Source organism: Sus scrofa, chromosome 12 (assembly GCF_054392235.1).
Source record: "Sus scrofa isolate SSC_HxYL_T2T_F1_AM1 chromosome 12, Sscrofa_HxYL_maternal_Yorkshire_Landrace_v2.0, whole genome shotgun sequence".
In the NCBI taxonomy this organism is placed as follows: domain Eukaryota; kingdom Metazoa; phylum Chordata; class Mammalia; order Artiodactyla; family Suidae; genus Sus; species Sus scrofa.
This window is the reverse complement of record NC_139394.1, coordinates 38,876,034-38,932,368: the sequence shown is the minus strand read 5'-3', so window position 1 is coordinate 38,932,368 and position 56,335 is coordinate 38,876,034. Positions and strand designations below refer to the sequence as shown.

The 56,335-nt window shown below is 50.9% G+C and overlaps 2 protein-coding genes across 4 annotated transcripts; one reads left to right on the top strand and one right to left on the bottom strand.

Annotated features, from left to right (window-relative positions):
• Positions 1-381: 381 nt before the first annotated feature.
• On the top strand, positions 382-11,415 carry MPO (myeloperoxidase). 2 transcript variants are annotated; one of them, XM_003131655.4, is made up of 13 exons: positions 382-418; positions 577-654; positions 811-904; positions 1,230-1,405; positions 1,625-1,748; positions 1,847-1,976; positions 2,050-2,256; positions 3,287-3,605; positions 6,444-6,604; positions 7,837-8,092; positions 8,814-8,984; positions 9,718-9,955; positions 10,979-11,415. In XM_003131655.4, exons 2-13 carry the CDS (start codon positions 579-581, stop codon positions 11,184-11,186), a joined length of 2,160 nt encoding a protein of 719 aa, XP_003131703.4. In that variant the 5' UTR covers positions 382-418; positions 577-578; the 3' UTR covers positions 11,187-11,415. The 2 variants fall into 2 exon arrangements, with proteins under 2 accessions (XP_003131703.4, XP_084841102.1); XM_084984976.1 differs by having other exon boundaries at positions 2,050-3,170.
• A 2,857-nt stretch (positions 11,416-14,272) lies between these two features.
• Positions 14,273-43,422, bottom strand: LPO (lactoperoxidase). 2 transcript variants are annotated; one of them, XM_021067272.2, is made up of 14 exons: positions 43,340-43,422; positions 42,022-42,111; positions 37,622-37,699; positions 35,749-35,836; positions 33,308-33,468; positions 31,762-31,879; positions 31,202-31,331; positions 30,259-30,465; positions 27,660-27,984; positions 25,168-25,328; positions 17,868-18,120; positions 16,839-17,012; positions 15,248-15,485; positions 14,273-15,049 (listed from the first exon to the last, which is right to left on the bottom strand). In XM_021067272.2, exons 3-14 carry the CDS (start codon positions 37,695-37,697, stop codon positions 14,842-14,844), a joined length of 2,139 nt encoding a protein of 712 aa, XP_020922931.1. In that variant the 5' UTR covers positions 37,698-37,699; positions 42,022-42,111; positions 43,340-43,422; the 3' UTR covers positions 14,273-14,841. The 2 variants fall into 2 exon arrangements, with proteins under 2 accessions (XP_020922931.1, XP_084839260.1); XM_084983134.1 differs by lacking the exon at positions 42,022-42,111.
• Positions 43,423-56,335: the final 12,913 nt, after the last annotated feature.

The following is a 56,335-nucleotide window of genomic DNA, read 5'->3' as shown; positions in this document are numbered from 1 at the left end:
CTCATAATTTCTTAGGCCGCTGGTGCCTAACTTTTGTCCCTTTCAAAGGAACCCTGGATACTCAGTTTAATCGGCGTTTTGGAGTGTGCGTGGTGTGTGTGTTGGGGGGGGGTTGGTTGTCTGCACCCCTTGGGGCTAGGCCTGGTCTAGGTACACAGTGGGGAGCCGAGAAACTCTGGACTGGGGGTGCTACGTTCAAAGGCTGGAAATGGCTCTGGTCGCTCCTCCCCTGCCCGTTTCTCCCGTATCAGGGAGCCCTTTCTGTGCACCCCAGAGCCGGGGGTGGGGAGGAGAGGGAGTTCGGTCTCCAGGGGCGGGTCCCATCTGCCCCGCCCCTCCCCCAGCTTAGAGGACATAAAAGCCCAGATTCGGCTAAGCGGTGATGCCAGCGCCAGGTGGAGCACCGGCAACTTTGGAGGTGAGGTCCCAGACTCCGTCTGTAGGCAGAACTCACAGAGGGGGAACTGGGGTGTGAAGGTGGGAGTGAGGGGCCTGGGAGGAGAGGGATGTGGGATTCTTTTCTCCCAAATGCACAATGGGCTTTGGACCCTTACTGGGCTTGGGGTCTGGTTGCAGGGATGAAGCTGCTCCTGGCCCTGGCAGGGCTACTGGCCTTCCTGGTCTTGCTCCAGCCCTCCGAGGTTGCTGCTCTAGGTAACAGTCCAGAAAGAAGCGAACAGGTGGTGGGTTGGCGGGGTGGGGTGGGGGTTGGTTCTGAGTCCCTGGGATCCCTTTCCTCACTGTAAGGGCTCTGGGGCTTGATGGGGGCTTCGGGCCCGTTCCTGATCACGTGACCTCTGTCCTGGGCAGCTGTCCCAGGCCACGTGGAGACCTCAGTGGTGCTGACCTGCATGGAGGAGGCCAAGCGACTAGTGGACAAAGCCTACAAGGAGCAGAGGGAAAGGTGGGGTGCGAGCACTGCCTGCTTGGGGCAAGGGTGCCCCAGGCTGTTCAGAGAAGGAACAGGGAGCAGGGAATTTGTGGGTGGGGGTAGGGTCCTCTGTCCATCTTTCAGTTTTTGTATCTCTGGGCATAAGAACATCTTTAAAATCATGGTTCCCATGGCCTTGAGTCTGGATAACCAGGACCTGTGCTATGTAGAAAAAGAAACTGCTTCTTGACTGCGGATCTCTCTACACGGTCCTTCGAGTCCAACCCCTAGGCTGGGCATCCGCTGAGGGTCTCTGCCTCTCTTCCTCTGGCCCTTGATGCCTTCTTCTTCCAAGCAGCATCAAGCAGCGGCTTCGCAGTGGCTCGGCCAGCCCCATGGAACTCCTGTCCTACTTCAAGCAGCCAGTGGCAGCTACCAGGACAGCTGTTCGGGCTGCTGACTACCTGCACGTGGCCTTAGGCCTGCTGGAGAGGAAGCTGCGGTCCCTGTGGCCAGGCCCCTTCAATGTCACAGGTACCCTTTTCTCTCCAACCCCAGCTCCTTGCTTCCCTAGGGACCCCTTCTAGTGACCGCAGCCACCTCCCAGCGCTTCCCCCAAACCTTCCTTCTGAGGAGCCTCGGGAGCATCTCTTCCACGTCTTAAGACTACACTTCCCCAACCAAGGCTCCCCAGCCGAGGATAGAAAATGGGGGCTCAGCTCCCACCCACCCCCCTACTTTCATGGCCCGCAGATGTGCTGACACCTGTCCAGATGAATCTGCTGTCCAAGACTAGCGGCTGTGCCTACCAGGACCTGGGGGTGAGATGCCCAGAGAAGGACAAGTACCGAACCATCACCGGGCAGTGCAACAACAGGTGCAGCCACTGGGGGCGGCTCCTCGGCAGGTAGGGGTGAGGCTGGGGTGGGGAGCTCCCTGGCCACATTGTGTCAGCGCCCTGTTCTCCCTTTGCAGGCGCAGTCCCACACTGGGGGCCTCCAATCGCGCCTTTGTGCGCTGGCTGCCGGCCGAATACGAGGATGGCCATTCCTTGCCCTTCGGCTGGACGCCAGGGGTCAAGCGCAATGGCTTCCCGGTGCCCCTGGTGAGCACGCTGGTCTGCAGAGCGGGCGAGGCCCAGGCAAGGCCGCAGCCCCTGATGCCCCATGTCCCCGCAGGCTCGCGCCGTCTCCAACGCCATCGTGCGCTTCCCCACAGAGCAGCTGACCCCCGACCAGGAGCGCTCGCTCTTATTCATGCAGTGGGGCCAGCTGCTGGACCATGACCTTGACTTTACCCCTGAGCCTGCCGCCCGAGTTGCTTTCCTCACTGGCATCAACTGTGAGACCAGCTGCCTGCAGCAGCCACCCTGCTTCCCGCTCAAGGTGCTCCCTCCCCACCCCACCCCCAGCCTTCCCGGTCATTGTTCAGGAAGGGGTCACCTCCCTCCGTGCCCAGCTTTCCTTCTCCAGCTCCTGAATGACGCTGGCCCTCACCGTCCGCCCCCAGCCCCTCTGGGCTGAGGACCTCCCCACGGTCCCCAAAAGCTCTGTGTGCAGGTGTCAGGTACCCAGCCCTCACCCCAGCACACAGAGTCTGGGTTGTGGGGTTGGAGTAGGGCTGAGAATGGATGGGTCGGTTGAGGCACATGCAGAGTAGAAGGAGAATCGGAGGGAGAGAGAGCCAGGGGCCAGAGTGAGAGTCAGGAAAGGGACAGGGAAGAGACAGAGGCAGGAGAGGAAAGAAAAAGGAAGAGGAGGCTGATGGAGAGTGTGGACCAGATCCAGAGAACCGAGGAGGAAGGAGCAGACACAGAAAAGAAGAGAGAGGAGCTCCCACTGTGGCGCAGTGGGTTAAGAACCTGACTGCAGTGGCTCAGGTTGCTGTGGGGGCGCCGTTTTGATTCCCTGCCCAGTGCACTGGGTTAAAGCATCTGGTGTTGCCTCAGTGCCGGCCGTAGGTCAAAGCTACAGCTGGGTTTCGATCCCTGGCCTGGGAACTTCATATGCCGCAGGTGTGGCCAAAAAAAAAAAAAAAAAAAAAGAAGAAAAAAGAGAAGAGGAAGGAGGTTTGGGGGAAGAGTCAGAGGACCAGCCAGCCCACCTCCAGGAGGCCCCGCATCCCCAACGCCAGCACTCCTAGTCATCACCCCTCCAGCTCAGAGGCCCTCTGTTGGTGGAACTCAGGCTGATCCCTTTGGGGGCCTTGAGAGGCCTCACTGCGGGCTGAGGGGGTGGAGGAACTCCCTTTCAGTGTCTGGGTCGCTCCGTCTGGTCCTGGGCTCCAGGAGGCTTCTGAGGTAGGATCAAGGCCTTCAGGAGGATGAACGGGGCGGGGGGGGGGGGGAGAGCCACTCCTGACCTCGGTCCCTGCCCTTGACGAGCCCCGCCCCCCTCCGGCCCCTCTGTGCTGCAGATCCCGCCCAACGACCCCCGCATCAAGAACCAACGTGACTGCATCCCCTTCTTCCGCTCCTGCCCGGCCTGCCCAAGAAGCAACATCACCATCCGAAACCAGATCAATGCGCTCACCTCCTTCGTGGACGCCAGCATGGTGTACGGCAGCGAGGATCCCTTGGCCATGAAACTGCGCAACCTGACCAACCAGCTGGGGCTGCTGGATGTCAACAATCGCTTCCGAGACAACGGCCGGGCCCTGCTGCCCTTCGACAACATGCACGATGACCCCTGCCTCCTCACCAACCGCTCCGCGAACATCCCCTGCTTCCTGGCAGGTCAGTGGTGGTGGTGGGGGGGGGGGCGGGGAAAGGGGCGGCGGGGACCTGGGCTGATGCAGGAGCACCTGTTTGCGAGGCCCTTGTGGGTTTGCATTTAGAAATTGTCCTCGCCAACGTCAGGGTATTAATTCAGTTGTCTTGGTAACAAGTTGGATGGAACCACAAAGGCAAAACAAAAACACAGCCAAAAGCCTCAAAGCCAATAGAAACAAAACCCCCAAAACTAAGAAGGAGATTCAGGGATGGCCAAGGAGTCTTTATCCGTCTGTCTCTGTCACCCTTGCTCTGTCACCCTTTCCCTTTGGACTCTGGGAGAGAGGAGAGTTGAGTCCTTTAGGGACAAGGAACTGAAGGGATGGAGAGCCACGTGGCACCCTCTCCCTCTAGAACCATAGTATCCAACATGGTAGCCACTAGTCACACCTGGCTATTTGCATGTCCATTTAAGTTCATTTCAATGAACTTAAATAACAATCTTGGTTCCTCCACTGCGCTAGGCACATTTCAAGTGCTCAGTAGCCTCACAGGCTTCCATATAGGACAGCTCAGATGGAGAACATTTTCATCCGTGCAGAAAGTTCTGTTGGGCTGAGCTGCTTCAGACTACCGCCTATCCACCTTGATTCTCTGTAAAATGAGAGGGTGGGATTTTCGATTTTTTTTTTTTCTTTCCTTTTTAGGGCCAGACCCACGGCATACGGAGGTTCACAGGCTAGGGGTTGAATCGGAGCTGTAGCCATCGGCCTACACCACAGCCACAGCCATGCAGGATCCAAGCTGTGTCTGTAACCTTCACCACAACTCAGGGCAATGCCAGATCCTTAAGCCACTGAGCGAAGCCAGGGATGGAACCTGCATCCTCATGGATCCTAGTTGGGTTCATTAACCACTGAGCCACGAAGGGAACTCCAGGGATGTTCGATTTAAATAACTGGCAGGCCTGGGGATATGGCTGGGGCAGTGATGGTGGTCGTACCCAGAGATTTTCCAATGCTTTTATTTTTTTAATTTAAAAAATTTTTATTATAGTTGATTTACAATGTTCTGTCAATTTCAGCTGTACAGCAATGTGACCCAGTCATATATATATATATATATATGTATTTACATATAGATTCTTTTTTCTAACATCATCCAATGCTTTTTTAAATGTAACCCCAATAGTGGGTCTGAGGCCCTTCTCTCTGGCCTCCAGCCTTTCTTTCTGGTGGCTCCTGATGGCTCTTAGTGGCTGGGCCCTGGGGAGGAGACTCAAAGTCAGTGCCCATGGAAAGAAGAATCCAGGTTGGCAGCAGCGTGGACTTTTCTGGGCTAATAGGGGAAGAGCAGCACTCCTCGGGCTCCACGCGGTGTTGAGCCACATGTCCCCAGCCTGGACGATCATGACCTCTGTCAGGTCATGGGGAGGAAAAGCTACTCAGAGAATTTTCTCCTCACCAGCAAGGGCTGAACCCATTGTCCTGCAGAAATGGGCATGGTGCTGACCCTCTGGTCCTTCCAGAGAGGGTTTTAGGGGAAGATTAGAGAGATCAGAGGGTCTCATTTGATTCTTTTTTCTTTTTTCTTTTTTTTGCCTTTTTTTTTTTTCTTTTCTAGGGCCAAACCCGTGGCATATGGAGGTTCCCAGGCTAGGGGTTGAATCGGAGCTGTAGCCACCAGCCTACAACAGAGCCACAGCAACGCGGGATCCGAGCCGCATCTGCGACCTACACCACATCTCATGGCAACGCCAGATTCTTAACCCACTGAGCAAAGCTAGGGATCGAACTTTCAACCTCATGGTTCCTAGTTGGATTCGTTAACTACTGAGCCATGATGGGAACTCCTCATTTGATTCTTTTGAACAGTCTCAGGTGCGGCCTTTGAACATCCTGTGCCCTGGTGCCGCCCCCAGCAGGCTGCACAATTAGCATGTTGTGTAGGATGGCAACCCTGGTCCGTTAGTAGTGGCTTTCTAGAGTCGTGTGTTGAGAAGGATTCTGAGGTTTAGCATCCAGGTTTAGCAAGAGAGAGGGCTGTGATCATTCGCTGTGTCCGACCTGGGCAGGAAAACAGGCCAACATGCATGCTACTTTTTGGTTCTCCGTGAATCAGGAGAAGAAGTCAACCAGGCAGTGTTCATGGATCTCCTACTTTGTACCAGGCACTGTGTTAAACTCCATGCATCTGTGTGTCTGTCAGGTGGGGGATCAGATACAAAAAGGCACGACCGGAGTTCCTGTTGTGGCGCAGTGGTTAACGAATCCGACTAGGAACCATGAGGTTGCGGGTTCGGTCCCTGCCCTTGCTCAGTGGGTTAACGATCCGGCGTTGCCGTGAGCTGTGGTGTAGGTTGCAGACGTGGCTCGGATCCCGCGTTGCTGTGGCTCTGGCGTAGGCCGGTGGCTACAGCTCCAATTCGACCCCTAGTCTGGGAACCTCCATATGCCGCGGGAGCGGCCCAAGAAATAGCAACAACAACAACAACAAAAGACAAAAGACCAAAAAAAAAAAAAAAAAAAAAAAAAAAAAGGCACGACCCATGGTCCTTGTCCTCAAGGTGCTCCCAGTCTCAGCTATGGGGAGGTGACAAGTCCCGTGTCAGATCTGAGGCCTCGTGAACGAGCATCTCTGACCAGCAGTGCTGCTAAAGAGAGGAAGAGCTGTGGTGGTGGACCAGGGTACCAAGGGGGGCCTCCGAGAGGAGGCGTAAACTGGGCAAGGCCTGGAAAGAGGGGTGGAGAGGACAGCTGGGCAAGGGGCATTTCAGGCCTTGGCTCAGGAGGGCATTTCAATGGAGCAGGACCTTTCTGGGGGCGAGGTCTTGGGAATGACAGTAGCTTTTGCTTCCCCAAGGGGACAGCCGCGCCAGTGAGATGCCTGGGCTCACCTCCTTGCACACACTCCTTTTGCGGGAGCACAACAGGCTGGCCACACAGCTCAAGCGCCTGAACCCCAGGTGGGATGGGGAGAGGCTCTACCAGGAAGCCAGGAAGATCGTGGGAGCCATGGTCCAGGTAGGGAGTCCCGTGCAAACGTGCCTCTGCCGCGTCCTAGCTGTGCAGATCAACCCTCGGCTTCTTCATCCACGATGCTCTAAGGTTTGAAGGGCACATATGAAAACTCCTGGCAGATGCTAAGTGATCTGCCAGATCCCCTCCTTCCCAGGCGTGCTCTCCTGCTCAGGAAATGCTTCTCCTCTCCTCCATCTCACTGTCACTCTTGGCTCCTTTATCCACTCCCCTCTTCTTTATGACTCTCTCACAGCTCTCCCACTCTCTTTATCCTGTTTACCTCTGGTTCCCTCTCCCTATTTTTTCCTGTCTTTTTAGGGCTGCCCGTGTGGCACATGGAGCTTCTTGGGCTAGGGGTTGAATCCGAGCTGTAGCTGCCAGCCCATGGCACAGCCACACAACACCACATCCGAGCCTTGTCTGCAACCTACCCCACAGCTCACAGCAACGCTGGATCCTTAACCCACTGAGGGAGGCCAGGGATCAAACCTGTGTTCTCATGGTTATGAGTCAGATTCGTTGCCACTGAGCCATGACAGGAACTCCCCCTCTCCCTATTTTGGATGCTGCAGCATCCCCATCCTCTCCCAAAGGTACACACACACCCCTTGTTAATTAATACTCCTTGACTCTGGAGGGGAAAGAGTTGCTCAGAATTTAAGTGTGATTCATCGAAACCTCAGAGGAGATTCCAGTCTAGATGGAGGTTGTTCCATCTCCTCTCTCTTCACCGGGAGAAATCAGCTAAGGTGGTTCTTTTCCTTCCTGCCTTCCCTCCTTCTAGAGACAATATATTGACCCTAATCGTGAGCCAGGCACTTGCTGGGCACTGAGTAATTTCAAGAGACAGGAGACACAATCCTTGCCCTCTAGGAGCTCATAGTAACTTAGTAGGAGAAATGAGACATTAGCTACTTAAGGGCAAGGGAGCTAAGACAAAGACTAACAAAGCTCTGCTATTTAAGCCCCTGAGGCAGAGGGCCACATAATTACCCTTTATTTATATGTGAGGAACTGGGGCTCAGAGAGGTTAATAACTGGCCCGAGGTCACACAGCCCTCAACCCGTAGAGCTCTCTTTCTGCCACTCCGAGCCACTTTGTGAGACCCAGCTCCAGTGCTGTGGGAGGCACATCTCTGGCCGCAGATGGGGAAGGGCTCCCTCAAGTCAAGAGCAGGCAGACTGTCTGCAGGGAGGGGTGAGTGGAGAGGCCACTCGGAGTGACTTTTCTTTAGATCATCACTTACCGGGACTACTTGCCCCTGGTGCTGGGGCCAGAGGCCATGAAGAAGTACCTGCCCAAGTACCGCTGCTACAATGACTCGGTGGACCCTCGCATCGCCAACGTTTTCACCAACGCCTTCCGCTATGGCCACACCCTCATCCAACCCTTCACCTTCCGCCTGGACAGTCGGTACCGGCCCATGCAGCCCAACCCCCGTGTTCCGCTCAGCAAGGCTTTTTTTGCCACCTGGAGGGTAGTGCTGGAAGGTGAGTGGGACCTAGGCCAGGGGTGAGTGGGCTGGCAGTGAGGGTGGGGTGGGCATGGGCCTGGTCAGAGGGAGCTGGAGTGGAACAAATCCTTTCCCTCCAGCACTGGGGATCTGATCCGACTTTCCAGCCTCAGTTCACCTGGCTCTGCTCGCACATCTAATAACAAAGAGTGGGGAGTTCCCATCGTGGTGCAGCGGGAGCGAATCCGGCTAGGAACCATGAGGTTGCAGGTTCAATCCCTGGCCTCGCTTAGTGGGTTAAGGATCTGGACTTGGTGTAGGTTGCAGATGAGGCTTGGATCCCGCGTTGCTGTGGTTGTGGCTGTGGCTTAGGCCAGCAGCTGTAGCTCTGATTGGACCCCTAGCCTGGAAACCTCCATATGCTGCAGGTGTGGCCCTAAAAATCAAAAAAGCAAAAGAAAAAAAAATGGGGTGGAGATGGCTTATAAGGAGCCTGCTCCTTCTTGTGTGTTGTGACTCTCAGCGACCCAAGAGGCCAGGGGCTGGGAGCACCTGAGCCTTGCAGGTCTGAAAGGCATTATCCCCTGAGATGCCCCAGTGAGCACCTGCCCTCCTGGGGCCACCTTGGCACCAGGAGATGCATGTGCCCATTGCTCTTCTGCAGTCCCCCCGGTTCCACCAGGGACCCGTCCCTGACTCCAGTCCTAGCTCTGCTGCTGAGCCAGGTCCTTCCCCCACCCTTGCTCCTCTTGCCCCAGGTGGCATCGACCCCCTCCTCCGGGGCCTCATGGCCACCCCCGCCAAGCTGAATCGCCAGAACCAAATCGTGGTAGATGAGATTCGGGAGCGGTTGTTTGAGCAGGTCATGAGGATCGGGCTGGACCTGCCCGCTCTCAACATGCAGCGCAGCCGGGACCACGGCCTCCCAGGTGAGGAGACGGCAGGAGTCCCCCGCCCCCACCTCCCGCTCCTGCCCTCTCCTCCCCCCTTACCTGTCCCTGAGCCCATCTGCTCCAACTCCTCCGGCCGTCTTCGTGTGGCTGTGACCCTCCAACTTGGAGCATCATCATCATAACAACAAGCCCCCCCCCCCCCCCATCGGAAAATCTGTCTCCATCCAGTTTCATGTGGCTTCATTTTACACGAATTCGGAGGGAAGCGCTTATGGTCACTTCCGTGTTCCTGATGAGGAAACTGAGCTTGGAGAAACTCAGAACCTGCCCAGGTTCTCCAGCCAAGTCAATGACAGAGCTGGAACTGGAACCCAGAGCAGCCTCATCAAGGCCCGGGCCTGTTTTATGGGACAGCCGGTGTCGCTGATCCTTGGAGATAGATACCTGCACCCATCCTGGGTCTGGGATCTCCAGAGGAGGCAATGAGGTGCTCCTATCTTTGGACCCAACAGGAGATGCGGCAATTTAGGATCTACCTTAGTGTGTGTGCGTGTGTCGGGGGTGGGGGGGGGAGCGGGGAGAGGGGGCAAGGGGAAGACAGGGAGGGTCCTGGAGCTAAGGGTTCAGGGTTCCCTGGGCATTTATAACCCGGTGACAGGGCTTCTGGCCCCTCCTGTCCCTCACATACCTCTGGCCATGGCCCCTCTGTGTTGGGAAGGTGGGCTTACTAGGACCCAGCGACAGCCACCTCCCCCCAACCTGCACACAGGGTACAAAGCCTGGAGGCGCTTCTGCGGGCTCCCAGAGCCCAGCACGGTGGGCGAGCTGGGCACGGTGCTAAAGAACCTGGACCTGGCGAGGAAGCTGATGGCCCAGTACGGCACGCCCGCCAACATTGACATCTGGATGGGCGGTGTGGCTGAGCCCTTGAACAGGAAAGGCCGCGTGGGCCCGCTCCTCGCCTGCCTCATCGGGACCCAGTTCAGGAAGCTCCGCGACGGCGATCGGTGAGGAGCGCGGCTGCGCGGCTGCGGGCCTGTCCCCGGACCTCTGGGGACCCCAGCTTCCTCCTGCAAAGTGAAGGGCTCGGAGGAGTCTGTGCTGCTCCATTGTGTTCTGGGGCGGCTCACGGTCATCCTGAATGTGGGAGGTGGTGCGACAAGGAGGGGCCTGGACTCCTGGTTGTGAAGGTCGGAGGAGAGAAAATGCCACTCTCGGTCACTTCTCCAGGTCCCAGCTGCAGCCACGGCTCCGCCAGTCTCTATCGAAAGGTCCCATCCCTGCTTTTGCACTGTTTGTCCCGCAGTCATTTCACTGCAGGCCTGACATTTGGCACATCCAGTTGTCACCTGGTCTGAATTGAGCCTCTGAGAAAATTCTAAAAATGTGTCCCTCTCTGGGTGGACAAATTACAAACCACCCCTGGGAGTTCCTGTCATGGCTCAGTGGTTGACGAATCTGACTAGGAACCATGAGGTTGTGGGTTCAATCCCTGGCCTTGCTTAGTGGGTTAAGGATCCGGCGTTGCCGTGAGCTGTGGTGTAGGTTGCAGATGCGGCTTGGATCCTGCGTTGCTGTGGCTCTGGCGTAGGCCGGTGGCTACAGCTCCGATTCGACCCCTAGCCTGGGAACCTCTATATGCCGTGGGAGCAAGAAATGGCAAAAAGACAACAAAACAAAACAAAAACACCCCCAAGGGGAACCATCGCCCCTCAGGGATGTCACCCTGGCCCAGGGCTCGAGGCCTCACGAGTGAGTGTGGGCCTGGCTCCCCATCTATCATTAGTTGTGCCTGGATGCTGCTGGGGTAGGGGTGGGGGAATGGGGGGCGGGCACCTGGGTGGCCGTGACTGGGGCTTTACGTGTTTTGAAAGCCCCCAGGCTGCCCCCGGGGAGGCCTGGTGCTCTCCCATGCTTTAGGGCTGGGTCTGCTGTGCTCCTCTGGCATCCAGGAGCAGCTCACGCCTGTGGATGCCCTCCCAGCCCAGACTGGTAGCCTCAGGGGCAATGGCTGTGGGTTTCCCGTGCAGGTTTTGGTGGCAGAACAAGGGCGTGTTCAGCAAGCAGCAGCAGCAGGCCCTGGCCAAGATCTCCTTGTCCCGCATCATCTGCGACAACACGGGCATCACCGTCGTGTCCAAGAAAAACATCTTCATGTCCAACAGGTTCCCTCGGGACTTTGTCAACTGCAGTACACTCCCTGCCTTGAACTTGACTTCCTGGAGGGTCAGGGACTAGAGGCTGGGTGGGGGGGGGGTGCGATGGCGAGGTGAAGGCTGGGCGTACTTGGGCTGGCCCGTTGGAACAACAGACATCTCCCTTCTGTACGTGAGTCCATCCCTTTCCTGGGTGTCAGCCAAAAAAATGACCCAAACCTTCATTTGTACATGCGTGTGCGTGCGTATGTGTGTGTGCGCACGTGTGTGTGCATGCATGCACGCAATAAATACAATACATATACATTGTATTTCCTGTGTTTGTGTTGCCTATGAACATGCGTTGTGCCTTGTGTGCTGTGTCTATGTGTCATTCATGTGAGAGTGTGTTTGCTGGTTACGTCTTAAGTACATGGAAAGCAGAGAGTGGATTGGTGAGGAGCGCTGCCTCAGCAGCCAGACTGCTTGGGTTCAGATCCTGCCTCTGCAGTTTACCAGCTGAGTGACCTTGAAGGAATGGCTCAACCTTGCTCGCCTGAGTTTTCTTTGGTTTGGTTTTGTTTTTGCGTTTTAGGGCCATGCCTGCAGCATGTGGACGTTCCCAGGCTAGGGGTCGAATCGGAGCTACAGCTGCTGGCCTACACCACAGCCACAGCAACTCGGGATCCGAGCTGCATCTACGACCTACACCACAGCTCATGGCCACGCCAGATTCCCCCACCCACTGAGCAAGGCCAGGGTTCAAACCCACATCCTCATGGATCCTAGTTGGATTCGTTTCCACTGAGCCATGAGGGGAACTCCCTGAGTTTTCTTCTTTGTAAATAACAGCAGTCGTGGCTCCTTGGAGGGTCCATTTGCATCTTCTAGTACTTTGTTCACGGAGCACTTACTCCCTGCCTGGCACTGTGCTAGGTCCTGGAAACATACTGAATCATCAGTGCTTCTGCCCTCACGGAACTTACACCTCAGTGGTGTCCTGGTTAGCCGCGGTGACCCAGCGACCCTCGGAGGAACGGCTATGAGCAGTTGGGCTGTGTGTGGTGGTTTAATGGCTCGGGTGAGCCAGCCTCAGTCCATGGCTCCCCCTTTTCTGCCTCATTCTGCTCTTTTGCTTATTCACAGGAGCCTGCCTGGAGAGGAACGGGGGCCCACTGGCCCTTTGTACCACTTGTTTATACCTGATGATTGTGATAATAAAGCATCTCTGATGGAGAGCTTTGATCTGTCTGTATCTGCAGTGGGGCTGAACCCTCAGCATGAGGCTTACTTTGGGCTCTAACCTTGCATCAGGGTGGGCTGGGGCTCGGGGCCCTTTATGTTCTGAACTGGGGGTCAGGGCATCCAGGGGTCCCTCCTTTGGCTGATTCATACATGGAAGGCAGTCAGTGCTCAGGAGCCTAGGGTCCGGGCCAAACTGAGCAGACCCTGACCTTCCCCAGAGAAGAGGAACTGTGGTCCCCAAGGCTTTATGTTCAGGCGTTGCTCTGGGAAATTTTTTTTTTTTTTTGCTTTTTAGGGTCCCACCTGCAGCATATGGAAGTTCCCAGGCTGGGGTCAAATCCGAGCTGCAGTTGCTGGCTGACACCACAACCATGGCAATGCCAGATCCACATCTGTGACCTACCCCACAGCTTGCCATAACACTAGGTCCTGAACCCACAGAGCGAGCCCAGGGATCGAACCGCGAGTCCTTATGGATAAGAGTCCAGTTCGTTTTCCCTGAGCCACAATGGGAATTCCCGCTCTGGGAAATATCTGCTACATGTTCACGCTCTGTCAGGCCTGTGCCAGGTGCTGGGAAGGAGAGGAGACACGTGCTTTCCTGCAGGAAAGGAAAAGCAGAGGGGCGATGGGAAGGTGGTTCCCTCCCCAGATGATGGGCACCTCTGGATCTGCATCCCTGCAGCTGGCACAGCTGTTCAGAGGCCCTTGGGACAGGCCACTCCTTCTCACTCTCAGCTTCACGTGGCCAAGTTCGCAGAGACAGCAGATGGCCAGGCCGAGGGAGGGGAAGGAAGCTATTTTGCGAAGAATAAATATTCACCTGGAATTTGAGCCCTCTATCTGACTGGTAGGTCCCCTGCCCTGCTCCCTGCCTTCCTCCCCTATTCGGGGAGGGGTACTCACAGCTGAGTCTGAACCGTGCAGGATGCTGGGGCTCACGTACCCATAGGAGCCCCAGGCAGCACAAGCAGGATAAACACTCCTCAGCTCCCTTTCACTGCTGACCATCACGGTGTTCAGTGAGGTTAAGGGACTCATCCAAGGCCTTAAGGAAGAGGGGGCCAGAGCCAGGGCTGCCGCCCAGATCCTCCGCCTCCTGGGCTTTTCCTACAGGATGGCTGAGGGCCTCCCACCCCTGTCCCGCCAGTCAGGGCATCTGGAGGCTCTGGCTGGGCTGACCTTGCCCAGGAGGGTCATTTGAAAAGAACTCATAAAAGTGTACTGGGCAGCAGCAGTAGGGATAGTCCCCCTTTTTTTTTTTTTTTTTTTTTTGTCTTTTCGTCTTTTCCAGGGCCGCACCTGCGGCATATGGAGGTTCCCAGGCTAGGGGTGGAGGTAGAGCCATAGCTGCCAGCCTACGCCGGAGAGCAGTGGGGATATTCTGGAGCTGCCCATCAGGGGCCTCACAGGCTCCAAGAACTGGCCTTGAAAGAGAGGGTACTCCCCTGGAGGACCTCTGGAAAAGAAGTTAGCTTTAGCTCTGGGGGAATCCAGGCTTGGCTTTCCCTCCCTCTTTGACACCTCTGACTGCTCCCAGTGCTCTCTTGCCACTCCACGGCCATGGCTTCTTTTCTCAGGAGCTCTTGCCTCTTCTTCTTTTTTTTTTTTTCTTTCTTCTTTTTAGGGCCGCACCCATGGCATATGGAAGTTCCCAGGCTAGGCGTCAAATCCAAGCTGCAGCTGCTGGCTGACGCCACAGCCATGGCAACGCCAGATCCACATCTGTGACCTATGCAGCAGCATGCAGTAACACCAGGTCCTGAACCCACTGAGCAAGGCCAGGGATCAAACCCGCATCCTCCTGGACCCTATGTCAGGTTCTTAACCCATGGAGCCACAATGGGAACTCCTTTTTTTTTGAGAGCGCTTTGAAATCCCACCGAACCGTACCCTCTCACCCCACAGACCCACGCACGAGACCTCTCAGTGGTGAGACACGTCTGAATGGTAAACATCTAGGTACTAGATTTGGCAGTGATTCCAAGGCCTGCCTTCCAGCGGGGAACAAGGTCATTGCCAGCATCAGCAGTCAATCACCAGATGTTTACTGAGCTGGGGGCCACGGCACACTCTTGGAAGCTGGCTGAGGGCCTTGGCTCAAGGATTTTATCATCTAGTTCCAGGGGAGGAGAGATAAGGGTGTGAAGGCCTCGGCCTCAGCCAAGACTTGTTCAGGGGAGAGAATGGGTGACACCCCGCAAGCTGGACAGGAAGGCCTCTCAGAGGGTCTGAGTCTTGACAGAACAGAGGACTTCTGCAGGCAGAGAAGATGGGGGTGGAAGCAGTGGGATTTGGCTGGAAGAGCTGAGAGGTCAAGGTGGCTGGTGGGGGGCTTGAGTGAGATATGCATCTTGCGGGGTGTAGAGAGAACTGGGAAAGAAGGCCTGGGACTGGGTATGGAGCTCTCAGGGGCCGGGTCGCTGAACTTGCTTGAAATGGCATCTGGACCAAAGGGAGGTTTACTGCACACACCGGGGGTGTGTGGGGGGGAGTGGCATGGTGTCCAGCCCCTAATCCTCCACTGAGGCCCAGGGCGAGAGGTCCAGCTTATCAATGGCTGAGCAATCCACGAAGCCGTGGGGGTAGCTGTTGGCCTGGAAGGGGTGCAGCGGGACCTTGGTGATGTGGGTGTTGTCACAGACGAGGCGTGAGAAGGACATTTTCTGCAGAGCATTCCGCTGCTTCTCCGTGAAGACGCCAGGGTTCTCCCACCAGAACCTGCAGTGACAGAAGCAGAGTCTCTACACAGCCCGGCTCTGGCTCCCTCCCCACTCTGCCCGATGCATTGGAAGGAGATTCACTAGGAACAGGCTAAGGTCTGGAGTGAGTCCTCAGGCAGGACATCAGAACGCCCACCGCCGAGAAGGGTCTCCCCCGCCTCCCTGCCAGCCCCCTCCCCGCTGAGGTCTCACTTGCCTGTCCCCATCGCGGATCTGCTGGAACTGCCTCCCCAGGAGACAGGCCAGGAGAGGCCCCACCCTGCCCCTTTCCACCAGGGGCTCGGCAGTGCCCCCTATCCAGATGTCGATGTTGTCAGGGGTCCCGTAGAGATCCAGTAACTTCTTAGCCAGCTTCTCGTTCTTTAGCACAGCACGTAGCTCCTCCAACGTCTGGGGCTGTGAGAGGTCACAGAAGCCTCTCCAGGAGTTGTATCCTAGGGCAGAGAGGTTGCAGCTGTCTGATCCAGGGCCAGACGGTCCCCGCTGGGGACTCGCCCACTCCAGCTCCATCAGCCCCAGAAAGTCTGCATTCACAGCCTTTGGGATGAGGAAGGCGGTCAGCCATCCTTTTGCTCTGTGGCACTGAAGCCTTGAGGGGCCCGTGGGTTATATGGTACTCACTATGGGGTCAGGCACTGGTCTCAGCCCTGCACAAATACGTAATCGGAAGAACAGAGACGTTAAGGAATGTGCCTAAGGTTGCATAGCGAGAAATGGCATAGCTGGGATTTGAACACAGGCAGTCTGGCTCTTAAGCACTACATTCAGGAAGGTCTGGTAGCCATTGCTTTCCTGCTTTTAGGCCCCTCTGAATATTTTCTGGGCTTTAAAACTGGTTTTACAAGGCACGGGCTGATCTTCATTCATTTCAGGAGCTCCAAGAGAGTGCCACATATGTTCTCGGGTCTCTGCATCAGGGAGATTGGAAGATTCTGTTTTTCACAGATGAGAAAAGGCAATTTTAAAAATAGACATCTTGGGGACTTTCTGTCTCGGCTCAGTGGCGAACAAACCCGACTAGTATCCATGAGGATGCAGGTTCCATCCCTGGCCTTGCTCAGTGGCTTAAGGACCTGGTGTTGCCATGGGCTGTGGTGTAGATTGCAGACACGGCTCGGATCCTGTGTTGCTGTGGCTGTGGTGTAGGCCAGCAGCTATAGCTCCAAATTGACCCCTAGCCTGGGAACCTCCATATGCCGCAGGTGCAGCCCTAAAAGACAAAAAAGACCAAAAAAATATATATATAAATAAAAATAGACATCTTGGGAATTTCCATCGTGGCTCAGTGGTAAATGAACCCGACTAGTATCCATGAGGACACAGGTTCGATCCCTGGCCTCACTCAGTGGCTTAAGGATCCAGCATTGCCATGAGCTGTGGTGTAGGTTGCAGATGTGGCTTGGATCGGTTGCTGTGGTTGTGGCATAGACCGGCAGCTGCAGCTCTGATTCAACTCCTAGCCTGGGAATTTCCATATGTGGTGGGTGCAGCCCTAAAAAGACAAAAAACAAAACAAAATAAACCACATCTTTGGAGTTTCCTGGTGGCCTAGTGGTTTGAGGGTCCGGCACTGTCACTGCTGTGGTTCTGGTCACTGCTGTGGCACGTGTTCGATTCCTGGCCCGGGAATTTCTCCACATCATGGGTAGAGACAAAAAAAAAAAAAAATTCCTTTGCTTTCTGTTTTAGAATTGATCAGCTCCTCAGGGCTGTGGAAAAAGAGTCCCTAGGAATTCCTGGAAGCAGCTGAAAGAACCCCAGGCCTGGCTGACCCCAGGCCCACTCACCAGGCATCCCATGGTCCCGGCCACGCTGTATGTTGATGGCAGCCAGGTCAAAGCCATGGATCTTGTGAGTGGGCTGGAAAAGCTTGTTGCGCAGCTCGCCCGTCATCATTTTATCCTGATTCATAAGCTTGGACTTCTTGGCCAGCAGGCCCCGCACCAGAGGGTCAATTCCACCTGCAAGGGAGACCAGAGGCCATGCTGGGGACAACTTCCACTGCTGGCCGCTCCCTCCACCAGACATTCTTTCTCAGATGCAAGAAGAGCTGGCTGAACCTCTGGGGCTACAAGCAGGAAGAGAACAGCACAGTGCATCCTGCAGGGGGTGCTGGGGTCTGGGGACCAGTCCAGACCGCCTGCCTGAGGGGTGGAAGCGAGGCACCCCAGGGGTGACGCCATGAACATAAGCTTCAGGGTTTTTTTCCTAAGCTCTAGCTCAGAGAGTTGGCTTCTTCTCCTCCACATGTTTCCCAGAGGAACGGTGCAGCATGGGAAGAGATGGCAGAAATCTTTAGAAAAATGCCCCAACTTGTCAGACCTTAAGTAAAGTCAGTTTCAAAACAGCCCAGCCCAAGATAAAGGAGAGCTGGGTCCCACCTTTGGCACTTAATGGAGATGGGAAAGCTGCAGAGGAGAGCGGAAGAGAGCCATTTATTTACCAGACCCAGGAATTCTCTCTGCAAGGATCAGAGAAGCCTGAGGCAGGGAAAGGAAACAGGAAAACTTGGTACCTTAAAGCCAGAGGAGGAAAGAAAGAAAAATAACCACTATTTAGTAACCACCTCCTATGCCTCAAGAACCATTGCAGACTAAGCTCTGTACATATATTTTAATTTTTTTTGTATATCCTAGTGAGACAGGTATTGTTATTGTCTCCATGATACACATGAAGAGATGGAGGCTCCGTGAAGCGAATTCACTTGCCCAGGGCCACACAGGAAGTGCCTGGAGTCTGACTCCCAAGCCAGGTCTTCCTAGAAGCAGGTTGCAGAGTGAGAGAGCCAGGTGACAGTGCTTCTGGAAAGGACATACCATCTTTAACTATCCTCCAGGTATTGAAGAAGAGGGTGTGCAGGGGGAGCTCTGCTTCCGGACCCCATGGCTGGTAATTCTCATCCAGGCGGGACATGGTGGCAGGGACCTCCAAGTGGCCAAAGCGGAAGGCGAAGGTGAAGACATTGGAAATTCGGGGATCCACAGATTGGTTATAGCCTTGGTATGGAGGGATCCACTTCTCCATCTCATCACCCAGCACAATGGGTAGGTAGTCCCGAAAGGTGATGATCTGGAAGGGAAAACAAGTCATGAGAAAAGGGTGAGGGTGAGGAGACTCAAACCTCTGCAGAGTGAGGTAGGAGCCAAAAGCAGTCAGAAATCAAGGACGGCAAATGGATAGCACATGTGTTCAATTCTTGTTCCTATGACCCTGGCAGACATTACTAATTGATCGATGTGATAGATTGATCCATTTTTTGGCCACGCCTGTAGCATGTGAAAGTTCCTGGGCCAGGGACTGAGCTTGTACCACAGCAGTGACCTGAGTCACAACAGTGATAACGCTGGATCCTTAGTTCCTATGCCACCAGGGAACGTTGATCATGCATACTTTCTGCTGAATTTGCATGATTTGTCTCAACCTAGGCTCTACTAATCAATCTCTCGAAATTGGCACTTGAGACGTAGTACTCTCTTTGCCATCTTTGCTTCAAGTTTATAACCTAAGCTAAGGTGACACCTTGTGTGCTCCAAGTTTATGACCTTGAAGCTAAAGTGATACCTTGTAAGTCACTTTAACCTAACAAAGTCATACTCTTAAACTTTTCCCCATAGGCCAGGGCAAGAGGAATGAAGGGCCACAGAAATGATTCACAGGATGACCAAAGGGAATTCATTCAATCTCTAGTTCTGGAAGAAATACTGCACCATGGAGAGATTAGTTTCTCGTTTTGTTTTCCTCAAAGCCAATGAACTAACATAGATTGAGAACATTTTGAAAAAAATAAAAATCATGCCACTACATAATACAATAATTGTATTCATTGTTTATTATTTCTAATCTTTGTCTATAGGATATCTGAACATAGTCTTTTTTTTGGGGGGGGGGGTCTTTTTTGGGCCACACCCAAAGCAGGCTAGGAAGTTCCCAGTCTTGGAAGTTCCCAGGCTAGCAGTCGAATTGGAGCTGTAGCTGCCAGCCTTCACCATAGCCATAGCAACATGGGATCTGAGCCGCATCTACAACCTACACCACAGCTTACGGCAGCGCTGGATCCTTAACCCACTGAGTGTGGCCAGGGATCGAACCCTCATCCTCATGGATACTAGTCAGGTTTGTTTACTCCTGAGCCATGATGGGAACTACTGAACAGAGCTGTAATCCTAGAGAACACATAAGTGACATGCATTCTGCTTTTTCACTTAAAACATTTCTCACGCTTCTACCTAGCTCACAATTATTAGGTAATTAATCGTGTATAACACTCTCTTGCATGCATGGGTTCCTCTCTCACGGTTGAATTAGGTTGCTGCCCATTTCATCAGCAGCCTAGACTCTGGGGATATCATCCTTGGAGCCGGCAGTCTGCCCCTCAGGCTGTGAGGGGCAGTGGGAGACAGACCCCTGCCTCTGGCCACAGTGGACTGGCCCAGCTGTGGCATCAGAGTAAGCTGGTTAGTCAGAGTCTCTCTCTCAGGAACTTCGATTTCAGATGCAGCTATTTTAGACTGTTTCTGATGGCGCTTGATCTGAGGGGACAGATGGGGTGATATGGGTTGTCATTTTCTACCATGTGCAGAAAAGCACAGAAAACCCATCTGCGGAGAGAGAGCGTGGAGACGTGAACAGCAGAGCAGAGCGGGAGGGAGAGTCAGCGTGAGAGTACCTGCCCTAATTCCAGACGGTTTTCAGTCTCTGGCTCTAACCCTGGCTGAGGTCCAACTATCTTCCCTGCCCTGAAGTTCCAGGAAAAACCCTTACCAGCTTTGTCTGATACATGGATAGAGCGAACCAATACTGAACATCTGAACTAGGCTGAGTGGGTTTCTTTTTCTTGGAGTCCAAGAGGTCTTAGTATGGATGGAATTGTGTTTCCCTCTAATTCGCATCTTGAGGCTCTAACCCTCTAATGTGACTGTATTGGGAGACAGGACCTGAAAAGAGGTAATGAGGTTAAATGATGTCGTATGGTGGAGCCCGAATCCAATAAGACCAGTGTCCTTGCCAGAAGAGAGACATGCACGCCTGGGGAAAGACCGTATGAGGACACAGGGGGAAGGCGGCCAAGCCAAGGAGAAAGGCTTCAGGAGAAATCAAACCTGCTAAGTCCTTAATTTTGGATTTTCAGCCTTCAGAACTGGGAGAAAATTTCTTTCTTCCTCCCTTCCTCCCTCCCTCACTTTTTTCTTTTCTTTCTTTCTCTTTCCCTTTTTCTTTCTTTCTTTCTTTCTTTCTTTCTTTCTTTCTTTCTTTCTTTCTTTCTTTCTTTCTTTCTTTCTTTCTTTTTCCTTCTTTCCTTCCTTCTTTCCTTCTTTCTCTCTCTCTTTTCTTTCTTTCTCTCTTTCTTTCTCTCTTTCTCTTTCTTCTATCTTTCATTATCTCTTTCATTCTTTCTCTTCTTTCCTCTCTCATTCTCTTTCTCTCTCTCTCTCTCTCTTTTTTTTTTTTTTTTTTGTATTTTTAGAGCTGCACCCAGGGTATATGGAGGTTCCCAGACTAGGGGTCAAATTGGAGATGTAGCCACCAGCCTATGCCATGGCCATGGCAACGCCAGATCCGAACCGCATCTGTGACCTACACCACAGCTCACGGCAGTGCTGGATCCTTAACCCACTGAGCGTGGCCAGGGATGGAACCTGCGTCCTCATGGATGCTAGACAGATTCATTTCCACTGAGCCACAATGGGAACTCCCAGAAAAAATAAATTTCTGTTGTGTAAGCCACCCAGTCTGCATCACTCTGTTATGGCGGCTCATGCAGACTCATACAAGCCTCAATTCAGAAGTCTTAATTAGATATTTTTTTATGCTTTGTATGATTTCTTATGAACTTCTCCAGCAGCAAGATCTATGGGCCTAAAATCTTTAAAATACATGTTGAATTCTGGAGCTCTTGAGAAGAAATAAATGGAAATAGATCCCTTTGATGGTTAAAAATATGGGCACGGGGCTTCTGGTTCCAATACAAGATGAAGTAGACTATTTTTCCTTAGTCTTCCTCACTAAATATAACTAAACACCCTGGAAAGTATTCAATGGACAACAATAAACAGACTCTGAAATCTGGAAAGAAAGTGGAGTGGCTACGAATCTTAGGACTTGAGGGATGACAAAATGTTGAGTTCCCACATATCAACCCGGACCCTCCAACAGGAATAGACAAAAGAAGCTAAGACAAGCCTTCTCTCTCATTCTCCAGAGAATGGGTCAGTGGAAGTTCAGCAGAGACCTAGCAAAGAGCCCCCGTACCCACATCACAATCCAAGCCATCAGCCATCCCAGCCCTTGACCTGCAACCCAGGCTGGTGAAGGGTCTGATTTGCCTGCGGTAGTGGCAGCCATGAAGCCCTGTGTCTCTCTGTTCTTCACTCAGCAGCATAGAGACTCAGGTGCAGGGGCTTCTGATCCTCTAGAGGGTTGCTTAGCAACAGAAGGCAGCCAGGAAAATACCTTCCTGCCCTGCCGACAAAGTCAGGAGTGGGAACCCCAGAAGCACCAGAAGAGCGAAGCAGACCTGAACAGCATTGCAAGGCCCCAAGAGACTAAACGGTCATTGGAGCTAAAGTCCAAAAAAGTATGCCAGAACCTAAATGCCAAACCCAAGTAGGAGAATGATGTGCTTAAATAGGAGAGTTAAATAAGTTCCAATGTCTCTGAACGTAATAACTAAAATGTCTAGGACGTAGTTTAAAATCATCTATATGCTGATAAAATTTATATTAAAAAATAATGGATGAAGAAAATTCTCTAAATATAAAGGATAACAGAAGATTGAGACCTTCAGAAAGGAAAGAAGAACAACATAACAGGTAACAAACACTCCACCCAAAAATAGCAGAATACAAATACTTTTTAAGGACCTATGGAATGGGAGTTCCCTTGTGGCTCAGCAGGTTAAGGGTCTAGCATTGTCACTGCAGTGGCTCTGGTTACTGTCGTGGCATGAGTTCTACCCTAGCCCTGGGAATTTCTGCATGCCATGGTGCAGCCAAAAAAAAAAAATGCCTACAGAACACTTAGCTAGATAACCATACCAGGCTTATAAAATAAACCTTAGCAAATTTATGGTGTTCCTGTCAGGGCGCAGGCGGAAACGAATCTGACTAGGAACCATGAGGTTGAGTGTTCCATCCCTGGCCTCGCTCAGTGGGTTAAGGATCCAGAGTTGCTGTGGCTATGGTGTAGACCAACAGTTGTAGCTCCAATTTGACCCCTAGCCTGGGAACCTCCATATGCTGTGGGTGTGGCCCTAAAAAAAGCAAGCAAACAAACAAACAAACAAAAAACACGAATAAAAACGACGCTGTTAAGAGAATGAAAAGACAAAGTAGGCACTGATAGAAAATATTTAAAGTCACATACCTGACAAAGAACTTGTATCTAGATATATAAAGAACTCTCAAAACTCAACATTAAAAGACAAAATCCTATTTGAAAATAGACAAAATATATGAACAGGTGTTTTAGTGAAGAGGCTATCCAGATGGTTAAAAAGCACATGAAGGAGTTCCCGTCTTGGCGCAGTGGTTAACGAATCCGACTAGGAACCATGAGGTTGCGGGTTCGGTCCCTGCCCTTGCTCAGTGGGTTAACGATCCGGCGTTGCCGTGAGCTGTGGTGTAGGTTGCAGACGCGGCTCGGAACCCGTGTTGCTGTGGCTCTGGTGTAGGCCGGTGGCTACAGCTCCAATTAGACCCCTAGCCTGGGAATCTCCATATGCTGCGGGAGTGGCCCAAGAAATAGCAAAAAGACAAAAAAAAAAAAAAAAAAAAAAAAAAGCACATGAAAAGGTGTCCAATAGGATCAGCCATCCGAGAAATGGAAATTAAACCCACAATGCAACATCGCTACATACCTAACAGAAAGAGTGAAAAAAAAATTAGTGATGACACCAAATAATGACAAGGATGCAGGAAAAACTGGATGATTCATACACTGCTGGTGAGAATGTAAAAATGATAGAGGCACTCTCGAAAAGCAGTTTCTTTCAAAACTAAAAACGGACCTTCCATATGACCTAGCAATTGTCCTCTTGGGTATATATCCCAGAGAAATATCTTATTTTCAGGCAGATACTTATGCATGAATGCTCACAGCAACTTTATTCATAACAGCCCCCCCCCACCCCAAAACAATCCACACGCCCTTCAATAGGTGAAGAGTCAAAGCATGGACTCTCCCTCCACAACAAGAAGGGGTGAAGGGTGGATATATGCAACGACTTGGATGAACCTCAAGGAAATCATGCTGAATGTAAACAGCCAATTTCAACAGAAGACAGGCTGCATGACTTCATGTACATAACATTCACGAAATAGCATAACTGTACAGATGGAGAACAGATTAGTGGTTGCCAGGGGTTAGGGATGTGGGAAGGGGGAGGGTGGATGGGGCACAAAAAAGTAGCACAAGAGAGTCTTGTGGCCACGATGGTCCAGTTAGGTATCTTTTTTTTGCAGCCCGCGGCATATGGAGGTTCCCAGGCTAGGGGTCGAATCAGAGCTGTAGCCACCGGCCCACGCCAGAGCCACAGCAACGCGGGATCCGAGCCTCGTCTGCAACCTACACCACAGCTCACGGCAACCCCGGATCGTTAACCCACTGAGGAAGGGCAGGGACCGAACCCGCAACCTCGTGGTTCCTAGTCGGATTCGTTAACCACTGCGCCACGACGGGAACTCCCAGTTAGGTATCTTTATTGTGGTGGTGGTTACATGAAACACCATGTGACACAAGTGCAGGGAGCCGTACACACCCCCACAGCACCCCCTACAGGCCTGCACACCACATACACCACGGATGAAATTTGAATAAAATCTAGGGTTCGCATCAATGTTATCTTCTGGCTTTTTTTTTCCTTTTCTTTTTCTTTTCTTTTTTTTTTTTTTTTGGTCTTTTTGTCTTTTTAAGGCTGTACCCACGGCATATGGAGCTTCCCTGGCTAGGGGTCCAATCGGAGCTGTAGCCCCTGGCCTATGCCCCAGCCACGGCAACGTGGGATCCGAGCCACGACTGCGACCTACACCACAGCTCACAACAACACCAGATCCTTAACCCACTGATCGAGGCCAGGGATCGAACTCGTGTCCTTGTGGATGCTAGTCGGGTTTGTTAACCACTGAGCCATAATGGGAATGCCATCTTTTGTCTTTTGATATTGTGCCATAGCTATGCCAAATGTTAGCACCAGTGGAGATTAAGAGCATGTACCTTTTTTGTACAACTTCCTAAGCATTTATGATTTTTTTTTCCCGTCTCTTTGCCATTTCTTGGGCTGCTCCCACGGCATATGGAGGTTCCCAGGTTAGGGGTTGAAGTGGAGCTGTAGCTGCCGTCCTACGCCAGAGTCGCAGCAATGTGGGATCCGAGCCGCGTCTGCAGCCTACACCACAGCTCATGGCAACGCCAGATCCTTAACGCACTGAGCAAGGCCAGGGATCGAATCCGCAACCTCATGGTTCTTAGTTGGATTCGTTAACCACTGATCCACGACGGGAACTCCTTTTTGTTTTTTGGTGTTTTTTTTTTTTGGCCATTCTCTTGGCACACAGAATTTCCAGGCCCAGGGGTCAAACCGGAGCCACAGCAGTGACAACCCAGAATCCTTAATCGCTAGGCCACTAGGGAACTCCTACAATTATTTTTAAATCATACGGTTAAAAAATATGTGTATGGGTAATACCCACACATCAGCCTTTCCAAGTCTCTTCTAGTGAGTCAATCAGTCACTCCGCAGTAGAAACTGACTGTGCCTGTGACAGGGGGCTTAGGTTTTGAGAATTTGAAGAGAAAATTATCCAATCAAAACAACCAAAATAACTGTGATGTGAGAGTCCCAGGAGGGATGGAGCCCGTGATGCCAGGGACGGCACCTGGGCAGGGACGCTGAGTGACCCACATAAATGATTCTCCACCACTCGGCATCCAGGGACTCCTTTAGGGACAGGGAAGCCGAAGAAACAAAAGGGAGGGTTTAAAAGAGAGACGATGGGGAAAGGCAGCAGAGGAGAGGAAAGAGGAAACGGGGGTGTGTGTGTGGATTGGCGACAGTGAGCAGAGGGCAGGGCCAGGAGTGGAAGCTGGTGGCGGAGGCGGCAGCGCTCCTGGGCCTCTTACCTGTATGAAGGCTCCCAGGATTTTCCGGGCTTCCTGGTAGAGCTTCTCTCCATCCCACTGAGGGTTGAGTCTCTTTAGTTCTCTGGCCAGCCGGTTGTGCTCTCGGAGAAGGAGGGTGTGGGAAGTGGCCAGCAGGATCTGCTCTGAGGCTCGGGAATCTCCTGAAAGCCCCAAAGGCAAGAAGGTGGGTTCCTCCTGGGCAGCCCCAGACCCCAGTAACACAAAGATAAACAATGGTGCCCCAGAGGGCCCCTCCCCTGGGCCCCTCCTTCCTGTTAATTTAAAGGCGGTCAGGTGGAAAGAGATGGGGGTTGGGATTCAGAGATGTGAATCCCAGCTCCACACACACTTTTGGGCTGTGTGAGTTTGGACGTGTCACTTAACATTTCTAAGCCTCCGTTTTGTTTTTTGTTTTTGTCTTTTTTAGGGCCGTGCCTGCGGCATATGGAGGTTCCCAGGCTAGGGGTTGAATCGGAGCTGTAGCCGCTGGCCTACACCGCAACCACAGCAGCACCAGATCCAAACCGCATCTGCGACCTACACCACAGCCCATGCAACGCTGGATCCTTCATCCACTGAGCGAGGCCAGGGATCGAACCCGCAATGTCATGGTTCCTAGTCGGATTCGTTTCCGCTGCGCCATGATGGGAACTCCTAAGCCTCAGTCTTTACATCTGTGAAAATGAGGATAATAAGGTTGATTCCACAAGACTGTGGTAAAGAACACAAGTGACACTAAAAAGTAAAAAAAAAAAAATTTTTTTGGTCGAGCCGGTGGCAGGCGGAACTTCCAGAGTTAGGGATCACCTCACCCCCCCACCCCACCCCATCCCACCCGCCGCCCCCGCCACAGCAGGGACCAGAGCCACTTCAGTGAGAATGCTGGATCCTTAACCTGTGGTGCCACAAGGGAACTCTGAAAAAGTACAATTATGCTAATTAAATCCCAACTGCCTTCCAAGATGAGACCTACAAATAAATGAAGGGCTTTTTATTGTGTGGAGCAACTTTGAAGGTTTCAGGAATGCAAGTTTTGGGGGGGCGGGCAGAGCCCCAAGCGGCAAATTCTTCTGTGTGATAAAGAGAGAAGAATCTAGAGGTGGAGGTCATTGGGAGGAGGGGATCTGAGAGACGGTAAAAACCAGGTGTTTCACTAGAGGACTTCTTCTTGTGTCCTCTAGTCTTCAGGAAAGTGTTTTTCTGTTTTGTTTTTTGTTTTTTTAGGGCCGCACCAGAAGCATAAGGAGGTTCCCAGGCTAGGGGTTGAATCAGAGCTGCCAACCTACATCACAGCCACAGCAACGCAGGATCTGAGCCACGTCTATGACCTACACCACAGCTCAAGACCATGCCGGATCCTTAACCCACTGAGAGAAGCCAGGGATCAAACCCACATCCTCATGGATGCTAGTCGGATTCATTTCCACTGAGCCACAACGAGACCTCCCAGGAAAGTCTGTTAAATTCACAAATGCTTGGTCGTAGTGGATATTTTTATGGAAAATGGGAAGGGCTCAGTTTTGCATCTGGATTGATGGGGCTTACGTGTGGACACAGAATCAAAGAGCTCTGGGCCTTCTGCTGCATCTGGGTGGGCAGGGCGTTGGTCCTGGGGGAGTGGATTTTGGAAGAGAGAAGGCTGCCCAAAGGCAAAGGCAGAGAGGACCAGGAGGGCATGGCCCCTGGAAGGAGGAGAAGTGGGGGGCTCTAGTTGTGCACAGGCTGCATTAAGTGGGGGCTCTGTGCCAAGTTTATAAAAAGCCTTAAAAATATACATTCCAGAGTTCCCGTCGTGGCTCAGTGGTTAACGAATCCGACTAGGAACCATGAGGTGGCGGGTTCGATCCCTGGCCTTGCTCAGTGGGTTAAGGATCTGGCATTGCCACAAGCTATGGTGTAGGTCACAGATGGGGCTCAGGCCTGGTGTTGCTGTGGCTGTGGTATAGACCCACAGCTGTAGCTCCGATTCGACCCCTGGGAAGTTCCATATGCTATAGGTGCAGTCATAAAAAAGAATAATAAAAAAAAGATCCTGTTGTAGAAAAATATTTAATGGCGTGATATATTAAAAGAGATTGAGTTAAAAAGCATTACGTCTCGTATGACCCCAATGATATAAAACAATGTAGAACTATATCTATGATAGAAAAAAATCCTGGAGGGATAGGCATTAAAATGAGAACAATGATTATATGGGGGTTGGGGGTGGATTTTGTGGATTTTCTTATTTTCTTTGGACTTTTTTTTTTTTTTTTTTTACAGTGAACATATGTTCTTAGATTCTGTAGTCTGTATTATTCATCTGGCCCTTCTGCCAGTCCTGGACCAGTGCCTGTGGCAGTGGTGACTGGGTATGTGTTTTTCTAGAAGACTGGTGAGAAGAAGCACGGTAAAACCATCAGCCTCGAGAAGTTTTTCTGGCTTCCTTCTGCTCGCAGTCTCCAGGATAGGCCCCTTGCCCTTGAGCCTCTCTGTTCCCAGCCTAGACTCACCTGCCAGGAAGCAGGGCACGCGGGCGGTGGTGTTGATGAACTCGCAGGGGCTCGGCTTCTTGCTGTCAAAGGGTGGGTAGGCCAGCCCGTGGTCCCAGGCCTCCTGGTTGACGGCCAGGAGGCCCAGGGGGCTGCTGAGGTCACGGAGGCGCCTGGCCAGGCTGGGCTCAGGGCCGTACACTAAGCTGGCATCCAGGAAGGAGGTCAGAGCGTTGATCTGCTCTCGGGCCAAGGACTGGTAAGGCGGAGAGGGGCAGACAAACCCAGCTCGGAAGAAAGGCATGCATTTCCCTTGCGTCCTCACCTTCTCGTCATTGCGCGGGAACTGCAGAGAGATGGGGGCGGGGGGAGCGGTGGGTGACTGGGCAGAGGTGGTACAGCTGGCAACCTCTCCCAGGGCAGGTCTGGATGCAGCTGGCAAAGATGCTGACGGTGCCCTCCTGGGACCCTGGGACCAGATACCAGCTCCAGATGCCTCCTGCTGACACTACACATCCTGGGCCCCAAATACCCTGAAGTTCGTGGAAAAGGGCTGAGGGGAGTCATTCAATCCTTCACCACAGAAGCTCCAAAGTTTTGGTTGAGAGGGAATCCTGAGATTCCAGGGCAGGGAAGCAGGGCTTGAGGCAGGAAAGGGCTTGTTATTAATTCCTGCTCACAATGGCTACCATTTAATCATTTATTTTGGGAGCTCCCATCGTGGCTCAGCCAAAACGAACCTGACTAGGATCCATGAGGATGCAGTTTGATCCCTGACCTCGCTCAGTGGGTTAAGGATCTGGTGGGGCTGTGAGCCGTGGTGTAGGTCCCAGACGCAGCTCAGATCTGGCATTGCTGGGGCTGTGGTGTAGGCTGGCAGCTGTAGCTCCGATTCGACCCCTAGCCTTGGCAACCTCCACATGCTGTGGGTGTGGCCCTTAAAAGACAAAAAAAACAAAAAAAAAACAAAAAAAACCCACTAGATAATGGTTAAAAAAGTGAGGTCGTCCTCTAAATAGTACAGGATAGATCTGCCAGAAGTACTGTTGAGTGAGAAAAGCATGCTGAACAACATATATAATGTGATATCCTTTATGGAAAAAACCACGGGGTGGCCCTAAAAAAAAGCAATCAATCAATCAATAAAATTACTTATTTTGGACCCACCATGTGCTGGCTTCTGTCTACTTTATCTCACTTTGGTCCTCCTAAAACCTTGGAGGAGAGAGAATTCTGTCCCACCTTACACATGGGCTAACTGAGGCTCAGAAAGGTGAAGTAATTTACCCAAGAACTTGAAGACTGCAAGGGAAAGATGTTGGATTCAGACCTAAATTGACCTGACGGAGTTCCCGTCGTGGCGCAGTGGTTAACGAATCCGACTAGGAACCATGAGGTTGTGGGTTTGATCTCTGGCCTTGCTCAGTGGGTTAAGGATCTGGCGTTGCCGTGAGCTGTGGTGTAGGTTGCAGATGCAGCTGGATCCCACGTTGCTGTGGCTCTGGCGTGGGTTGGTGGCTACAGCTCCGATTCGACCCCTAGCCTGGGAACCTCCATATGCCGCGGGAGCGGCCCTAGAAAAGGCAAAAAGACAAAAAATGAAAAAAATAAAATAAAATAAATTGACCTGACTCCACAGCTCGCGTTCTTTATACCACCACACACAGCCTTGATTTGACTGAGTGAATAAATCACTCTCTACCTGTAAAATCCATGAATAAGAAAAAAAAAAAGGTGCACCACGGCAAGTCCTGTTCCCTTCCGGATGGAAATGCCCACAACTCCCCGCTGCTCATTCCGACTCATCCATCAGAGTTCAGCTCTGGGAGGAGCCTCCCTGGACCTCATGATGACTTAGAGCAGCCATCCAGAACGTTTACGGTGGATAAAATAAACCTCCTGGAGATTCTGATGAAATACAGACTCTTTCCCAGGGTTTGGGATGAGGCTTGAGACTTCACATTTCAAAGAAGACCTCAGGTGATGCCAGGGCCCCTGGGCCAGGGAGGTAGGCAGTCCTCCCCAGAGCGTCCCAATTTTGCCATTAGTGGTTATTTGTCCGTGTCCCACACAGGCTCTTTGTTCTTGAGGGAAGGGACAGTGTCTTGCTCAACTTTGACTCCCCAGTGCTTGGTGTCCTGCCTGGCACGGAGTAGGTAAGGAATATCTATTTACTAAATAGATAGGTGAGCAAATGAACAGATGTGTGAGGCTTGGGAAGCTGACAGATCAGCATCAAGAGAGCGACCCAGGAGTTCTCGTTGTGGCTCAGTGGTTAACGAATCTGACTTGGAACCATGAGGTTGAGGGTTCGATTCCTGGCCTTGCTCAGTGGGTTAAGGATCTGGCGTTGCCATGAGCTGTGGTGTAGGTCGCAGACACGGCTCAGATCCTGTGTTGCTGTGGCTCTGGCATAGGCTGGCGGCTACAGCTCCAATTGGACCCCTAGCCTGGGAACCTCCATATGCCGCGGAAGTGGCTCTAGAAATGTCAAAAAGACAAAAAAAAAAAAAAAAAAAAAAAAGAGATTGACCCAGAGGTCTTGGCTGACGGGCTGGGAATGGCTGTAACACTGGGGAGGTAAGGGCTTTGTCAGGGACCCGAGGCTGCAGGGACCTACCATGATGGGAAAACAGTTGTCTCCCTGGATACAGTACTCATCGCACTGTGCTTTGGAGTACTCGCTGCTCCCCAGCTCTGTGTCGGGGGCAAAGTCCAGGTCGTGGTCCACCACTTGACCCCACTGCATGAAGAGCAGAGACCTGTTTTGGTCCAGAACATCCTCCTCATTCAGGTAGCCGGCAATCTTGTTGGATACCTCACGGGCCTGCAGTTGGAGGCAGGAAGACAGGGAGGAACAGGAGTGCTGAGGATTCAGTCAACTGCAGTTTACTGAGTACCTACGATGTCGCAGGTACACTTCATGCTCATGACAAGCTTCTGATGTGGGTGGCATGACCCCCATTTTGTCCCCAAGGTAACTGAGTCCTAGAGAGGGGAGGTCCACTTGCCAAGGTCCTCCAGCAACAAAGGGCCAGGTCTGTACGACGTCAGGGCTTCAAGGCCAGTGCCCTTTCCCCTCGGGGAGGGAGAAAAAGACTGGCTGTCCCTGAAGTAAGTGCCACGGAGGTGCCAAGTGTCTGGGACTAGGAGAAGGTCTCTGGGGAGGGCCTGCCAACTCAGATGAGGCCAACAGATAGGACCTTTAGGGAAACAACAGCTGATGCACTCCAGGGGCTGGGGAAGCGCAAGCTCGAGCACGATGGGTCAGGGAAGCCATCTGCCTGGGAGACCCCAGGGTACTTGGCCTGTGAGCAGCTGGGGAGTGACCATCACGTGACTGGGCGCCGGGAACCGGGCTCTGCTGCCCCCGTGTGGCACTTTGGGGAACAACACCAGGCAGCAAACCCAAATCTCCATTTCTCTCCGGATGCGGTTCCACCGCGCACCTTCTGTCCTCCCACCCATTTCTTCTTCTTCTCGTTTCCTTCTTCCTTTCTCCAGTGACTCCCATCCTTCACCTGCCTGCTCCGGGCTCGCCCTTGCCCCGCCCCAGTCCTCACCAGAGGGACAGGGAAGCCGTTCCGCGTCTTCCCCGGCGTCCAGCCGAAGGGCAGGGAGAGCCCATCCTCATACTCTGCCGGCAGCCAGCGCGCCAGCGCCCTGTTGGCGGCGCCCAGAGCTGGGTTCCTCCTAAAACAGCAAGACCGACTCTCAGCCTCCTTGGCAGCTCCGCTCCGGGGTCTGCTTCTCCTCAAACCCCAGGGGCTTCCCCTGGGGAAGGACTGGGAGCCTCTGCCTCAGAGCAAGGGGACGCCGAGGAGGTGCCTGTCAAATGTGGGGTGTGCGGACTACTCCCACCTCCGAAGGCGCGGGGCTCCTCTGCCCTGGGGAAAGGTGCTGCAGTGGGAAACAGTGGTCCCTTTAGAAGATGGGGGAGTTAGAGGGGTTCCAAGAGAACAGATTCTGGTGGGACTCTGGTCTGGGAAGGTAAGGCAGTGGCAGTTCTGCGGGCAGTGCCCCAGTGGGAAGCCCCTGGCTGGCTGGGCAGGTGGGCGGGGCTCGTGAGTGGGGTGCGGTGATTGGGCGAACCTGCCCCCTACACCCACTCGTGGCCACTCACCTGTTATTACAGTCTCCCGTGATGGTGCGGTAAGGGCTGTTCTCATCACATTTCACCATAGGAACTGGTGCATCACAGCCCACCTCCCAAGAAAGCGCAGTCAGGTCCAGGCTGGGGTCTGAAAGAAAAGGGACACCAAAGGGGCTGAGTTCTTTCTCTATTCTGAAGCCACGAGGGGAGGTTCTTTTTTTTTTTTTTTTTTTAATTTTTTATTCATTTATTTTTTTCACCAGGCCCAGGACATGTGGAAGTTTCCGGGACCAGGGATTGAACCTGCACCATAGCAGTGACAATGCTGGATCCTTAACTGCTAGGCCTCCAGGGAACTCCAGGAGGTTCATTTTTTTCCTTCTTCTTTTTAGGGCCACACCCATGGGCATATGGAATTCTCAGGCCAGAGCTCAAATTGGAGATACAGCTCCTGGGCTATGCCACAGCCACGGCAATGCCAGATCTGAGCTGCAGCTGTGACTTACACTGTAGCTTGTGGCAACGCTGGCTCCTTAACCCACTGGATCCTTAACCCACTGAGCAAGGCCAGGGATCAAACCTGAGTCTTCATGGATCCTAGTGTGACTCATTACTGCTGAGCCACAACAGGAATTCCGGGAAAGATTTTTAAGTGAGGGGGCGCCATGGTCTTGGGAGGAGTGACATAGTGGGGAGCTTTAAGCATCAGAGGCTTCCCACAGAATAGAGAGATCCGCTAATGCCCTAATGCCACCTCTGCTCCATCCTGGGGCCTGCAGGGAAAGGGAGGCAAGGGGAATCCAGCTCTGGGGGCTTCTTCAGAGGCCTCATCTGCAGAAGTTGGCACCAGCCGAGGATCAAGCCCCAGCATGTTTTGAGTCTCAGAGTCCAAAATCCTCCCTCCTTCTCCCTCTTTTGTCCTGGTGTCCTTCTTTAGGAACTTTGAAATCTGCTCAAGTCCTAGGCCAGGTACCTCCACCCACTTGATATTTTCCCAGGGAGAAGCTGCAACTTCTTCCTCTGGTCACGACCAGTTGCCTTCCTCCACAACCCTCCATGAGCTGTGACATTTGGTCTGGGGTGGGGTGGAGGGGTGGGGGAGGTGGCGGTCAATCCATCAGCACATTGTTTCAGCTCCGCAGTACCCAGGACATTTCATCACCTGTGACAAAATCCCAGTAAATCCCTCCTGACACCGGTGGCTTAAATGTCCCCTTCATAGGAGGAAGTGGTGACACTGTGGTTTGGGACAGGGAACCTGTGTTTATTGACTTTAGTCCTTCCTCTGGGCAGAGGCCTTGCAGATGATGTTATAACAAAGGGCATGAATGTGATGTCCCCTCATGGGGAGTTGGAACTGTCCCTTTCTCTGAGAAAAAAAAAAAAGAAATGAAACCAAAAGGAGCATTGGCCGGGCTGTGCCTTCAGCCCCTCCTTGCTCTGCAGGTTTATGAGTCTGAGGGAAAGAGAGGAGGAGACGCTCAATAGGAAACGCAGCTTTTGGGGGCTTCCGCTTCTCCTGTGGGGGGATGGCCCCTTCCTGCGATCGGTGGGCATCCGAGTGGGTTTTCTGTACCTGTGACGTTGGTCTGGGTGGCTTTCTGCCGCAGTCTCTTTAAGGACTCCTCCCACACCTGCCCGTTGCGGATGGCCGTGCGGGTCCGGCCCTTGGCATGCTTGAGATATTCGGAGAGTTGTCGGGTGGTGGGCGCCTCCGTGCTCATGGCAGTCTTTAGCCTGCAGGGGAGAGCAACGGGGGTGTGATGACGGTGCCCGGGCTCTGACCCAGTAGGAGGGGGTGGGGTGCCCTGGGTAGGGAGGAGCCACGGGGGTGGGGGCAGCACGCAGGAAACCACCACTTCTGTACCCTGGGGCTCCTTCCTCAGCTCTCCTCTGATGCCCCTGGAAAAATCTCCTCTGGGAGGGGAAAGCTACAGTGTGCCCATGTTACCTCTGCTTCTGAGGGAAGGTAGGCAGATGGAGAGGACGACTTTCTGAAAAAGGATCAGAGGGTGGCAGCTGTGCTGGCTGCTTCTGAATCCGTTGGGGAACCTTAAATATACCTAAGTCCCAGGAGGTACTGATTCAGATCTAGGAACCCCCCGACTCTGGAGCTGGTCTCTCATTGAGCCTCGTGGACCAAGAATTTTAGAAACAACATGCCTTTGGGCCTCCAGTTCTCCCCCGAAAGCTTCCTGAACTACATCTGGTCCTAGGGTTAGTGCGTCTTTTTTTTTTTTTTTTTTTTTTTTTTGTCTTTTAGGGCCGCACCCGTGGCATATGGAAGTTCCCAGGCTAATAGTCATATCAGAGCTATATCCTCCGGCCTACATGCAGCCACAGCAATACTAGATCCTAGCCACGTCTCCGACCTACACCACAGCTCACCGCTATGCCAGATCCTTAACCCACTGAGTGAGTCCAGGGAGCAAACCTGCGTCCTCATGGATACTAGTCAGATCCATTTCTGCTGAGCCACGATGGGAACTCTTGAGCTGATCTTTACGGCTCTCAGACTCAGAGATTCTGGAAGTGGCTCAAAAGGAAAATAAGCCGTTTGACTGCCTTTGGTTGCTGTTGCAAGGGGCATCATGGCCCAGCGGCCCAGCCTGTTGCGGGTCCAGTGTGGTAACCACCAACCACATGTGGCTATGTACATGGAGATTTAAAGTGAAATACAGTTGAAAATTCAGTTCCCGCGTGACAGTGGCCATATTTCAGTGCTCAGCAGGCACATGTAATTGGTGGCTCCTGTATCGGACCTTGAGTTTGAGCCCTGGTCTTGCCAGGATTGGTTAACAGCTGTGGGAGTTCCCATCATGTTTCAGCAGAAACGAATCCGACTAGCATACATGAGGACACAGGTTCGATCCCTGGCCTCGCTCAGTGGGTTAAGGATCCGGCATTGTGGTGAGCTGTGGTGTAAGTCACAGACGCGGCTTGGATCCTGTGTTGCTGTGGTTGTGGCTGTGGTGTAGGCCGGTCGCTGTAGCTCCAATTTGGCCCCTAGCCTGAGAACCTCCATATGCTGCGATTGCAGCCCTAAAAAGACAAAAGACGAAAAAGAAAAGGAGACCAGGCTGCTCTCTGATTGAAGGGCTTCCTTGGCTCACCCTGCCTCGTGCTCCCATGAAATGATTATTTTTGTTTGTCTGCCTCTCTAGCCCCAGTATGGGCTTCCCAAGGGCAGGAACCCAGCCTGCATTGCTTATTTCAGGAAGCCCAGCTCCTACACATGTTGGGAGGGTGGCTGACTCTGCCGGTGCCTGTGCTGGGCAGGTTTCCCAAGGGCCTTTTTTTAGGGTTGGCGTGCTTGGCCCCCCAGCTGCCCTGGGTGCAGCTGCTGAGGGCTCACACCCATCGCTTTCTTGGGCAGTTGCCTCTGAATTGCCCAGTGGGACTGCCTGGCTGGAGGAGCCCGTGAGTCACACTATGTGCTAATCCTCCCCTTGCCCAGCCTGCAGCAGGTCTGGCTGTTGTCAAGGAAACCTCTAGCAGGTGTAAGCTCTGCTCTCCTGCTCAACGTAGGACAGGCTCTGAGGTGCAGCCTAACCTCCAGATCTCCCTGTGGGGTGAGCTGAGGCCAGACCCTAAAGTGCACCCCCACGTAATGCCTATCTGGCCTTGCCGCCCCCTCACACTGCCACAGCTTTCCTGAGAGTGTGTCCCCAGAAGTCCCCTGCAGGAGAATCCAGGTCTCAGGTTCTGCTTCCAGGGAACCTGACCTCAAATGAAGAACCTCTACCAACCGGCTTTCCAAGGCTCTATAACGCATGACCCAACGAATCGCTCTGGCACGTGGAAGAAAGTGCTTATGGGATCTGATGAGACATCCTCTTCAAGGTAACTTAGAGGCTGAGGAGTTTAGGAGCTGTGGGCTGTTGCTCCTTCTTGCCCCATGCTCGCGGGTGGGGGTGGAAGGGCAGGGTGTATCATCGTTCTGGGTCATTGGCTTGTCAGGACGGGCTTAGATTTGCCTGTTGTGAACAGGAAGTTGTGTGTGCGTGTCTCACCCACCTGGTCCGGGAATCCAGGAAGGCCTTGTTGACCTGGACCTTGGCCTGATTCACAGCATCAGAGATGGCAGCAGTGCTGGGGGTCTGTGCTTGGAGGGGGAAGAGCAAGAAGCAGGGTATCAGACACCCTTCTTTGGAGAGGCCCTTTGCTCTGTCTCCCTCTTTCTGTGCCATTACCCCCACCCTTCAAAGCTGAGCAGGCAGATCAAGATCAGGAAACATTCACCGGGAGGAAAAGCCTGGAACGGGAAGAATACGCTCTGATCCTCAAGAAGAGGTCAATAATCCTGGCGTATGGTCATCCTCGGTATCCACGGGGGATTGGTTTCAGGACCCCTGTCCCCAGGAGGCTCAAGTCTTTTATATACATTGTGTAGTATTTGTATATAACCTATGAACATCATCCTGGATACTTTATTTTTTTTCTTTTCTTTTTCTTTTTTTCTTTTCCCACTGTACAGCAAGGGGGTCAGGTTATCCTTACATGTATACATTACAATTACGTTTTTTCCCCCAAATCCTGGATACTTTAAATTATCCCTAGGTTACTTCTAACACTTAATGCAATGGAAATATCATGTAAACAGTTGGCAGGAGTGAGGGGGTTTTTTGAGGTAGGAGAGATTTCTGGAATCTTCTTCCTTTCCTTCCCTTTCTTTTTATGGCTGCAGTGGTGGCACATCGAAGTTCCTGGGCCAGGGATTGAATCCAAGCTGTAAATGCAACCTATGCCGCAGCCATGGCAACACTGGATTCTTTAACCCACTGCACTGAGCGGGGGATCAGACCTGAGCCGCTGCAGTTGGTTTCTTAACCCACTGCGCCACAGCGGGAACCCCACTGGAATCTTTTTACAAAATATTTTCAATCCCCTCTTGATGGAATCTGCTGATGCTGAACCTAGAGATACAGACGGCTGCCTGGACCAGTGATCGGATTAAGAAGGTGTGTAACCACTCAGGTTGGCTCTGGATACTGCGCCGTGGGGATTTTTTGTTTGGCTTGGTTTGGTCTAGTTCTTGGTGAGGCTGGCCCGTAAGCAAGTCCCATGATCACCAGGAGCCTGAAGTAAGGAAGGGGAGGAAGTAGAATAGAGGTGGGATTCCTTCGTCCTGGAGCAGGGGGTGGGCAGGGGGTGGTCTCTGAACAAGGAGAGTGTAGTGGCTTCATGCTCCTCTGAAACGCATGTCCAACTGGAACCTTAGAATGTGACCTCATTTGGAAACAGGGTCTTTGCAGAGGTAGCTAATTACAATGTAGCCATAGAGGGGTAGGATTAGAGTGGGCTGGTAATCTGGTGGTCTTATGACAAGAGGAGAAGACAGGAGTTCCCATCGTGGCTCAGTGGTTAACAAACCCGACTAGCAACCATGAGGACGTGGGTTCCATCCCTGGCCTCGCTCTGTGGGTTAAGGATCCAGTGTGGCCATGAGCTGTGGTGTAGGTCACAGATGCAGCTTGAATCCTACATGGCTGTGGCTATGGTGTAGGCTGGCAGCTACAGTTCTGATTCAGCCCCTAGCCTCCATATGCCTTGGGTGTGGCCCTAAAAATACAAAAACAAAAAACAAACAAACGAAAAAACCACAACGAGAGGAGAAGACGGACACAGAAAAGAAGGCCACGAGAAGATGGAGGCAGAGACCGAAGTGATGCAGCTGTAAGCCAAGGATGGCTGGGAGCCACTGAGGCTGGGAGAAGCGAGGAAGGATTCTCCACTAGAGCCTCCAGGGAAGCGTGACCCTGCCAACACCTTCATTTTGGACTTCTAGCCTCCCGAACGGTAGGAGACTATATTTCCACTGTCTTACCCCACCCAGGTTGTAGTCATTTGTTACAGCAGCCCCAGGAGGCCAGTGCACGGTGGCACTTACCTTTTGTAGCTGATGCTGCAGCCTGGAACAAGGCCAGGGAGGCCAGGAGGACTGGGAGAGGGAGAAAGACCTGCATCGCTGAAACGAGACCAGGGATCGCAGTGTGAGCCTTGTAGCGTCACCGCAAGTGGGACCGAATCACAGAAAGAGGATGGCAAAGCAGCAAAAGCCCAGAGAACACCCTAACGTGGGAACAGAGGAAGGGGAACCACAGCGACTAACTAAACAGCCACCATGTGTGCAGGCCCATGGCAGGTTCTGGGAAATGGAACGAGGCAGCGGTGGAAGGATAGAACTCGGATCTTGGGATCAGGAGGTCCTAAGCTGCCGTTTTGCAATTGCTCTTATTACCTCTGTGACTTGGGCAGTTACTTAACATCTCTGAGCCCCTGGCTTGATGCATGCGGGAGTTGGATCAAGTGATCCAGGATGTCTGAATCTGTTCTGACAACCTGTGGCCCAAGATCCTGTACCTGTCTTGTCACCGGTGACAAATGCTGTTACCAAACCTGGAACATGTCTCTGGAGTTGCCCTTCCTCCTTCCCTTCAGGGTGTAGTGTTTCCTGAAAGCCACCCTCTTCTGGCCCAGCACCAGGGGAGTGGGCCCCAGAAACACACGCTCAGTGCAGCACCCTGCCTCAAGGAGCCAACTGGATAGGAACACACGAATGAAAGTTGGGACAAAACTCGGAGCTCCCCAGAGCTCATCGCTGGGTCCCAGGTGGCTTGGAGAGATTCCCAGTCTGAGGTGAACCCCTTCATCCTGAGCTCTAACTCTGGATCTAGATCATCAGAGTAAAATCGGGCAGCTTTGATGTTTGATAAGGATTCGGGGGCTCAGAGGGTTCATTAGGTTTGATGGAGTAGATCCAAAATATCATTTGGTTCTTGCTTTTCTAGGGCCACACCCATAACATATGGAAGTTCCCAGGCAGTGCCAGACCTGAGCCCTGTCTGCAACCTCCACCATAGCTCACGGCAATGCTGGATCCTTAACCCGCTGAGCAAGGCCAGGAATTGAACCTGCATCCTTATGGATACCAGTCAGGTTCCTTACCACTGAGCCACAGTGGAAACTCCCAAATTATCTTTTTAAAAATTCTTTCCCCCCCTTTTTTTGGCCACACCCATGGTATGTGGAAGTTCCCCAGGGCAGGGAATGAACACGTGCCACACCAGTGACCCAAGCTGTGGCAGTGACAATGACAGATCCTACACCCACTGCACTGCAAGAGAACTCCCCAAAATGTCTTTTGAGGCGTTCCAGTCATGGCTCAGTGGTTAACGCACCCGACTAGTGTCCATGAGGACGCGGGTTCCATCCCTGGCCTTGCTCAATGAGTTAAGGATCTGGCATTGCCATGAGCTGTGGTGTAGGTCGCAGATGCAGCTTAGATCCTGCGTTGCTGTGGCTGTGGTGTAGGCCAGAAGCTGTAGCTCCGATTACACCCCTAGCCTGGGAACCTCCATATGTCATGGGTATGCCCTAAAAAGACAAAAAGACAAAAAAAAAAAAAAAAAAAAGTCTTTTGAGGAGATTCTGGGAGGCCTCCGCAGGGTGAAGACAGGACGATTGATGAACATCCAGGTTAAATTCTTCACGAGAGGGCACAGGTCCTCCCTACAGTGTGCGTTCTCGGGTTCGACTCCAGAAACCTCCTCAGATTGGATGCTCCTTCATAACTCCTTGAAGTTCCCTAAGAAAAAGTCGAGGTTCTGGAGCTTTGCCTGAGAGACCAGCCAGGTGGTCTTTCACTCTCCAGAAAATCTCCAGAAAAGGAGAACTGAATATCTGAACCCGGTCATTCTGGCCTTCCTCAGACTCCCTTGGTCTTTCTCTCTGACTTTTGATGATGCCTCTACTAATTTTTATTTATTGGATGTACTTTTTGTAAGCAAACATTGAGCAAAAAAAGCAAAGTATGGATAACTACCTGTCTAGCCAATATTCTTCCTAGCACTTTTTTTTTTTCTCAAGAAGGAATCTCAAAGAGCCTGACTCCTCAGTGGGCTCTTGTCCTCACACCTCTATGGCCCCGAGTAGAAACACAATCCATCTCTTTGTGATTTGAGGGACCACTGAGTCGGTAGAAAGTTACCCTTTCAAGCAAAGATGGTGGTTTTGGAGTAAAGCGCATCACTGATATTATTTTATTTATTTTTTTATTTTTCATTTTTGGCTATGTCTGCACACATCACGCTGAGCCACAGGCGTGACAGTGCCAGAGCCTTAACCCACTGAGCCACCAGGGAACTCCACTCATTGATATTATTATTTTTTCTTAGGCCTGCATATGGAAGTTCCCAGGCTAGGGGTCAAATCGCTCAGAGTCTGGGCAGCCTCTGTGACCTACACCACAGCTCACAGCAGCACTAGACCCTTAACCACTGAGAGAGGTCAGGGATCGAACCCACATCCTCGTGGATACTAGTTGGGTTCGTAATGCACTGAGCCACAATGGGAACTCCATTGATATGATTTTAAATGGTGGTAAAAACACATGACATAAAACTTACTGTCTTCCCCACACAGTCCAGTAGTGATCAGTATATTCACAATGATATACAACCAGCTCTCTAAATGATTTCATCTTGCAAATTGAAATTCTGTACCCACTGAATACCAAGTCTCCATTGCCCTTCTTCTCAGCCTCTGGCAATCACCATATGATTGGTTTTTTTTTTTAAAGAGAGCTGATGGGCACATATGTATTTGTTATGTTATTCTTTCAGTGTCTCATGTGTTTCATGATAAATCAAAAACAAAAAGGGAAAGCTTAGTCTATAAAAAATGCATCCTCTGAGATAGACTGAGGAAGAGAAATGTCATAGACGAAGAAATAAAAGTTGAGGAGTTCCTGTCGTGGTGCAGTGGTTGACGAATCCGACTAGGAACCATGAGGTTGTGGGTTCGATCCCTGGCCTCGCTCAGTGGGTGAAGGATCCCGAGTTGCCGTGAGCTGTGGTGTAGGTTGCAGATGTGGCTCGGATCCTGTGTTGCTGTGGCTCTGGCGTAGGCTGGTGGCCACAGCTCTGATTAGACCCCTAGCCTGGGAACCTCCATATGCCGGGGGAGTGGCCCAAGAAATGGCAAAAGACAAAAAAAAAAAAAAAAAAAAAAAAGGAAATAAAAGTTGAGACATCTGAACAGGGAAAAGTCCTTAGATGCTCATTTCTCCTCTTTTTTCCTTGGAACCCTCTTCATGCTCCTCTCACTGAAAAGTGATGAGGGGGGAACCTCAAGGCCAAAGCTGAATTATTTTGCACACCTCAGCCATCCTTCCTGGTGTGTGTGAGGAAACACATGGCACAGAAAGTGGAACCAAACAAACACAAGTTCATGGCACTGGAAAAGGGGTGTGACAGGCTTTCCCTACCTACGAATCACCTGGGAGCCTCATTAAATGCAGATTCTAACCCAGAGGGTCATAGAAGGGGGCTGAGGGCCTGTAGGCCCAACCCCTCAGGTGGTGCTGATGCGGCTGGTCTATGGACCACACTGGGGACCACGACCTCCCAGAGTCTGGCTCTCAGACTTGCTGAGAAGTCACCGGCGGCAGAAAAGCGTTTCCGTAAACAGTGAGCGCTCTGTGGAGGGTGTTGAGATGAGCCAGAAAGAAACCCAGCAAACTCCCCATCACCCCCAAGAAGATTCTCTTTGATCTTTTGAGTAGTTCCAGCATCAAGTGGAAACATGAAGAAGAGAGAGCTCTTATCAGGCTCTCTATAGCAGAAAAAATCCACTTTAGCCATGGGATTTGGGATACCCAACTACATAAAAAACATTATGATTCAACCACTCCATCCTCCCAAGATAAAGCCCATCTAAATATCGCTGCAATTCATGAATCCGATTGAGACTCAAGTATCCACAGGACACGGCAGCCACCTGGGACTAGATATTCAGGGCTAACTAGATGTTCAGGTCTGCTGTAGAGAGCATGAGATGCTTCCAACAAGATGAAGAGCTGAGAGCCCTGGCTTAGGGAACCCTTTAAAACACTGCAAAATTTCCACTCTAGAGTTCATATCACACCGTATCCATCTCAAGAATACCATACAGGGCATCGCTCTGTTACTATGTCCCCCCAACTTTCCGTGTGACCTGGATGCATCCATCCTGGATGGATGACAGGTCTCCAGTCCCTGCCATCCCTAAGAATTGATTCTATGACTCGGTTTTCAGACTCTGAAAAGCCCCCTCGCCCCACAATGGATCCAATCACATGCTCCTGTCCATCTAACAAGGATGACCTGCCAGAGGGGCAGCCAAATCTGGCACCAGAAAATGCCTGGTGAAGATAAGTCCAAATCCAGTACCAAGCTTTCTAGAAGCCTTTAGGACATTACATTATCACCTTTGCAGAAACCAGGAAAGATTCAGGTTAATGGGTCTTACCTGCCAAGCGCCTTGGGCTTCTGTGGCAACCAGGGGAAATCCTGTGCTTGGAGGAGCTGGTCTTTTATACCGTCTATCAAGACTGTGTTTCTGGGAAAGGCCAAGAGGGGAAGATTTTGAGGGACTGATGTGGCTTGGAGGAGACACTCAGGTTCAGCGGGAAACACCCTGTGACTCTAGGCAGATGCACGAGGAAACAGCGGGATGGCAGGAACGGATCATCTTTTATACCTTCTACCAAGAATTAATTTTAGGGAAAGGCCCAGAAGGAAAGATTTTGAGGAACTGATGTGGCTTGGAGAAGACGCTCAAGTTCAGCGGGAAACACCCCATGACTCTACGCAGATGCACGAGGAAACTAGAATGCCAGGGATTGGTCTGTACAATATCACTGATCCTGGATGAAGCAAATTCTCTTCTTCTCATTTTCCAGGTTAAATAGCATTTTCCTGCTGCAGTCATGGGAGACAAAACTCCAGTCTATGGGCTGGCGTGTCCCTTGTATGCCTTTCATGAATAGCTTTTTTTTTTTCTTTTTTCTTTTTCTTTCTTTCTTTTTTTTGGGGGGGGGGGCATACCCATGGCATGTGGAAGTTCCCTGATCAAGGATGGAACCCGTGTAGTAGCAACCCCAGCAGGTGCAGTGACAAGGCCAGAACCTTAACCTGCTGCACCACAGGGTAACTCCAGGGACCTGGATAACTCTCCAAATTAGGAACAATTAAATGACATTCTTCCCCATTCACTAATTCACTGCCCTTTGAGCCCCCCTTACCTTTCACTCAATCATTGTGGAAGCCAATAGATTCATCTTTGGGATTTAAAATGATTTTCAAATTTTTTTTGTGGGGGGGGGCAGTCAAGATTTCAGACTACAGCTCTTTATTTTGGCCACCAGAGAAGTGAGAAGAGTCCCGGACTTATCATCAAGGATATAAATTAAACCCCTGCCTCTGTCATTGTATGGCTCCGGACAAGCCACTTCACCTTGTGGTGCATCATACACTCTAGTGGCAAAACTAATAGTTGGTTGAGCTGATTACTAGGATTTTATAACTTCGTACCTTCTAGCCGTTGAAAAAACACCAATATCCAGGCATGTATTGATTGAAAACCCAAATATGTTCTATGCCATCAAGTTCATAGATCCATACACAAGGCAACAGGAAGGTTCAAAGAAAACGAAACTTCATGAAAGTGTATTTTGCAGACAGTCACGTTAAAACATACGCCTCTTTATAAAATTATACTTTGGGTTGAAAATACTCCGGAGGACTGTCAGAAATTCATCATCCCCAAACCAAGCCCCTGAATTTACCTTCCAAAAAGTGATTCTCCTTTTCTCCAGCTGATGGAAGGTGGTTAGCAGCTGCTTCTCCGGCAATGAATCCAGGCAAATGAACTGGCTATCACAAAAGAGGGCAGCAATCCAGGAGAGGTGATGAACTTCAGGCTCTTCTTGTTTGCTTGGAAAGGCATTTCTGCTTCTCGGCCAAGTTTGTCCCTGAACTTTGAAGCAAGCATGCTTCTCCAGGCACTTCACTTTTTTTTTTTTTTTTTTTTTTTTTGGCTTCCCAGGGCCACACCTGCGGCATATGAAAATTCCCAGGCTAGGGGTCAAATGGGAGCTATAGCTGCCGGCCTACGCCATAGTCACAGCAACACAGGATCCGAGACGTGTCTGCGACTTACACCATAGCTCACAGCAATGCTGGATCGCTGACTCACTGACCAAGGCCAGGGATCGAACCTGTGTCCTCATGGATACTAGTTGGGTTCGTTTCTGCTGCACCAGCAGGGGAACTCCCAAGGCGCTTACTTCTGAGCTTCGTACTTTATGAGTTAATGAAGCTGTGTCTTTCAATGGATCTTGATCTAGTTGTTTCTGAATGATTTTAAGACTGAACTCCCCTCTGGAAGACCGGAGAGCACTGTCTGCTCGCTGCCTATATACAGTGAGCTACTGGAGTCAGGGTGATAGCAAAAGGCAGGTCTGACTGTCCCTGGGTCTTGATGCTGTTATGAGACGATGTGATATGTCTCAAGGCTGGAATGGGCAGGGATGGCACACCATCAGCTCCAGACTGGGATGGCCCTTCCTTTGTTCTGGGCGTGAAGGGTATAGTGGACATGGAACAGTCCTATGGCTAATTTGTATTCTCAGAGCTTTGCTGGCCTGTGATGACATGTCATCATGGACGTACCTCAGTCTCATTCAATCTCTTTAACACAATGAGATGTTTCTTCCTTAAGGAATTGGCTGGAGAAATGGAGATTGGAAGATAGGAAGTTCAGTAGAAAGCTAAAAAGGCTTCTCATATAGCACAGAGTCCAAGATGTTTCATCTTTAAGCTTTTATACATTTATTTATTTATTTGCTCTTTAGGGCTGCACTTGTGGCATATGGAGGTCCTCAGGCTAGGCGGGCAAGTCAGAGCAACAGCTGCTGGCCTACGCCACAGCCACAGCAATGTGGGATCCAAACCATGTGTGTGACCTACACCATAGCTCATGGCAACGCCGGATCACTGACCCACTGAGCGAGGACAGGGATCGAACCGACATCCTTAGGGAAACTTAACCCACTGAGCCACAACGGGAACTCCGCCAAGATATTTTAGTAATAGCAGCAACAGGAGGAAATAAATACCTAGTGATGATGAAGTCTATCATTGGTACATGGCAGCACACACACACACACACACACACACACACACACACACACACACACACACACTTTGCAGGAATTCAGTTTACAAATGAGGCTGACCTTGGATATAGCTGTTTCTCCTCCTCTATCTCCAGAAGTAGAGTTCTGCCTGCTGTACATGTGTTGCATGTTGATCAAGGGACATTCATGGCCAATGAGTGACTAAGGGACCGCCCTGCATGCAGTGAGCATAGCTCTCACGCTGGGTCCTGGCCTTCTGGCCCATCTCCACCATTTCAGATGGTATCTTCCTTGGAAGCCCAGCCAGTCCCTTCCTCAGCTGTCTGTTTTCACCCACCTCCCCCTGCTTGGCTGTGGTTCAGCAATAGGCACACTGTTTATTTTTCTTTTCTGGCTAACAGGCATTTCCTCTTGGTCGTTCTCAGAACACCAAACAAATGGACTTCCTGTCCCCAGTATGTCCTCCTTATGCCAATATTTAACGTCTCTGAGCTGCATCCCGTGCTCACCCCAGAGACGGGAGGGGTCCAGGTGCGCTGGCCTAAGCCATCCTGGCCCTGCGAGTGGTAAGGGGATGACAGCCTTTCTCTGAGTGTTGTCCCTGGTCGCACAGGCCCGTGGGAGGGACGGGAACAATGCCAGGCAGCCCCCTTCAGGGACAACAGGGATTTGTGGAAGAGAAAAATATCTGGAAGGGTTTGTGTGTCTCCCTCAGGAGACAGAAGAGGCCTCTGTCTTCTCTAAGTATTTTTAATTTTTATTTATTTATTTAATTTCTTTTCGTTGTCTTTTTGTCTCTTCCAGGGCCACAGCCATGGCATATGGAGATTCCCAGGCTCCGTTCCCATCGGAGCTGTAGCCTCCAGCCTATGCCAGAGCCACAGCCACACCAGATCTGAGCCTCGTCTGCGACCTACACCGCAGCTCACGGCAACGCTGGATCCTTAACCCACTGAGCGAGGCCAGGGATCGAACCTGAAACCTCATGGTCAGATTCATTAACCACTGAGCCACGACAGGAACTCCTCTAAGTATTTTTTAGTAAAGGGTTCATTGGATGTTTAGTGGCTTCTGAGATTGGCATAACATCAGTGTCCCAGTTATCAGTGAGTTTTTCCAGTTAGGCACAGAATGCTGGGAACAGAAGGGCTAGGTCTTGTTCAGGGCTCCTTGGAACCTCTTTGGGGCGGGGTGAGGGGCCAGATTCCTGAGAACCTCCTGCAGGAGTGGGCAGAAGGTTGTTCCTTCTCCCCATTATTATTATTATTATTATTATTATTTTGTCTTTTTGCTATATCTTTGGGCCGCTCCCGCGGCATATGGAGGTTCCCAGGATAGGGGTCCAATCGGAGCTGTAGCCCCCGGCCTACACCAGAGCCACAGCAACGCAGAATCCGAGCCGCGTCTGCAACCTACACCACAGCTCACGGCAACGCCGGATCGTTAACCCACTGAGCAAGGGCAGGGACCGAACCCACAACCTCATGGTTCCTAGTCAGATTCGTTAACCACTGCGCCACGACGAGAACTCCCCCTTCTCCCCATTAATCAAAAACCCTCTTTTCAGTCAAGGCCATTCTCCTATTTTCCATCATGGTTCCATCTCTTGTTCCTTTCTTTCATCTCCCTCTTAGATGTTCACTGAGCTCCTGGTATTATGTGCTTCTTGTTTTTTCCTTTTCTTGCTCCCAATCCTCCTTCTTCCTAATTAGCTTATAAATGATGCATTTTGATCAGTTTGCTTCTAATGCAAAAGGTGTCAGATCTGTTCCTTGCCTTGGCAGAATCTTGTAGGGATAGAATTAGGAAAAGTGACAGATTTTAGGGCTCAGCCAAGACGATTTGACCTAAAAATAGATCCAGAGATTGTCAGGGTAGAGATGGGGAGATAAACCAATTATCATACAGGTCACGAATAAACTCAGGATTTTAAACAAAAGACAACCTTGTTTTTCCTTTTCTTTTCTTTTTACGGCCACACCCACAGCATATGGGCGTTCCTGGGCTAGGGAGCTGTAGCTGCCAGCCTACACCACAGCCACAGGAACGCCAGATCCAAGCCGTGTCTGTGACCTACACCACAGCTCCTGGCAAAGCCAGATCCTTAAACCCACTGAGCGAGGCCAGGGATCAAACCTGAGTTCTCATGGATCCTAGTCTGATTCCCTACTATTGAGCCACAATGGGAACTCCTTAAATCTTTTTCTCTCTTTTCTTCTCTTCCCCTGCCTTCCTTCCTCCCACCTCCATCAATTCCTACCCCTTTGTCCTTCATAAATCTCTGCATCTGTCACTTCCCTGCTTTCCCCGCATCCCGATTCTGCCCTGACTCTCACCTCGGGTTTGCTCCAAGATCACATCCTTCTCGCTGGTCTCCCAGCTGCCAATCTGCTCCATCCCCACCCTCCTCTACACAAAAGTTTTCCCTCCCTACCACCTACGAGACAAAATCTCAAGTTTCAGCCAGTGTCCTAGCCTGCCTACCATCCCATCTCTCCCAGTCCATCTCACATCACTGCTCGGCCCCAGCTCTTTTTTGTAGCCAACTAACCTACTCTTTCTCCCAACATACCATGCACATTCCTGCTCCGTGCCTTTCCCTCTGCCATCCTCCAGGCCTGGCTTGCTCTCTCCCTTCTTTTTTTTTTTTGTCTTTTTGCCATTTCTTGGGCTGCTCCCGCGGCATATGGAGGTTCCCAGGCTAGGGGTCCAATTGGAGCTGTAGCCACCGGCCTACACCAGAGTCACAGCAACGCGGGATCTGAGCCACATCTGCCACCTACACCACAGCTCACGGTGACGCCAGATCCTTAACCCACTAAGCAAGGCCAGGGATCGAACCCGCTGCAACCTCATGGTTCCTAGTTGGATTCATTAACCACTGAGCCACGACGGGAACTCCTACTCTCTTCTTGTCCAACCAATATCTCAAGCCCTCCTTCTCCACCGAAGCATCCCCGTCTGCCAAGCCCCAGGGAACACTGTGTGTTGCTTCTCTTTTTCTCTCCTTTGCTTTTCCTATTCATTATCTCTCTATGCAACTTTCCTGTTGCCCAAATTAGATCATAAAGGCCTCAAGAGCTCTAAAATGCTTTGGGAAATCAATGATATTTGTTTTGATGCTAAAGATGATGACCTTAGTGTCAAAATGACCTTGGCTTAACTTAGTCATTCAAGTCCAAGGTCTCGGCTGTCGGTTCCAAAGCCATTTCTGAAAACCATTTCTGGCTTGACTGAAACTCTGTGGCTATTCAAAGTGTAGCTAGGGGTATAGTTCCTGGATTGTTCTCCTCTCTTTCATTTTCTCCACCTTAGAGCCCCCCCTCGCCTCTCCTAAGCCGCCTAGAAACAGAGAGAGCCAGGAGATCGGGAGGAAGATCTTTTGACAGCTGGGTAAAAACAGCAGCCCCTTTTGCAACCTGCAGGTGGAACTTCAATACCTGTTTCCCAGATGGTGAAGCTTCTTTCAGAAGCAACAGAACCCACCCCCAGTCTTGTGAAGTTCCATCCTTTGGTCTCTTTGCCAGATGGAGGCTGGAGTTCCACATGGCACCTGTGGAAGAAACCCCGCTCTCCTGCTCACTGGCCCAGCCCTCGTGGGTGGTGCCCACTGGGTGCCAGCAGGCGCGTCCTCTGGGTCTTAAACTATAAATGATTGAGATCTCACTATTTCTTCCTGGGACTCCACCCAGGTGATTTGGGTGTGTGCAAGAACACAAGCTCTTGAAAATCGTGGTGGAGGCCAGAAGGGGGTGATGTGTTCCAGTGGACCTGCTGTCAAGGAATCCCTTCTGCGCTCCTGGAAACCTGGGGTGGGGGAGTTCAGTGGTTATTTTCTTCTCACTCTTCTCACAGCCCTAAGAAGGGGGCAGAGGCCAGGGATGGGGAGTGAGAGAGGCCTTATCATCCTGCTTTCTCGTTCTTCTCTTAAGAAATATGGGGTTTCTGGAGTTCCCATTGTGGCTTAGCAGTTAACGAATCTGACAAGGAACCATGAGGTTGCGGGTTCAGTCCCTGGCCTTGCTCAGTGGGTTAAGGATCTGGCATTGCTGTGGCTGTGGCATAGGCCAGCAGCTACAGCTCCAATTAGACCTCTAGCCTGGGAACCTCCACATGCCACTGGTGCAACCTGAAAAAGACAAAAAAGGAAAAAGAAATATGGTGTTTTCAAGAGTGCTCTAGAATGCCCTGCTCTGCAAACAACAGAATGTGGGCAATACTTTTTATTTTTTATTCAAGTATAGTTGATTTACAATGTTGGGTCAATTTCTGCTGTACAGCAAATTGACCCAAACATACATATGTATACACATTTTTTTCTCATGTTATCTTCTATCATGTTCTATCACAGGAGATTGGATATAGTTCCCTGTGTTATACAGCAGGACCTCATTGCTTATCCCTTCTAAATATAACCATCCCTTCCACTCCCGCCCCCTCCCCCTCCCCCTTGGCAACCACAAGTCTGCTCTCCATGTCTGTGAGTCTATTTCTGTTCTGTAGATATGTTCATTTGTGCCATATTTTATATTCCACATATAAGGGATCTCATACAGTATTGGTCTTTCTCTTTCTGACTTTCTTCACTCAGTATGAGAATCTCTAGCTGCATCCATGTTGCAGCAAATGGCATTATTTTGGTCTTTTTTATGGCTGAGTAGCCTTGCATTGTGTATATGTATGTACCACATCTTCCTCATCCATTCATCTGTCAATGGACATTCAGGTTGTTTCCATATCTTGGCTATCGTGCTGCAATGAACATAGGGGTGCGTGTGTTTTTAAGTTTCATTGAAGTATAGTTGATTTACAATGTTGTGATCATGTCTGCTGTATGACAAGGTGATTCAGTTATTGCATGTATCTTTTTGAATTGCAGTTTTGTCCAGATATATGCCCAGGAGTGGGATTGCTGGATCACATGGTCGTTCCATATTTGGTTTTCTGAGGAACCTCCGTATCTTGGGCAATGCTTTTTTTTTTTTTTTTTTTTTTTTGTCTTTTGTCTTTTGTCTTTTTTAGGGCTGCACCTGTGGCATATGGAGGTTCCCAGGCTAGGGGTCTAATCAGAGCTGTAGCTGCCGGCCTGTACCACAGCCACAGCAATGCCAGATCCTTAACCCATTGAGCGAGGCTAGGGATCAAACCTACAAGCTCATGGTTCCTCGTTGGATTCGTTTCCACTGAGCCACGATGGGAACTCCCGGCAATCCTTTTTAAACATGGCTTCTGGAATTCGTGGTGCAGCAGAAACGAATCTGAATAGTATCCATGAGGATGTGGGTTCGATCCCTGGCCTCGCTCAGTGGGTTAAGGATCCAGCATTGCTGTGAGCTGTGGTGTAGGTCGCAAACTGGGCTCGAAGCTTGCATTGCTGTGGCTCTGGGTAGGCCGGCGGCTGCAGCTCTGTTTCAATTCCTAGCCTGGGAATTTCCATATGCCAAGAGTGTGGCCCTAAAAAGCAAAATAAATAAATAAATAAATAAATAAATAAATAAATAAATAAAATAAACATGGCTTCTTCTTCTTTTTTTTTTTTAGCTGGGCCTGTGTTCCCATGCCAGGGATGGAATCCCCCACTACAGCTGCAACCAGAGCCACAGCAGTGACAATACTGGATCCTTAACCCTCTGAACCACCAGGAAACTCCCTAAACATGGCTTCCGATATACCTTTAAAAAAAAAAGAGGAGTGGGACCGGGTACTCCTGCAGGAAACTGAGATTCTACAATTTCTCTGCTGTCTCACATTTAAAAAATAAAATATTTATTTTTAGAACAGCTTTAGATTCACAGTATTAGTGAAGATAGTTCAGAAAATCCCCGCATACCCACACCCAGTTGCCAGGTACATCCCTGTGATACATGTATGTACGAAATACATACATCTCACAATTAATGAACCAGTATTGCTAGATTACTTTATCAACTAAAAGTTTGAGATCTCACATTTTAACTTAAAAAGTCACCCTTCTGCATGCGACTCCAAACTTTATCTTTGTTTTACTCTACGAAAATCTTAAATTTACTTTCTATCGAGCTGAAATGGACCCTGCAAAGAATATGAGCCTACTTTGACCAGTGTTCTGTGCTCTCTGGTTTACCCTGCTGCCCCGGGGAGGGGTCCAGCCAGCTTGGGCAGCTTGAGTCACAGACCGTGGGCTTGGAGGGAGCTCAGAAAATCTCCCTGGGTCTGGACAACCTGGCTCAGTTAGCTGTGTGACCCCAGACTGTCACTCGGTCTCTGAGCCTCAGTGTCCTTGTTTAGAAAACATAGCACCAGCCTGTGTCACGGGGTGCCGGGAGGGCCACCTGAGACCAGGTATGCAGATGTGGGAAGCATGATTCACAGACGAGTGATGAGAATGGAGATGAGCTCTTAGTCACAGGAGGTGAGCTGCTGCTGCAGCATGAACTTGTTCTTAAAACATCGCAAGGACGGCTCACAGCCTCCCGTGAGTCTCTAGTTGCCGAGGAGGCCAGAGCCTGACACCGAGACCCATGTTCTCCTTGTTCGGTTGCATTTCACAGGCTGAGGAAGAAGGCGGGAGGAATGGAGAGTTTCTTTTTGGCTTCTGCTGCTGGACTTCCCATCTCTTCTGGTGATTGTGGGGATCCCTCCCATCATGGGGTGCTTCCGATGACAAGAAAGTGAGAGGGGTTATGGGGACCATGGGTTCTACCTTAACCCCCTCCCCAGTCTAGCCAGCTCTAGTTTTCCATTTGGGGGGCTGTGGATGTGAAAAAAGCTTTCTCCAGGCATTCCCGCTGTGGCTCAGTGGCTAAAGAATCCGACAAGGAACCATGAGGTTGTGGGTTTGATTCCTGGCCTTGCTCAGTGGGTTAAGGATCCGGCGTTGCCGTGAGCTGTGGTGTAGGTTGCAGATGTGGCTCAGATCCTGCGTTGCTGTGGCTCTGGTGTAGGCTTGACAGCTACGGCTCCAATTAGACCCCTAGCCTGGGAACCTCCATATGCTGTGGGTACAGTCCTAGAAAAGGCAACAAGACAAAAAAAAAAAAAAAAAAAAAAAAAAAAAAAAAAAAAAAAAAAAAAGCTTGCTCCAGCATGAGGACAGCAGCTGGCCCACACAGGATTTCTGCTCTTAAACTTGCCCGCCCAGCCTAGCTGCTGCCACCCCTCAGAAGTCCCCAAGGGCCCTGCTCAGGGAGTGATGCCTGTCTCCTGGGATATAGCCTCTCAGGGTTTCCTGGCCTCACATCTGAAAACAAGCCTGCAGTGCCGATAGTTACCCAGGTTTCTCTTTTCCCTTCTGGTTGCAGACTTCAAGGTTTTTTTGTTTGTTTGTTTTGTTTTGCTTGGCTTTTTAGGGCCGCACCCGTGGCATATGGAAGTTCCCAGGCTAGGGATTGAATCAGAGCTGTGGCTGCCGGCCTACACCGCAGTCACAGCAACACAGGATCCAAGCCACGTCTGCAACCTACACTGCATCTCACAGCAACGCTGGATCCTTAATCCACTGAGCAGGGTCAGTGATCAAACCCATATCCTCAAGGACACTAGTCGGGTTTGTTACTGCTAAGCATGATGGGAACTCCTGGTTGCAGACTTTAGGAAGCTCTTCTTAATCCAAGTACCTGGGCCTCCTGGGTCTGGGTCCTCACTCTTAGCCTCCCCTGTCAAAGCCTTGAATTTCCCTCTTGATCCCAGCCCAGCACCCGGGGCACTGCTCCTCCTGATTATTCAATTCAGTTCAGTACAATTCAAATAATTCTGCACTGAGCAACTGTTTGGGTGACCTGAGGACACACAAATAGATTGAGCCTGGTTCTGCATCTTAGAAGACTCACTGGTTAATAGGGAAGAAAGATATATCAAAAGATAATTGTTCATATATTTTTTTCTGTGTGTCTTTTTAGGTCCACACCTGCGGCACATGGAATTTCCGAGGTTAGGGGTTAAATCGGAGCTTCAACTGCTGGCCTACACCACAGCAACAGCAATGCAGGGTCCGAGCTGCATCTGCGACCTACACCACAGCTCACGGCAACGCTGGATCCTTAATTCACTGAGCGAGGCCAGGGATTGAACCTGCGTCTTCATGGATACCAGTCAGGTTCATTACCCCTGAGCCATGACGGGAACTTCAAGATAAGCTTCGATCATTCCTGTGTGTGAGATATTTTCAAAGTTCACATAACTCTAGCTTTCCTTGGCTATTTTTGTCTTTTGAAAAACTCTCCAGGAAACCCAAGGTGGAAGTTCTTCATATAGTTAAGTTGCATCACCATGGGTGGCTGGAACTCAAAAAAATCATTAACTGAGCTATTTTGAGAGCACCTTGAGAGCCTACTCTGCAAAGGGATGGAAAATGCCAAATTCCCAAGAAAGGGAGTCAGTGTAAATCTAAGACTCTATTTAAATAACAAGGAAGCGTTTCGACCCTGTGCTAGTTACAACATGTACAGAGTAGGAGAATTGCTGTCAGCCTGCATCTGCCCCATTCCATTTTGTATTTGCCAGATTCATGAGAAAAAGAAGCTTAGAGATTGAAATACCTGTAGGAAGCTCTGGTTCAGGGTTTCCCAAAGGTTGCATCTGAGTCGGTGGAAAACTTGTTTTATTTTAAAACAGGTATCCAGGCCCTGTTCCTCATCTACAGAATTCAAATCTCTGGTGTTGGAGCTGAAGAAATGTCAATGCTAAGAAATCTCATGGGGCGTTCCCGTCGTGGCTCAGTGGTCATCGAATCTGATTAGGAACCATGAGGTTGCAGGTTCGATCCCTGGCCTTGCGCAGTGGGTTAAGGATCCAGTGTTGCCGTGAGCTGTGGTGTAGGTCGCAGATGAGGCTCGGATCCCGCACTGCTGTGGCTCTGGGGTAGGACAGCAGCTACAGTTCCAATTTGACCCCTATCCTGGAACCTCCATGTGCCGCGGGAGTGGCCCTAGAAATGGCAAAAAGACAAAAAGAAAAAAAAGAAAAAAAGAAATCTCCGGTGAATCTGACATTCAGGCAGTTTTGGAAACTGTTAACCTAGATGAACTTCTTACCCATGGTAGGATTCCACACTCTATCCTTTCTACTCAAAGTGTGGTCCAAGGACTGCAGCATCAGAATCCTCAGGGAGCTGTTTAGAAATACAGAATCCCAGGGCCCACTCCAGACCTGCCAGCCAGAATCTGCATTTCACAAGATTCCCAGGCACCCCTATTCACATTAAAGGTGTAGAAGCACCATCTGTCTCATCCTTGACAGATGATCATGGAGTCACTGCTTAAAACCCCTGGATTTGAGTTCCCACTGTGGTGCAATGGGATCAGTGGAATCTCTGGAGTGCAGGGATACAGGTTCCATCCCCCACCAAGCACAGCGGGTTAAGGATCTGGCATTGCTGCAGCTGCAGCATAGGTTGCAACTGCGGCTCAGATCTGATCCCTGGCTTGGGGACTCCATATGCCACGCGGGCAGCCAAAAAAGAAAAAAAAAGAAGAAGAAGAAAGAAAGCAAGAAAAAAACTCCTGGGGAGTTCCTGTTGTGACTCCGTGGAAACGAATCCGACTAGTATCCATGAGCATGCAGGATCGATCCCTGGTCCCGCTCAGTGGGTTAAGGATATGGCACTGCTGCAAGCTCTGGCATAGGTCACAAATGCGGCTTGGATCCAGCATTGCTGTGGCTGTGGCATAGGCTGGCAGCTGCAGCTCTGATTCCGGGAGCTTCCATATGCCACACGTGTGTTATAAAAAGGAAAACAAACCCATAAATAATTATGGAACCCTGCTCACTGACCCCAAGTTTAAGAATCCTGATTTATACCAGGAAACACAGAGAAAACCTAAAAAACACTAGTTCACCCATATAAAAATAATTCAATTAGAGTTACTTATACAAATAACATATATTTCCATACCATGAGGTACAGTACCTATTTTGCTTATAATTATGTGAGATTGTCTTCAGTATAAGTTTGATTTAATTATAAAACTGAACTGTGGGTGCAAGCTCCACCTTTATCACATGTGTTCAGGTGGCACAATGTTGTCTCTTCACAACTTTAAAAGAAAAAATTAGAATGACCATTTTTTTTTGGTCTTTTTTTGCTATTTCTTGGGCCGCTCCCATGGCATATGGAGGTTCCCAGGATAGGGGTCCAATCAGAGCTACAGCTGCCCACCTACGCCACAGCCACAGCAACGCAGGATCCGAGTCGCGTCTGCCACCTACACCACAGCTCACGGCAATGCCGGATCCTTAACCCACTGAGTGAGGCCAGGGACCGAACCTACAACCTCATGGTTCCTCGTTGGATTTGCTAACCACTGCGCCACGACGGGAACTCCCTAGAATGACCATTTTTAAGAGCTGATGTTCTTCCTTCAGGGTTTCATCTGTTGAATAATTATCTCCTAGGTCGGAAATTGTGTGCTCTTACAGAATAAACTGGTTGGTAAGAGGCTGTTAGGCAGAGCGGAAGGAAGGTGTTCAGGCTTCAAAAGACACACTTGGGCTGGAACCTCAGCTCCTTCATCACTTAGTAGAGTTCAGCCTTTAAGACCCCACCTTCATTAATTAAATGGGAATAACAAATAACTACTTAAAAGGTTCCTAGGAGGATTAGGGACAAACAAAGCACCTAGGCTATATTGAATCTTAAAGAAATAGGGCTATTGCTACAGCCCGTCCTGGGTGTTAGACAACAGCAGCTTTGTTGCTAATGGCTCCCACTCCCATGTAATCAAACTGGCAGGAGAATCTTGAGTTCAGGGGACAACTGCCTACTCTTTTGGGGGAGTAGCAAGAGTCAAATGGTGGTAACTGTTGACAGCCCCAAGGTGCCAGGGAGCCAGATGTGAGGTTATCGTGTGTTTTGCCTTTGACAGTCCAATGGAGTATGTCTTCAGAATGGCCTTTTGTTGGCTTTTCCTGAGGTCAGCACAGTTTCTAAGATGGCTTGAAAATATCCGGGAAGAGGAGTTCCCGTTGTGGTGCAATGGTTAATGAATCTGACTAGGAACCATGAGGTTGCGGGTTCGATCCCTGCCCTTGCTCAGTGGGTTAAGGATCTGGCGTTGCCGTGAGCTGTGGTGTAAGTTGCAGACGCAGCTCGGATCCCGAGTTGCTGTGGCTCTGGCGCAAGCCTGTGGCTGCAGCTCCGATTCGACCCCTATCCTGGGAACCTCCATATGCCTCGGGAGTGGCCCAAGAAATTGCAAAAAGACCAAAAAAAAAATATATATATATATATATATATATATAAACACACATCCGGAAAGAACACATGGAAGAGGAAAACCAGTATAACAATATCTTCTCCTTGCTTGCTGTGAGCTTCCTTGTGTTTTCTTTCTCTGGTTCAGCGAATGCCAATACAAGGATTAATAAATCTTCTGACACACTTTTGTTTTCTTCCAAGAATGTTATTTCCACGTCTGAGTAACTGTCATCACCTCCCCTGACTCCTCTGAGAAGAATAGGTACATTCTGTGAGTCACAGCCATCGATTTTCAGACCAAAGTTTCCTAGCACTCACTGGAAGGCCATGTGGTGCGGTGGGACGAGCAGCAGCTGAGAACTCAGGACACTTCATTTTGATCCCTAACACCATTTCTGTCTGAATCTATATAAAAGGGGCCGAGAGCGCTGCTTTAGTTTCCTCACTTGTAAAGTGCATCAGGTCCAGGC

Excerpts from the sequence above, each read along its gene's own strand:
- LPO (XM_021067272.2), bottom strand. The coding sequence starts at position 37,697 with ATGCAGGTCTTTCTCCCTCTCCCAGTCCTCCTGGCCTCCCTGGCCTTG. Across the intron at positions 25,329-27,659 it reads CGTGCCCTGCTTCCTGGCAG|GAGATTCCCGAGCCTCAGAG; the intron begins GTGAGTCTAGGC and ends TGGGGCTTTCAG. Across the intron at positions 18,121-25,167 it reads TCCTGGGAGCCTTCATACAG|ATCATCACCTTTCGGGACTA; the intron begins GTAAGAGGCCCA and ends TTTCCCTTCCAG.
- MPO (XM_003131655.4), top strand. The coding sequence starts at position 579 with ATGAAGCTGCTCCTGGCCCTGGCAGGGCTACTGGCCTTCCTGGTCTTG. Across the intron at positions 905-1,229 it reads TACAAGGAGCAGAGGGAAAG|CATCAAGCAGCGGCTTCGCA; the intron begins GTGGGGTGCGAG and ends TCTTCCAAGCAG. Across the intron at positions 1,406-1,624 it reads AGGCCCCTTCAATGTCACAG|ATGTGCTGACACCTGTCCAG; the intron begins GTACCCTTTTCT and ends CATGGCCCGCAG.